Consider the following 72,089-nt stretch of genomic DNA (forward strand, 5'->3'; position numbering starts at 1 on the left):
TGCCAAAGAGTGATTTGAGGTTCAAAAGCAACCAGAGAATAGAGCTATTATTTCTGTGACTTTTCATTAATTCTGGGCCTTATGGTGACTGAACATCTTTCTTTCCAGAAACTCAGAGACATTGTTTACTGAGCTGCTATGCTAATTTGTACTTTGGAACAAAGCTTGATCTAGTACTTCAGAGATGGTGCAAATGAATTGGTTAGGATCAGTGATACCCAGATCTTGTAGTTTTGGAGAGAGTCGAAATCCCAACAACCATTTGATGATCACTCTTAAATCTATGTCTTCAGTCATAACCTCTGTTCTGAATTTTAAATATATTAACCACATCCTGTAGAAGTCCCAGAGGCACCTCAAATTGAACTCATCCCACGCATACTCATAATATTTTCCTCAAAATCTGTTTCTTTGGAACTCTACTTCTTGATTCGTTTACCATTCACCTAGATGCCCAAGCCAGAAACCTGACCATTATTCTTGAGTCTGCCTTTCATTCAGCATTTTTACCCAGCGAATTTTCCAAAATGTCTTTGAATCTGCCTGTTCCTCCAACCACTATCCTCATTTTCTCTCTCCTGGATTATTGTCATAGTTTTCTGCTGGGTCTGCCCGTCTCCAGGGTAACCACTTTCCTTTCCACCCACTGAACTGCTGCCAGAGTGTGCTTTCTGAATAACAAAACTGATCTTGTCGCTCGCACAATTAAAATCTTCCAGTGGATTGCAGGCACTTAGACCACGAAAACTCAAACCCTCAAGTGTAGCCTGCAAAGACTTTTTTTTTCTCATCTAGCTCCTGTATCTTTCATCTGTCAGCCAAGACCAGCCTTCCTGCACTTCTCACAGACTGGCCTCACATAGTACTCTCTCGTGTTTCCGTGGCTTTGTCCGTGCAAGTCCCAGACCTAGACCAACCTTTCTCTCTTCCTCCCCTGAACACTCATAGTTCAGGTGGCACTGATTCTGGGCAGCTCTTCCTAAGTCTCTGTGTGCATATTCTGAGTTGCAATGCCGTGCACATCCTGTAGTAGTTCTTACTTCAATGTATTTTAATTCATTGTTTATATAATAGTTTCCCCTCCTTTCTGTGTATTCATTTGAGCATTGTTTGTATTCCCAGCATCTATCAGAGCACTTGGCAGGAGAGAAGGAACTCAGTACATGTTTGCTGAATATGAATGAATAGGGAGGCAGCCAGTCTCAGTCAATATACAGTAACCCCAGGCATGCAACTTACTAGTGTTTTTCCAAACTTTATTTTCATTTGCAAATCCAGAGACGGTAAGACCTATCTTCCTGTGCTGCTAAAAATTTAATGAGACATGCACATGTGTAAACTGTAAAGCAAAATACTATATATCATATATGTGAGTGTGTACTCAGTCATGTCTGACTCTTCGCAGCCCCATGGACTGTAGCCCACAAGGTTCCTCTGTCCATGGAATTTTCCAGGCAAGAATGCTGGAATGGGTTGCCATTTCCTCCTCCCGGGGATCTTCCTGACCCAAGGATCAAACCCGCATCTCTGGAGTCTTCTCCACTAGTGCCACCTGGGAAGTCTCCTAAGATTTGGTACAGGAAGCCAAAAGCACAATCTGTGTTCAGTTCTGTTCAGTTCAGTTCAATCACTCAGTGGTGTCTGACTCTTTGTGACCCCATGAACCACAGCATGCCAGGCCTCCCTGTCCATCACCAATTCCCAGAGTCCACCCAAACCTGTGTCCACTGAGTCGGAGATGCCATCTGTAAAAGGAAGAAAAACCCTAATAATCAAAATATATATGGGGTCATGTAATCACTGTGACCCTTACACACTGAATAATATATTTCTAAAAACAAGTTTATCAATACACATGGCACATGGGAACACGTCACAAAACAGTCCTTTACTCCCATCTCCTTTGCTTTCCTTCCTTCCTTCACTGAGTCGTTAATACACATATCCTTGATGTTATAACCACCAGACCCAGTGTCTAAATTTGTCATCCACTTTCACACCTGCATGACTTCTCTTTCTGTTCCCTCACTCAGAATGTCTCTTTCCTCTGCCCTCCTGGTGAATGTATCCTCTGACTCCAGAGGCCCATCCTCCTCCAGCCCTCTCCTGTCTTCATCTGGGTTGACTGATGGCACTCTCCCCTCAGCTACCCAAACACTTGGTACATGCTTGCACCATCGTATAGAGTTTTTGTTTGTGGATTCACCTAATGGCTTGCACAGTGGTATGTTGCTTTTATGTGTTCAGCTTTCCCATATTCTTTTGTGAGCTCCTTATCTCATTTTCCTGCAGCTTGTTATTACCATCTCCCTATAATTGCCTTCTGCAAAGTGGATCTCACTCAGGTTCCCAAATGAAACTGGCACAATACAGACAAAATATTTAAGTATCCACAGTCCCCCAGGTTGTCCCTCTTCTGGATGAAGGGGATGTGCTCTGGGAGACACATCTGGGTTCATGAGTTACTCCCTGAATTACCCTTGCTGACTGCCTGGGGCTCCCAGTCATGTCAGTGGTTCCTCCAAGTCACTGGTCTCCCTGGCATTTTGGGACTTGATTCATTTTAAATAGATGCAGTGTCCTTGGTTTCCTGCCTAGTATCAGTTCAAGCCTCACACGAGGCTGACATTTGCTTTCCACTCTGGTTCACTTCTTTCTAGTGCCTGAAGATTTGCTCAGCCATTAGCAGCCATTTGCACAGCCCTGTAGCAGCAGACACTGAACATCTCATCAAGAGATGTGCCCTTGAATCTCTTCCTCCTCTCCTTCCTCCTTCCCTGTCTTCTGCTTTCCTTCCTCCTCCTCCTAATTAATAATGTTTTCAAAAGGCAGCCAATCGTCACAGGAGATTTGCTAGTGCTAGGCATGCGCTAAGCCCTGTCTGTGCATCGCTCCTTACAATAAACGCACAGGAGTTACTACTGATGTCCCTTTAGGAAAGGACACTGAGGCTTGGAAAGAGAATGTCACTTGGCAGACATGATTTTTCAAGCTATTTGGGTCTTCTTGAGTCTAAAGCTCATGTTCTTGACCCTCTAAAGCATTGCTGAACCCACCTCTCTTGCTTCTGTCTGCCTCCAACCCCTTTCTCTGAGCTCTCTGTCCGGCCACTAGTGGAGTTTTGCCTGCACGACACCTTAGACAACCTATGCCCAAGACCCAGCCTCTGTCAATTTCCCTGCACTACCTTTCTTAATTACCACACCTGGTCACCTCTACCTCTCGACAGAGCAGGAGGCAGGAACTGGGACTTCTTTATCTTTATATTCCTAACTTCAAGAACAAATAGGCCCCCAAGAAATCCATTGAACAAACAGATGAATTTTATTAGCATAAAAACAGTAGGGAAAATATAAGAAGAAGCAAGTAGAATTTAAAATTCTTTTGATCACAAATTATTTTAAATATCACTCATTTTATATAGAGATATTTGACATATTTATTTTTTATTGAAGTTAATTGATTTACCATATTGTATTAGTTTCAGATGTGCAGAATTTGGATTCATTATTTTTACAGATTGTGTACGTGTTAAGTCAATTCAGTTGTGTCTGACTTTTTGGGAGCCCATGGACTGTAACCCACAGGGTTCCTTTGTCCATGGAATTTATATGGAGATATATTAAAAAACAGAGACATTACTTTGCCAACAAAGGTCCGTCTAGTCAAGGCTATGGTTTTTCCAGTGGTCATGTATGGATGTGAGAGTTGGACTGTGAAGAAAGCTTAGTGCCGAAGAATTGATGCCTTTGAACTGTGGTGTTGGAGAAGACTCTTGAGAGTCCCTTGGACTGCAAGGAGATCCAACCAGTCCTTCCTAAAGGAGATCAGTCCTGGGTGTTCATTGGAAGGACTGATGCTAAAGCTGAAACTCCAATACTTTGGCCTCCTCATGTGAAGAGTTGACTCATTGGAAAAGACTCTGATGCTGGGAGGGATTGGGGGCAGAAGGAGAAGGGGACGACAGAGGATGAGATGGCTAGATGGCATCACCAACTCGATGGACATGAGTTTGAGTGAACTCCGGGAGTTTGTGATGGACAGGGAGGCCTGACATGTTGCAATTCATGGGGTCGCAAGGAGTCAGACACGACTGAGCGACTGAACTGAACTGATATGTATATTTTTGCTTATGTAAAATTTATTTAAAAAATTTTATTTTTATTTTTTTATCTTTTATTGAAGTATAGTTGCCATTGTTGTTTTTTAGTCACTAAGTCATGTCCTGCTCTCTTGTGACCCCATGGACTGTAGCCCCCAGGCTCCTATGTCTGTGGGATTTCCCACGCAAGAACACTGGAGTGGGTTGTCATTTCCTTCTTCAGGGGGTCTTCCTGACCCCAGGATTGAACTCTCATCTCTTATGACTCCCGCATCAGCAGGTGGTTTCTTTACCAATGAGTTGCCAGGGAAGCCCATAATTGCTGTACAATATTATGTATTGACATGTTTATTCAAATACTCTCAAGCAGATTCCCCCAAAACTGACTACCATCTGTGATAATATTTAAGAGTAGTAAACATTTCAGTGTCTGGAGTAAAATATATTGTCTCCTCTTGTCATCCTCAAGTAAAGGATAGAAAACATCTTCTACCCAGATCTACAACCCCTCCTCTAATGTTCAATTAAGAAATTTTATTGGAGAAACTAGTTTAAGGTTTAACATCACATGGTGGGTGTATTATAATAATTATGGTACTCTATCTTAAATTTAAGAGCCACAATCACATTGAATTTATATGTCTACATGAAGTTATGGAATCACCATTGTCTTACAGCTTTTCTGTGTGTATAATAAACTGTCTTTTTCAAATTGATTTTATAGGCCAAGTAACTAATACAAACACTAATTTTTTAAAAAAAGGAAAAATATTCACCCTCTAGATAACCAATAATGTATTTGAATTCAATTCTAAAATAAAGAGCAGGAGTTACTCAGTTTTCCTTCGTCTCTCCCATGTATCCATGTTATTAAACTTTGGTTTTCCCATTAAAAAATAAAATAAAGAACAAATTTTGAAGGGATGGGTGTGTCAGAGAAGATTAGTTTAAACAAAAGAAGAAATATACTTTAGTCTTTCTAGAAATATAATTTCAGAATTATTTTTAAACCTACTCAGAAATAATCTGTCCACTCTGACAAATGCTACCTGGGATTAGAGCATTCACTCGTGTTCATTTATCATGTAATTATTGAAACTGTTTAAACCATATGTTATCTAACCTTGGAGATGTATTTTGGAGAGTAATGTCCATGATGGATAGTCAGTAACAACAAATCTGATGTCATTCAGCAATTCTGTCTGTTGATTCTCTAAGCCCCTACCTTCTTGAATAATAGAGAATCACCAAGGTTCTATAAATGGAGTCAAAAAGCAGCCCAGAATCCACCAATATTTATGTTTTTTGGTAATATTAGTTTCCAGTTTGCATAGATTCATTGATTAGTTGCTAAATAAGAGAGTGTGTCAGCCCTTCCTTTTTTTAAACTCCCTAGGAATCCCATGGTGGGTGGGGTGGGGGTATGGATGAGGTGCTTACATGATGATACCATCTGTCTCCTGCACCAGTGGCTCCTGGGCCACTTTCCCTTGGACTCCATGTTGGATATTCCTCTGAGGTCTCTCAGCTCCTATGTCACAGCCAGGCCCATGCAGGCATCATCCTGCACTCAACACTGCTATTGCTCTTGCTTTTCGGGGTATAATCTGTTTAGTCGTGCTGAGCACCAAAGAATTGATGCTTTTGAATTGTGATGCTGGGGAAAACTTAAGAGTCCCTTGGACAGCATGGAAATCAAACTAGTCAATCCTAAAGGAAGTCAACTCCGAATATTCATTGGAAGGACTGATTCTGAAGCTGAAGCTCCAATACTTTGGCCATCTGATGAGAAGAGCCAACTCATTGGAAAAGACTCTGATGCTGGGAAAGATTGAGGGCAGGAGAAGTGAACGACAGAGGACGAGATGGTTGGTTGGCATCACTGACTTGATAGACATGAGCTTGAGCAAACTCTGGGAGATAGTGGAGGACAGAGGACCCTGGTCCATGGGGGCCCCAAAGTGGTGCTGCAGTCCATGGATATTGGACTCATGTTGGACACAGAGTCAGACATGAACAACATTAGTGGCTGAACAACAACATATGTGATAGACAGGATGATTCTAATCCCCTTCAAAAATGTCCACAGTCTAATCCTGCAGAAACTATCAATATGTTATATTAAACAGCAAAAAGGAATTTAATCCACAGATTGAATTAAAGTCACTTGAGCTTAAAATAAGGCAAGTATTCTGGATTATCTAGGGGGGCCTAATGTAATCACAGGTATCTCTAGATGCAAGAGGTTGACAAAAGAGGAGGTCAGACTGATGCAAAGTCAGGAGGACTTGACCTACCACTGCAGGCTTTTGAAGGGGCCACCATCTGAAGAATGTGAGTGACCTGTAGAAGCTGGAAAAGGCAAGGTAACAAACACTCCACTAGAGGCTTCAGCAGGAGCACAGCCATGCTGACATCTTGATTTCGGTCCCAAGAAATTCATGTCATATTTCTGAACTATAAAATCATAAGTTTATGTTGTTGTAAGCCACAGAGTATGTGTTAATTTGTTATGGCCACTGAAATAATATAGTGCAGCACCTGCGGGATGGAGAGGTCCTGCCTGTCCACATCCTCGGGAAATGGGTTTCCCACACTTTCCTTGAGCACTCATGTGTCTGACTTTGAATTTTGATGACTCTGTCTCCACAGACTGAGGAATGTGTCTACGTTTCCCCGATCAGTGCCCTTTAGCAGGGAGGGATGGATCTCACTGAGAAATGGTTGGGCCTCTGGTGACAGTCTTTTTTTTTTTTTTTTTAATTTATTTACTTATTTATTATTTATTTATCTTTGGCTGCTCTCAGTCCCCATTGCTGCATGTATAGAGAGGGAGGGTTACTCCCTAGTTGCAGTGCGAGCAACGTATCATCGTGATGGTTTCTCTTGTTGGGGAACACAGGCTCTGGAGTGTGCAGGTTTTATTAGTGGTGACACTCAGGCTCAGTTGCCTTGTGGCACATGGAATCTTCCTGGACAAGGGATTGAACCAGTGTTCCCTGCACTAGCAGGCGGATTCTTAACCATTGGACCACCAGGAATTTCCCCCAGGTGACATTCTAATTTTATTTTTTTAATATATAGATATTCTGGATTGGTTTGCTGAGTGTTGAGTGGGGAGTTGGTAATTAGCTACCTCACTTGTACCTGGAACAACTGCTCCCCTTTCACAAGTGGCCACAGTGAGAGGCCCAGCCCTGCCTGCCTGATTTGACATGGTACGTTTTCCTTTAGGGACCCCATGGTCTCCTAGTGAAGCATGGCTCCTCACCCTCACCTTCAACCCTTTACTAGGTATGGTGGTGGTGGTTTAGTTGCTAAGTCATGTCCGACTCTTGAGACCCCATGGACTGTAGCCTGCCAGGCTCCTGTGTCCATGGATTCTTCACATATATCCAACACCAATGGTGAGCAGGTTCCATGCACTTTGCTATGATGTTTTGGAGCTCCAGGGAAATCAGACATGTAACCAAACCACTGTTTCTGTGAATACCACATGTTCTATGATGGATAAGAAGTTCCCTGAGCATTCTAAACCAAAGAAAGAGGAGGATATGCTTGAGAACTGCTCCATTTGCTGTCCTGATTCAGCTCTAGTCCAGTCCAGTTCAGTTTAGTCGCTCAGTCGTGTCCGACTCTTTGCAACCCCATGAACTGCAGCACGCCAGGCCTCCCTGTCCATCACCAACTCCCAGAGTTTACCGAAACTCACGTGCATCAAGTCAGTGGTGCCATCCAGCCATCTCATTCTCAGTCGCCCCCTTCTCCTCCTGCCCCCAATCCCTCCCAGCATCAGAGTCTTTTCCAATGAGTCAACTCTTTGCATGAGGTGGCCAAAGTATTGGAGTTTCAGCCTCAGCATCAGTCCAATTCAGCTCCAGTACAGCCAATATGTCCTGTGATAGGAAATTAAATATCAGATTTAATCTGTCCTCAAGGAGCTTAGGTACCCATTGGAGAGATAATAGACAATGTGATCTTTCTGGCAGGGACTGTTATGTAGCTGGATCTGTTTTGATTGGCTAAGGTCATATTGGCTTGGCCACTTGATTTGCCATATTAGCTGTTATGTGTTCCAGATGTGGGAGAACATTGATATTTACTTCAACTGGTTGGACAGCATGACAGAGTCAATGGACATGAGTATGAGCAAACTCCAGGAGATAGTGAAGCACACACAGGAAAGCCTGGTGTGCTGTAGTCCATGGGGTGGAAAAGAGTCGGACATGACTTAGCAATTGAACAACATCTTCAATTTGGAAATGGAAGCTTGTTGTGGGAGAAGAATCAAAATCTTGAAGATTTAATAAGAATTACTAAGCAGTAGAAAGAAAATTCTAGGGCATGGGGGAAGGTCAAGACTCCAACAGTCCTTGCTGTGTGTGGGAGTATGAAGTAGTCCAAATGGCTATAGTGGGAGCCAAGTAAGTGCCTGTGGTGGCCAGAGGACTCTGGATAATTGGTCTCTAAAGTAGCTTGATTGTAAATTTATTTGAATGGCTGATTAATGTAACAATTTGCTTAAGAAAATTTTTGTGTGAAAGGAGTGTCTCTAGTTACTTTTTCTTCTTCAGAGTTTGCTCATTTTGGTGCACCATGAAACAAATAGTCCCTATGACTTGAAGAATTATTGATTTGTAAAATGACTTTTTAATTTGCTTTAAAAATTTTGAATTAGTTTGCTGCTGCTGTTCAGTTGCTAAGTCATGTTGGACTCTCTGCAACTCCATGGACTGCAGCATGCCAGGCTTCCCTGTCCTTTACCATCTCCCAGAGCTTGCTCACACGCATGTCCATTGAGTCAGTGATGCCATCCATCCATCTCATCCTCTGTCATCCCCTTCTCTTCCTGTCTTCAATCATTCCCAGCATCAGGATCTTAGCTATTTATTTCTTCCTTGGGCTATTTTTAATAGTTGAAAGCACAACCTAAATATCCATCAGCAGCAGGAATTATAATGACTATTTAGAAGCATGGTTGGTCTATGTGCAAATCCAGTCTCAAGACATAGCTGACAATATGGTCTTGAACTTGAACTTGGCATCTCTAAGTTCCTATTTTCACATTTATAAAATGATATTCATCATATATACCACACAGAATTATTGAGGATTAAAGCAGACAATTAAAACTAAAACTTGTTACAGTGCCCAGCACACAGTAAAGTCTCACTTGTTAGAAGGTAGCTTCTTTCATCATTAGCTTCTTCCATTACTTTTTCCTTATTAAAAAAAAAGTAATGAATTAGTACTGCAGAAAAGAATAGGATAAATACAAAGGATACAATAATCCCACACATTCAAAGATAACTGCAGGAACTATCTTGCTGAATATTTTCCAAGTCCTTTTTATGATTTCTATGTATTCTTATTTATTTTTTGTAAAATGAAATCATACCGTGTATCCACTATATTATAACCTACTGTAGTTAATTTAAGCAAAACACCATTTGTTGGACATTTATGCTATTCAAAATTTTTGCTCTATGGCTGTGCAAAACAGAAAAATGAATTATAAATTTAAAAAGTACTGCTGCTGCTGCTGCTGCTAAGTCGATTCAGTCGTGTCCGACTCTGTGCGACCCCATAGACGGCAGCCCACCAGGTTTCCCCATCCCTGGGATTCTCCAGGCAAGAACACTGGAGTGGGTTGCCATTTTCTTCTCCAATGCATGAAAGTGAAAAGTGAAAGTGAAGTCGCTCAGTCGTGTCCAACTCTAGCGACCCCATGGACTGCAGCCCACCAGGCTTCTCCGTCCATGGGATTCTCCAGGCAAAAGTACTGGACATTCTAAAATTAAACACAAATACTTTAATATACACAAAGAGCAATAAAACAATGCACAATTGGCCAATACCTTAAACGAAGCACTTGGTCATCAGTTAAACTTCATTTTCATGTGGATCTGCTTTCCTTCCATTAAAATGTTCTTAAATATTTTCTTTAATGTTCTGGCTAAGTCATATGCTAGTGCTGTGCTCAGTTGTGTACAGTCCAACCCCTTGGACTGTAGCTTGCTAGGCTCCTTTGTTCATGGGATTTTTCACGCAAGAATACTGGAGTGAGTTGCCATTTCCTACTGCAGGGAATCTTCCTGACCCGGGGGTCAAACGCACGTCTCCTGTATCTCCTGTATTGCAGGCAGATTCTTTACCTGCTGAGCCGTGGGTGAAGCCTATATGCTATTAGGGAAAACGTAAAACTTTGGCAGGAGGTGAGAGCATGAAGGGCTTGTAGGCCATGTTAAAGAACCTGACCATGGAGGATATAGAACCTATGGAGAGTTTTAAAGCAGGAGCTAAGGAAGGCCCATCCTAGTTTTAGCCCATGCAAAACTGAGACCTGAAAAGAGTTACTCAGGTATCAAAGTCACCTTCAGATGAGGGGAAGGGCTATGCATTAAACCAAAAATTCTAGTTGGTTGCCTTAAATCCTTTCTGAACATGGTCAAGTAAGATATAACCAAATATTAACCAGCGCAAATGGGTCATGCATCTTTCGTGCCCTGTTGGAACTTACAGAAATTCCATTTTTTGTTGTAAGATGTTCCACTCATAAACTCTGAATACCTGTTGCCCACATTAGTATTCTAAAGATGAAGGAAAAAAATAAATGAGCTGTTACTCTATTTAAAACCTGGACTGACTGCAAAAGGAAATGGTTAATGCCTCCTGGCTTCAAGGAAGCACTTTATCTCAGTGACAAGTCGAAGAGTTACTGTCTGAAACAGACACTTTCTCAGGCTGGATCCTGCTTCTATATCCATTGTGTCTGAAGCAGAGAAACCGTGCAGAGTATTTCAGGCTTGCTTAGCGGTCTTGTAAATTTTCTTTTTATTCCATCCCTGAAGTCTACCTATTCAAAAAAAATGTGTCCAGGATCTTTTAAAAATATGCCTCTCTGGTGCCATGTCTGATTGACCGACATTTGGGCAATTGTCCAATTGTCCATAAGTAAGAAAATTGTCAGTAATCGGTGCTGTGAATACACACGCCTACCTGATTCATCCACGGGGCTCAGCTTGGTACCAGTGCTTTTGTTTTACATTCATTAAAATTCCTATCAGGACACAAAATGCTGAACATCACCCAAAACAAAACCAAACAAAACCAACCAACCAAAAAAAAAAAAAAAAAAGAAAAGAAAAAAGCTTAGGCACAGATACAGCAATGTTGGTTGATGGAGAAACAAAACAAACCATTTATATATTCTTCTTTAGCTCATTAGTAATTTTTCTCTAATTTGAATTTTTATAGCAGTTAAAAACCCCCAAATATTAGTTGTTGGCTTATTCAATTTTCTTTTTCTCATGAAGGTAAACTGAAAAGGAGAAAGAAAAAAAAATTTATGGGAAATATTCAACCTTTCACATATCCTCTAAATGTTTAGTATACTGAAGTAAACATCCTGTCTTTCATTTTAACTCATATTTTTGTCATTATACCTTCTAAGAACATAATTTTGCTGTATGTCTAAGAAGCATAAGTCTAAGAAGCACAGGGGTTAAAATAAGTATTTTATTTATATAAATAAAAAAGCTTCTACCAACTGTATGTCATACAAACATGCAAATAGTTTGGTTCTTATTTTTTTTAAATACAAATATAAGTTAACTTTAATTTTAGGAAAGGCAATTATATCCTAAGGGAAAGTCATAAACTCTTTCAGGACAGATCTGTAATTTGATATACACTATTAGGTTTTTATTTCACTAAATTTATTTATTTTTAAGTGAAGGATAATTGCTTTGCAACTCGGTTTTATTTTATTCTTTAAATACATACACACCCACTGGTTTTACATTTTTGTATAATAGGGAGTAAAGACAGAATAAAAGGTCATGTGTTAGGCATTTTTAAAAATTAATTACTTATTTGTGGCTGTGCTGGGTCTTTGTTGTTGAGCAGGCTTTTCTCTAGTTGTAGTGTTAGGACTTCTCATCGCAGTGGCTTCTCTTGTGGAGCACAGGGCTCTAGGCATGCGAGTTTTAGTAGTTGGTGGCACTTGGGCTCAGTAGTTATGGTTGCAGCTCTCAGGTACTAGAGTGCAGCCCTAACAGGGGTAGTGCACAGGCTCAGTTGCTTTGGGACATGTGGGATCTTCTGCATCAGGGATCAAACCCGTGACTTCTGCATTGGCAGGCGATTCTTTACCACTGAGCCACAACTGGAAACATGTGTCCCAGATCCAACTATGGAATTACCATGGAATCTTCTACACTACCTCAATCCAGATTTGAGGCAAAAGGAAGTGAAGATTCATCTTGTTTAGGTTTCCTGTATTTAAGATCTCTATTAGGAGCTGACAAATATAAACCCTATGGATACAGAATTTGATGCCTGCAAGTAGAATGTTGGCTATAACAAAACCTAAAATGCAGGTGCTGATGCCTCAGACAATGGAAGCTGAAAAGTTAAATACTTTTGTTATATTATGGCAAAATATTTGATGAAATGATTACTATGTTATCTTAGAAAGCAGACCACTTGTTGTGACTCTAGCATTAGGGGAAATCATAGGAAAAATTCAAGAGGTTGTCTTATGTTTGTTACTTCTTGCTGCTTTAGCAGAGTCTACAAAGAAGGTAAATTCGGTTGAGAGCTCATTGATTTGGTAACAAACTACATCCTCAAGTTGCTCAAGAGTGAGTTAATACTAACTACAGATACAAGCTGCTTACTCTGTGCCAGGTACCATTGTAATGTTTTATATGCCTTAAGTAACTTAATCTTCAAACACAATGAAGCAGATACTGTTTTTAGCCCCGTTTTGCAGATGAGGACCAACGAGATTAAGTAACTTGCTAGTTACACATCTGATAAGTAAGGGACTGGCTTTGAACGAGGTGATTTGGGTCCCAAGTCCATATTCCTAACAGTCAGTAGTTTGGACCTTTTGAGACTGAAAAAGCTAACTGCTTTTGTATCTCAGAATGGAGCAGTTTTAGGTAAAGGGACGGAGTTAGCAAAAGATAAGATGGAGCCTCGGAGTCTTCCCTAAGCACCTGTGGTTAATTGTTCTCTGCCAGACGATTGGAGCCAGGTCAGAAAATCAGATGAAGAGTCTTGTCTCCCACCCTGGCTCTTTGCTTCAGATGGCTTTGAGAAAACCAGGCTGAAACATGAAAGAAGTGGGGACGGGCAGACAGCCCAGAGGCAACAAGTAAAAGACCTGTGTTTCGTCAGTTTTAAAAACTCTGACTCTACAAGATTTTTATCTATCATTATAAACACACAGAACTGACCAGAAGCAGATACACTGGAAGTCCACTAGATTTTTGAGGACCTTATATTACCAGAAAAATCCAAATCATGTTCAATCCCAAAATAGTTGGGATTAAATGAAGCCATTTCCTTGGCCTCCAAACCATTATCAGTGAGGAGCAGGCTAATGAAATCCATGCAGAAAGCCATGCAGAAAAGGGCACTTCCTCCAGAGTCCACCTCAGAGAAGCCACAGAGAATAGTGTTCAGGGAAGTCCACTCAGAGGCGTTTTAAGACAGGGTGAACTGGAAACTTACTCTGCTTAACCAAAGGAATCATTGTTATTTCTTCCCAGCTAGGTGTAGTAACGTCTGAGAGGGTTCTGTTTCCCATTCTCCATCTTCTAGATGGAAGTTTTAATGTGGTTGCCTTGTTTTTGGAGCACTGAGGGGTACTTTTGTTGGGAGCAGATAACTGGACTGTGTGGAGTCATATATGTATCTGTCAGAAACGAGATAACTGCTCATCAACTCAGATATCCCAGGCTTGATGGACTTTGGAACTCTCTCCCCTGGGGAGAGTCTGAGCAGGAAGAGCTTGGGGAAAGAAAGGTGTATATGAATGTCTAGGTGCCCAAAATGGCAGGTGATAACTGATAGTTTTTGTCCCATGATTTCTCTTCTGCCCTACTACGTAAAACTAGAGATCATAGTCAATTGGAATGAGACTTTAATTCCCAGCCTGACTTGAAGATAACTGACATGTTGTTGGTGAAATGTGAGAGGACATGATGCCTGCGATTTTTGAAACATATTCAAGGGAGTGGGTGTATCCCTTCTCCCCTTCATCAGTCCTGTCTCTTGAAACAGAGGTAAAATGGCTAGCAAGCCATTTTGGTAGGCTGGATGATGCCCCTCCCTTCCTGTTTCCAAAAGAGACCCGCATTCTAGTCCCTAGAACCTGTGAATGTCTCCTAATATAGTAAACAAAATTCTGTGTTTGTGATTAAAGATCACAATCGTATTGAATTATCCACATGGGCCCTAAATGCAATCACACATGCATCCTTATGAGGAAGTTTGAGGGAAATCCACCACAGAAAAAGAGAAGACCATGTGACCATAGAGACAGAGATTGGAATGATGTGGCCGCAAGCCAAGAAATGACCAGGCTGCCAGGAGCTAAAAGAAGCAAGGAATGGATGGTCCCCAAGATGCCTTCAGAGAAAGTACAACCCTCCTGGTTTGGGCTCAGATTCCAGACATCTGGTCTCCAGCCTTGTGAGAGAGTAAATTTCTGTTGCTTTAAGCCATAAATGTGTGGTTCCTTGTTACAGCAGCCCCAGGAAATGAATTCATCCACTTGAGACCTGGAAAGTGAGAACAAGATCACTGCAAAGATGGAATAGAAGCTTGGGGGGACTAAGTTCCCAAATAACTGTGGAGCCACCAAAACAGCCCTGAGCTTTCTCATCCTGTTTTTACAGATGAAGTAAAAAAAAAAAAAATCTGTCTTCTTTCAATTACAATAATTTGGAGTTTCTGTTACAATTAGCCAAACCTAAAAACAACCAGGAATTATGTTATTCAACCCTTACTAAGGGTTATTTAACCAAGTCAAAATATAACTATCATAAATAAGTATGGATGTCTCTCTACTCTAGGAATAAAACTCAGCATCACTTTTTTCATATAGTAACAGGAGATAGGTAAGGAGCTTTTTATCTAAGCTTTAAGTGAAGTGAAGTGAAGTCGCTCAGTCGTGTCTGACTCTTTGTGACCCCATGGACTGTAGCCTCCCAGGCTCCTCCGTCCATGGGATTTTCCAGGCAAGAATACTGGAGTGTTGCCATTTCCTTCTCCAGGAGATGTTCCCAACCCAGGGATTGAACCCAGGTCTCCGGCTTTGTAGGCAGATGCTTTACTGTCTGAGCCACCAGGGAAGCCTTGGTACCACTAATTTCCATGACTGGACTTGAGATAATGTGGAAATGATTATTTTTAGTACAAAGGCTTTATAAGTCAGAGAAATGGTCTCAGAGGTATTAGGATGGGTATGATTCTATGCTTCTTGGAAAACAGGAATCTTAGAGGTTCTTGGACTCATTGAAACATGGTAGAAAATAAATCAGTCTTTGACCAGAATTTTCTGGTTGACTGCAGATGTTCTATCAACTGTACATCCTGTTTTGTTTTGTTTTGTTTTGTTTTTTACAATAAACTTGGCTTCCATTTTGGGAGAAGGCAATGGCATCCCACTCCAGTACTGTTGCCCGGAAAATCCCATGGATGGAGGAGCCTGGTAGGCTGCAGTCCATGGGGTCGCTAAGAGTCAGACACGACTGAGCAACTTCACTTTCACTTTCCACTTTCATGCACTGGAGAAGGAAATGGCAACCCACGCCAGTGTTCTTGCCTGGAGAATCCCATGGACAGAGAAGCCTGGTAGGCTGAAGTCCATGGGGTTGCACAGAGTCAGACATGACTGAAGCGACTTAGCAGCAGCAGCTTCCATTTCAGAGCCAAGTTATGGAGCAAGATATGTAACCTCAATAACCTCAGTTTTCTTGTAAGTAAAAATGGGATGATATTGCAGGGCTGCAGTAACTGTTTAATGATATTAGGCTATTGAACAGTGCCTACCACAGTGTAAGAGTTAAATAATGGGAAACTAACATTGGCCATTAAGGATGAGATAGGCCTATTAAGAAACCAAGAAAAGGACTGATAGAGATCTTAAGACAACTAAAAGAAGGTAGTTTGGAAGGTCAAGTTGAATCTGTACAGTGATCCATTCCTCCCAAAAGTTTGTTTCATACAAAATTTCAGTTGGTGTGAAGCTTTTTCCATATAACTGTTCAGGCAGCATGAGAACATCCTTTCTATATGATGTGAACCATGGGACAGTTCTTTTCCTTTAATTCAAGTATAGTTGATTTATGATATTGTGTTAGTTTCAGGTATACAACAAAGTTATTTGGTTATACATACATATGTATATAGCTATATTTTTTCCCAATTCTTTTCTATTATAGGCTATTCTAAGGTATTGAATATTGTTCCCTGTGCTATAAGTGGGTCCTTGTTGTTTATCTATCTTACACATATTAGTGTGTCTGTTAATCCCCTACTCTCAATTTATCTCACCTGCTTCCCCTTTGGTGACCATCAGTTCAGTTTAGTTCCATCGCTCAGTCATATCTGACTCTTTTCGACCCCCATGAACTGCAGCATGCCAGGCTTCCCTGTCTATCATCAATCCTGGAGCTTGCTCAAACTCAAGTCCATCAAGTTAGTGATGCCATCCAACTATTTCATCCTCTGTCATCCGCTTCTCCTCCTGCCTTCAATCTTTTCCAGCATCAGGGTCTTTTCCAGTGAGTTAGTTCTTTGCATCAGGTGGCCAAAGTATTGGAGTTGCAGCTTCAGTATCAGTCCTTCCAATGAATATTCAGGACTGATTTCCTTTAGGATAGACTGGTTGGATCTCCTTGCAGTCCAAGGGACTCTCAAGAGCCTTCTCCAACACCACAGTTCAAAAGCATCAATTCTTCGGTGCTCAGATTTCCTGATAGTTCAACTCTCACATCCATACGTGACTACTGGAAAAACCATAGCTTTGACTAGATGGAACTTTGTTGGCAAAGAAATGTTTCTGCTTTTTAATATGCTGTCTATGTTTGTCATAGCTTTTCTTCCAAGGAGCAAGCACCTTTTAACTTCATGGCTGAGTCACCATCTGCAGTGATTTTGGAGCCCAAGAAAATAAAGTCTCTCACTGTTTCCATTGTTCCCCGTCTGTTTGCCATGAAGTGGTGGGACCGGATACCATGATCTTAGTTTTCTGAATGTTGAGTTGTAAGTCAAATTTTTCTCTCTCCTCTTTCACTTTCATCAAGAGGCTCTTTAGTTCTTCACTTTCTGCCATAAGGCTGGTGTCATCTACGTATCTGAGGTTATTGATATTTCTCCTGGCAATCTCGATTCTAGCTTGTGCTTCATGCAGCCCAGCATTTCACATGATATATTCTGCATGTGAGTTAAATAAGTAGGGTGACGATATACAGCCTTGACATACTCCTTTCCCAATTTGGAACCAGTCTGTTGTTCCATGTCTGATTCTAACTATTGCTTCTTGACCTGCATACAGATTTCTCTGTAACCAGAAGTATGTTTTCTATTCTGTGAGTCTATTTCTATTTTGTAAATAAATTCATTTGTATTATTTTTTAGATTCCACATATAAGTAATATCAGATGATATTTGTCTTTCTCTGAGACAGTCCTTTGAAAAGTAGTTAGCAAAAGAAGCAATTGAGGGCTGAAGAGAGATGAGAGAAGTGGAGTGAAATGTGCAGGGAGAGGGAGGTGTTAGCAGTGCAGCTTTGGGCATAATAGAGATGGGTTTCTGTGCTGGGTGTGTGATGAGGAGAAGACGTGAAGCATGGGTGGAGAGAGCTATGCAAAGTAGAAGGGGGATGACTTTACTGTAGGAAGTGCCAAGCTCCCAAGTTCTTTGAACAGAGGGGAAATTTGAGAAAAGTCTACATAGGGAACTGCAAATTACTGAAAGTTTTTTTCTTTTTTATGTAAAACACCTACTAAATTATTCTGTAGGTCTTGTACTATTATCAGACTTAGGTGAATATCAACAGCTCTGGGCAAAAATATCAGAAAGTCATTAAATTTTGTTTTAATTGGGATATAGTTGCTTTAAAGTGTTGTGCTAGTTTCTGCTGTACAATGAAGTGAATCAGCTCTAAGTATACATATATCCCCTCCTGCTTGGACTTCCCTCCTAACTCCTCCATCCCACCTGTTTAGGTCACCACAAAACACAGAGCTGAGCTCCACCTACAGAGGAATGTTACTCAGCCATAAAAAGGAATGCAGTTGGGTCATTTGAAGAGACATAGATGCACCTAGAGTTTGTCACACAGAATGAAGAAAGCCATTAACTTTAAAAAATCAAGTTAAAACTTTAAAAATTTAAAGGTCATTCACTTTAAAAAATCTATTCAAGAAAGATTGAATAGAAAACCATTGTAGCTGAAGTTTTCTGCTTAGTCACTCAGTCGTATCTGACTCTGTGCAACCCCATGGACTGTAGTCTGCCAGGCTCCTCTGTCCGTGGGGATTCTCCAGGCAAGAATACTGGAGTGGATTGCCATTCCCTCCTCCAGAGATCTTATTCCTTGACAGTTATTGTGCTCAGTGTATTAATATGCTCATATTATTTAAGCCATACACAAATCCTGTATCATTATTTCCTATTTTATAATAAAAGTGAAGTTAACTTCTCACCTGAAATCTGATGCTTCATAATATTGACATACTAGAGATTCTGGGCTTCACTGTTGGCTCAGTGATAAAGAATCCACCTGCTAACACAGGAAATGAGAATTCTATCCCTGGGGAAGGAAGATCCCCTGGGGAAGGAAATGGCCACCCACTCCAGTATTCTTGCCTGGGAAATCCCATGGACAGAGGAGCCTGGTAAGGTACAGTCCATGGGTTTGCAAAAGAGTTAGGCATGATCTAGCAATTAAACAACAACAAATAAGGATTCTGAGTGTATTACATTAAAATCCAGTCCTTCCATGGTGTCGTGCTGCCAACAATCTTTACTATTGGTACCATTTTCTCTTATTCATAGTTTATGACTTCCCCCCAACCACCCCTGGTGTTTTCTTCATAGAAGAAGGATAATAAAAGTACTCTAACTATGATCAGTTCAGTTCAGTCACTCAGTCATGTCCGACTCTTTGTGACCCTATGGGCTCCAGGACTCTAGGCTTCCCTATCCATCACCAACTCCTGGAGCTTGCCCAAACTCATATTCATCAAGTTGGTGATGCTGTCCAACCATCTCATCCTCTGTCTCCCCTTCTCCTCCTGCCTTCAATCTTTCCAAGCATGAGGGTCTCTTTCAGTGAGTCGGTTCTTTGCATCAGGTGGCCAAAGTACTGGAGTTTCAGCTTCTGCATCAGTCCTTCCAATGAATATTCAGGATTGATTTCTTATGATAACCTTCCATAAATATGAAGACAAATATGAAGCTTCTGCTCACACGTCTCCCTCTCTATGCTTTGACATTTCTCCTGAGAACCTACCTAAGACCCTTCTAACTTCCTTTGTTTCTACAAATGACACTTTACAATAAGATCACTTTTGGGTAAAATGATGGTGATTCCAATTGGGTAGAAAAGTTCTGTCAGTGCCAAGGATATTGCTAGATAAAATTTTGTGCAGATCAGAAATCACCTTAATCACTTTCACTTTGACATGTCGAAGATAGGAATAAGGTTCCAGAATAAACAGTAAAGCAACTTCTATATATCCCAAGAGGAGAAGAAACCATGGCACATTTCCAATAACTCCAGACTGTGTAGGAAGACAAAATCTAATTGGTGATGTTTATGCTAAGTCACTATGGTCATGTCCAACTCTTTTGTGACCCTATGGACAGCCCATCAGGCTCCTCTGTTCATGGAAGTCTCAAGGCAAAAACACTGGAATGGGTTGCCATGATACTCCAGGGGATCTTCCCAACCCAGGGATTGAACCCATGTCTCTTTACATCTCCTGCATCAGCAGGCAGGTTCTTTACACTAGTACCACCTAGGAAACCCCTCTAATTGGTGGAGAAGAGATTAACTTGTAGATTAGAAATGTTTTTTGTAGATTTGAACTCTGATGAATTTGTTATTTCTGGCCTCCAAGAAATTGCCTTTATACCAGGGTAATGTTTTTATTTAATGAATTTGTATATGTCCCAGAGGGGCTTCCCTGGTGGCTCAGTGGATAAAGAATCCACCTGCCAATGCAGGAGATGCAGGAGACATGGATTTGATCCCTGAGTCAGGAAGATCTGCTGGAGGAGGTCATGGCAACCCACTCCAGTGTTCTTGCTTGGAGATTCCCATGGACAGAGGAGCCTTGTGGGCTACAGTCCATGGGATTGCAGAGAGTCAGACATGATAGAACTGACTGAGCAGGCATGCATGCATGTCCCAGAGCCTCAGGAAGTAAATGGAAGGGTTATCAATGTAACTGAATAAATAGCCTTAAGCAGTGATGCTTTGGGGAAGGATACCCAATGCAGATGTATATTTTGTTGGAAGGAAATTAGGGGGAATATCAGTGTCACTTATCCCCAAGTCAACTTGCTGCTATGGCAGATGAGTATAATGTCAAGGATTGTCTAATAAGTAATCGTTCTCACTGAGGAAGGAGAATTCCCAGGTTCTCATCTTAACATCATCTAGTCTCCAGTGAGAGATAAGGACACCAAATGATTTGGAGAAAGCAAATAAACAGATTGCTTACTAGAAGAGGGAGAAGACCAGCTTGCAGCCCAAGGGGACAATGGAGTAGACATGCTAGAGGAACAAAGCCTTCCTCTGGTTGGGGGTTGGTGGACAAACACTGGATTGTTGCCGGGGCTGGCACCAGATGGTGTTGTGTCCCATGCCAACACGTGTCCTTTTCCTTTGATAATGGTGTCCAGAATCCTAGATGAATAGTTGGGTAAATTTCCTAGGTTTCTGGGTGGGGACTCATATCAATAGAACTGTGACACCCTTGAAAGATAATACTGGCTTTAGTTAACAGAGGTGTCAGTGACAGGTTGTTACATAATCTTGCATTAAAAAAAAAAATTAGCCAGATCAAATATGCCAAAACTCTACTTGTCATACTGGATAATGATTAAAAATAAATTCGATTCTTCTTAAAATTATAGCAATTCAATATGTGAAATGGGTTTGATGTGGGCAGTTGTACTAAGTTCACACTCAGTTGTGTCTGACTCTTTGAGACCCCATGTACTATAACCCACCAGGCTTCTCTGTCCATGGGATTTCCCAGGCAAGGACACTGGAGTGGGTTGCCGATTCCTCCTCCAGGGGATGTTCCCAATCAGAGATCGAAGCCATATCTCTTGCATCTCCTACATTGGCAGGTGGATTCTTTACCACTGCACCACCTGGCAGTTCTCTCCATTTTAAACCCAGAAGACTTTTCAGTTGTGTCACTGGTCTTAACATACAAACACAGAGTAAAATTCTAATTAAACTCTGTGTTTGTGTGTTTCTGATGGAAGAGGTGGAACACTCAGAATCAAACACCAATATCAAGCTGAAAAGTTAGTAATACCTATTCTTTCTCAATATAACAAAATGAAAAGGATTGCTTTTAGTTAACTTGATTGTGTTCAGATCAGATCAGTCGCTCAGTCGTGTCCGACTCTTTGCGACCATGAATCGCAGCACACCAGGCCTCCCTGTCCATCACCAACTCCCAGAGTTCACTCAGACTCGTGTCCATCGAGTCAGTGATGCCATCCAGCTATCTCATCCTCTGTCGTCCCCTTCTCCTCCTGCCCCCAATCCCTCCCAGCATCAGAGTCTTTTCCAATGAGTCAACTCTTCGTATGAGGTGGCCAAAGTACTGGAGTTTCAACTTTAGCATCATTCCTTCCAAAGAAATCCCAGGGCTGATCTCCTTCAGAATGGACTGATGGGATCTCCTTGCAGTCCAAGGGACCCTCAAGAATCTTCTCCAACACCATAGTTCAAAAGCATCAATTCTTTGGTGCTCAGCCTCTTCACAGTGCGACTCTCACATCCATACATGACCACAGGAAAAACCATAGCCTTGACTAGACAGAACTTTGTTGGCAAAGTAATGTCTCTGCTTTTGAATATCTTATATAAATATATTTCTCTGATATATATTTATATATATATTATATATTTATATATATTTATATATTTGATATATATTTATATATATTATATATATTTATATATTTGATATATATATCAAATATATATAATCTTTGATGGAACATCTACTTGCAGCATGTACTGATCGTGGACTACAAAGTCTGATGTGCAACTTGTACCTATAGCCTAAGTATTTAAATCCATTTCATTTTTCAGCCTCTCTTTCCTATGGTGAGAGGCTAGCCAATTTGGGTTACCCCACTTTTTCAGGTTCATATCTATGTTCCAGAGACATGAGACGGCTACCAGATACAGGTGTCTCTGCTCAGCTATCCATCCTCTCTTCTGTGCGTTAGCCATTGGCCCATGCCGGTAGCCTCTGAGGTGTCTCCTGTTCCCATCTGCATGTCTCCTTCAGAAGTGGCATTCTCTATGCGTCTTCCTAGCCTGACCAAAGGAACCCATGCTTTACGTTTCTGTGTGGAGACATAGGAACCGTCATTTCTTCATGGCCCCATGTGCCAACACCAAACACACACACCATCCCTTCTCTTCCTGAGACCCAACGTCAGAGGTAGGGAATGGAGGCAGAGGGAGTACATGTCTCTTTGGGACCCCAAGGTGATTTCTGTTCAACTTGCTTCCTCCCGTCCATCCTGTCTCCTTTCTTTTCCAAATGCATCATTTTCTAGACTGTAGCAAGGGAGAGGTCAACTGTTTAGGATTTTCCTCGCCTTTGTTGAGTCCTCCCACAGAGTCCTGACTGTGGCTGGGGCGCTGGGTTTCTTGACTTGAGCACTATTGACTTTGGGGGCTGGAGACTTTGTTGCAGGGGAGCAGGGATGTCCTGCTCACTGTAGGATCTTCAGCAAAGTCTCCGGCCCGTGCTCATTAGAAGCCAGTAGCACCCGTGGTTGTAGAAGCTGAGAAATATCTCCAGACCTCATCAAATGGCCCTAGTGCATTTGCTGCTGGGGAACTGCTGCTATGGGGCATAGACTTAGGAAAGAAAAGCCATTACGATTCCCTGGAGACGAAGCACGTGCAAGAGAAGTGCTGGCAGAAGGAGTATTCAGAGGAAATGTGGGAGACGGAATTTGTATTTTAAATTTTTTATATATGTTCTACTTGACAAGCAGGAAGAGGAGAAGGGTTAGAATAGTTACATCCAAAGCTTCCATACGGAACCTAGATACTTCAACGTTAGAAGAGTTTTGTCTTTATATTTTTAATGAAATCATTGTTTTCTCCTCATCGGCAGTGCTCTCACTTTTCTAAAGGAAACTTTTTATCACTGACACAAATAAAATAGATTTCAGAAGCATGTACATTAACGTTGTCTGTGGTTGGTTGTTTAAAATTTCACTCTTCTAAAATTTATCAATTTCTTCTAGCAAAAGTTAATAAACAGAATGGTATCTAGAACATCATCATGGCACCTTCTTGAATAGAATAAAAAATCCACCAAGTATAGACATGGATGTATAGCATTAACCATGCCTCACTTCTCGGACAGATCTAAAGCAGAAGTATAAATTATAAAGAATTTGATTTCTGAGATGTTTACGTTTCTGAACTTAAGGGAAAACAAGTTACTTATTACGTATTTTCCCACGACTGATCCATGAGGAGCCAAATAGAAACCTCAAAGACTTACAGAACAAGAATAATGAGCATACATTTATGGCTTTTGTCAATAACCCCAGAGATCAATTGCCCCTTTGACCAAAGACCGAGTATTTCTTCCAAAGGGTGAATCTTGAAAAAAGAGCCTCCCATATGCTGTTCATATCCAGGTGTTTCGTTGGCCTTTTGGACAACCTTTCTATCACCTTTCCCCAGGCAAAGGGAGTTAGAAAACCTACCAAAATCAACAAGCTTGCTTTCTTCCAAGCGGTGTTTAGTAAGCAATGGTTTGACAGATGTGTTCATTATTGTGGCCAGAGAAGAGTTGGGGAAACAGTGGGGGAGTTATTCAGGATATTTGCCCTAAGCAGTTAGACCCTCATCCTCAAATAGTTTGATAACATAGGAAAGAACAGAAGCTATTTGATGTGGAGCAAAGTTGTTCTTCCATTTGAGAGTGATAGTCTTTAATGTTGCCACATCGTTGATGCTGGGCTTAAGCTGGGAAGATTTCAAGTGCACTGGCATATATTTATCCCCATGTGAAAACTGTTTTATTTTGAAATCATTTTTCTCAAATGCAGTTCTGAAATCTGAGCTCCAAAGATGAAAATAGGAACCTATGAGTTCTGTACATAATACTTGGTTCTCTAACACCAACTGAATTGTTTCCTGTGTTTTCAGATTTTATTAATTCTTAAAGCTGTGTTCTCATACTTTTCATAAATAAATATGAATATATGAATTGAAAGTAACTGAATTCAATGTTAGGAAATGCATACAAGAAAGCATATATCTCATCGACAAACATGAGAAAGAATCAATCATTAGTAAACAAGGAAATGCAGGTAAAACCAAAACAGGACATATTTTTTTCTTTATCAAAAAGGCAGAGATAAAAAAAATTTCAGGGTGCTCAATACTGGACACAGAGTATTGCTAGTGAGAAAAAGAAAAAAGGAGTTACAGCCTGTTTGGAAAATAATCTGACAATATGTAGAAAGGGTCTTTTAAATTTCCAAGCTGAGACAAGTAATTCAAAATCTGGGAATCTATCAAAAAAAAAATCATCTTAAATATAGAGAGAATTTTATGGACAAAGGTACTCATTATAGTATTATTTAGAATAGGGGGAAAGAGGAGAAACAAAGTGCTTGGCAATAAAGGAAATTTAAATAAATTGTGATATCTACTTTATTAGTGTGTATTTAGACATTAAATATGCTAGTGATATATTTAAATAATGGGAAGCATTCATGTTATAATACTTAGAAAAAGAAACACTGTAAAAATTGTGTATCTATATCAATTTTGTATCAAAATTATGTAAGGGTGTTACTTAGAAAACAGGCTAAAATACAGCAAAATATTAAAACTTGCATTTGGATGGTGAGAATATGGGTAAATATTCTAAAATTTTAGTCAAATTTTCCAAAAATTCTGTATTCGTTTTTATTCTTGGTATAAAACACAATTTATATTTTAAAATGTATATACATTTAAAAACAGTTACTCTGCAATACTACTCTTCACACACATAGCTCATGAACTATGTTTTTCTTTCAAATGAAAAATTAGAGAATCAAAACATTTGAAAGAATGTCTTTACTCTCCTATCTCGGTTCCCATTTTTTCACTTAGTCCAGCTTCAACCATCTTTGGTAAAACTGATTATCCTTTTTGAAATATTGATAAACTTAGGTCTCCATGGCTTGTTCCAAGTCTTATGTATTATTAGTTAATTTTATTTCCAGGTCTACACGTATCCAGTTTCTCTGAGTTGCATGTTATTCTCTAAAACGACCAAAAAAATAATTTTTGGTTATGACTTGTCTTTCTTTCATTATTTGCTTCCTAGTAGAATACCTCGGAGAAGGCAATGGCACCCCACTCTAGTACTCTTGCCTGGAAAATCCCATGGATGGAGGAGCCCTGTAGGCTGCAGTCCATGGGGTCGCTAAGAGTTGGATAGGACTGAGCGACTTCACTTTCACTTTTCACTTTCATGCATTGGAGAAGGAAATGGCAACCCACTCCAGTGTTCTTGCCTGGAGAATCCCAGGGACGGGGGAGCCTGGTGGGCTGCCGTTTATGGGATCGCACAGAGTTGGACACAGCTAGAGCAACTTAGCAGCAGCAGCAGCAACAGTAGAATACCTATCCCAGAGGAGGGTGTGGCAACCCACTCCAGTATTCTTGCCTGGAGAATCCCATGGACAGAGGAAACTGGTGGCCTACAGTCCAAAGGGTCACGAAGGGTCAGACATGACTGAAGTGACTTATCACGCATGCACACACAGAATACCTATACTCCAGCTTAAATTTTAAGAAGTTCTCATTCCTTTGTTAAACAAAAATGAATCATCACACCTGTGGGCCTTCCTCCTCTGCTCTTCTAATGTTATAAGTGTACGGGGTGGTTAGCATGAGCTGTAATAGAACTGGCGTAATACTAGCTGTCTTCAACCACCAAGAATCACAGGATTCCTGGACTATACTACGGAACAATCTCTAGGTCTTTGTGTATGTTTGTATGTATACTGGGATATTTAAGGGAGAAGTGGAAAATACAAAAGGAATACAAAAAATTAATAGTCTAACTTCAAGAATCTTAAAGTCTTTCAGTGGTTTTCAGTATATGGTTCTGAACCCAGAGCCTTTCAAACTTGTTAGGAATGAAATTCTCAGGCACCTCCAAGGACCTACATGAATCAGAAGCTATGCTTTTGTTCAGACCCTCCTGGTGATGCTGACGCACACTCAAATTTGAGAACCCCTGCATAAGAAGAGGGCCAGAGAGAATGACAAATAATACACAGACTAACTGTACATTACACTTTGTGCCGAGTTAGCCAAGGCACTTTAGGGAGATGATTATTCTTGTTCTGGGAAGCCTGGCTGGTTTTTCTCTTTTACCTTGTAAGTATTAACAATCCCCTGTGGACCCAGTTTTTCCCCTGTCCTCTCTTCTGAAACTGGCCTTCTGTGGTTTGATGCAGTGGGCCACCATGCTGGGATGTGTCCAGGCAGCCAAAGTCCTTGGATCTCTTTTTCATGTGACTGGCCTAGGACATCCTTCACGGCAGTTGTTGTTGTTCATTTGATAAGTTGCATCCAACTCTGTGAGCCCAAGCAATGCAGCAGTCCAGTCTTCCCTGTCCTCCACTCTCTCCCAGAGTTTGCTCAAATTCATGTCCATTGAGTCAGTGATGCCATCCAATCATCTCATCCTCTGTCACTCCCTTCTCCTTTTGCCTTCAACCTTTCCCAGGATCAGGGTCTTTTCCAATTATTTGGTTCTTTACATCAGGTGGCCAAAATATTGGAACTTCAGCTTCAGCATCATTCCTTCTAATGAATATTCACTGCATATTATTTCCTCCCTTCATATTTAAAACAGTTCAACCTGCTACAAACCAGGCTTCCGTGTTCCTTAGAGCAACATCCAGAGCAGATGTGTGGCTTCCACATGTACTCCTACAGCTAAAAATATATACAAAAAAACTGTGATCCCTTCTCCCACATTTCAGTTTCTCAAAAGTATTTCCCATTTAGAATATAAACCTTTGTATAGATTTATTAGCTGATGGTTTGCAGCCATGTCAAGCATTCTTCTTTGATCATCATTCTGGAAACGTCCAGAAAAAAGAACCTACGATTGTTATCCTGGACCTGTAAAATAACACGTCTTCCAACCACTCTCTGACTTCATTTCCATATTTATGTTCCAGAATCACGATCAATTTCCCAAATTCAAAACCTCAAATTCTTTTATGCCTGGGCACTGTTCCCAAGGAATTATTTATTATGCTTTCCTCATATAGTTTTTGCAGGATATTTTCTTAGCTTTACCCATTCGTCTTATTCTGGCAGTCAGGATGTGTTCAACCCATAGATAAGAAAGGCAATATGAGTTAGAGGATGGTAAATGGCTTCCTTGAAAAATGTCTCCTTTAACTAGGTATTAAGTGACGCTTGTGTTTCCATTGGCCTGTCACATTTTCCAGGTCTGATCGCTCTCCCACACTCCTGCTTCATCTTTGTAACTCCTTGCTTGATGTCATTCAACTGTTGACTGAAAAAAAATGCACAGTATGAGAGTTTTGAGTTAAGTTTTATTTGGGGCAATATAAGGAGCCAAAGCTCAACATTCAGAAAACTAAGATCATGGCATCTGGTCCCATCGCTTCGTGGGAAATAGATGGGGAAACAGTGGAAACAGTGTCAGACTTTATTTTTTGGGGCTCCAAAATCACTGCAGATGGTGACTGTAGCCATGAAATTAAAAGACGCTTACTCCTTGGAAGAAAAGTTATGACCAAACTAGATAGCATATTCAAAAGCAGAGACATTACTTTGCCAACAATGGTCCATCTAGTCAAGGCTATGGTTTTTCCAGTGGTCATGTATGGATGTGAGAGTTGGACTGTGAAGAAAGCTTAGTGCCGAAGAATTGATGCTTTTGAACTGTGGTGTTGGAGAAGACTCTTGAGAGTCCCTTAGACTGCAAGGAGGTCCAACCAGTCCATCCTAAAGAAGATCAGTCCTGGGTGTTCATTGGAAGGACTGATGCTAAAGCTGAAACTCCAATACTTTGGCCACCTCATGCGAAGAGTTGACTTATTGGAAAAGACCCTGATGCTGGGAGGGATTGGGGGCAGGAGGAGAAGGGGACGACAGAAGATGAGATGGCTGGATGGCATCACCAAATCGATGGACATGAGTTTGAGTAGCCTCTGGGAGTTGGTGATAGACAGGGAGGCCTGGCGTGCTGATATTCATGGGGTCGCAAAGAGTCAAACACAACTGAGCAACTGAACTGAACTGAACTGAACTGAAGGAGCCCAGGAGATAGCATTTCAGATAGCTCTGAGAAACGGCTCCAAAGAGAAAGGATATATATGATTTTGGTGAAGGGTGTACATGCAATCAAACACAGACTTCTTGCAGAAGGTAGCTGCTAGTCTCATGAATGTTACTGCTAGTCATGAGCAATAGACATCAACCATGAAAGATTTTACTGCTTTTCTAGATATGAGGAAGTGCAAGAGTTGGGCTCATAAAATCACCTCCTGAAAATATCTAACTATCTAAAGACTTGTTCTGCCAGTTTTTCCAGGAACACAGAGGGCCTCATTTCTGCTCTCCACCCTGAATCCTTTCAGTGGGTATTGAAAGTCAGCATCTGCAGCAGCTCATGATTTAATCCCTATAGATGTAGATGCCAAATGTCAATCTGTAGGTGACACAACCTTCTAACTTGTTCTCTAATTCCATAACAGTGCTTCTCAAACTTTGCTATGCATCCCTTGTAAACTTTTTAAAAGACACATTGCTGGGCCCAGGGCTGGGCATTCTGCTATCTACTGATCATCTGTTAATCTATCTTTAACTTTTCTTTGGGCTTCCTTGGTAGCTCAGCTGGGAAAGAATCTGCCTGTAATACAGGAGACCCTGGTTTGATTCCTGGGTCAGGAAGATCCCCTGGAGAAGGGATAGGCTACCCACTCCAGTATTCTTGGGCTTCCCTGGTGGCTCAGATGGTAAAGGATTCCCTTGGAATGTAGGAGACCTGGGTTCAATCCCTAGGTTGGGAAGATCCCCTGAAGGAAGACATGGCAACCCACTCCAGTATTCTTGCCTGGAGAGTCCCCATGGAGAGAGGAGCCTGGCAGGCTATATTGCTTAATAAATATTCAATGATCAGGAAACATAGTCACAGCACTGTTAGAATTGAGCTATATTACTTGGGAAAGTTACCACCCATCAATATCATATCAAGAATCATATTTTAAAAAAAAGGAGAGAGAAAAAAGATCGTGTTTCCTTTATCATGCAGCGGCTTGGAAAGAACAGAATATAGGAAAATTTCATTTTATGGGTGTGTAAGAGGAGGACAAAAATTTCACAATCTACTCAAGAGGTCAAGCCTGAAAATAGGCACCCGAATAGGGACCCTGGGTCCCTGTTCCATAGCAGGAAAGAATCAAAAGACTTTTTCAAAATATCCTTTCTGGTGTCTCTTCATGCATTCACACCTCAGTAATTCATCCTCCACTATGCATTCAGTGTGATTCAGACTGACATCTGATTATATCATTCTCACTAAAATTCTTTAAAGATGTCCCATTTTCCTTTTTCCCTCTCATTTAAATTTTATCATGGTAAGAAAGACGCTAGTGGTAAAGAATCCGCCTGCCAATGCAGTAGACATAAGAGATGTGGGTTTGATCCCTGGTCGGAAAGACTCCCTGGAGGAGGGCACGGTGACCCACTCCAGTATTCCTGCCTGGAAAATCCCATAGACAGAGGAGGCTGGCAGGCTACAACCGTAGGGTCATAAAGAATCAGACATGAGTAAAGGGAGTTAACACACATGCATGCAAGAACATTTAACATGAGTTCTACCTTCTTGCCAGATTTTTGAGTGTACAATAGAGTACTGTTACAGGTCCAGTGCTCTACAGCAGACCCCTCAGCTTTATTCATCTTGCATAACTGAGCTCTATACCCCCTGAACAACACCTTCCCGTTTTCTCCTCTCCCTACTTCCTGTTAACCACCATGCTTTCTACTCCTATATGTTTGACTATCTTAAATTCCTTATGTAAGTGGAATCATGGTATTTGTCCTTCTGTGACCAGCTTATGTCAGTTTAGCATAATGTCATCAAGATTTGTCCAAGTTGCCGCGTATTACAAGACTTTCTTCTCTTATAAGGCTGAGCAACATTCCATTGTATGTGTATATACCACATTTTCTTTAACCATTCATCCATAGTTAGACAATTAGGTTGCTTCCACGTCTTGACTACCATAAATAGTGCTTCAGTGAATGTGAGAGTGCTAGTATCTCCTGGATTAATACCCAGAACTGGGATTGCTGGATCATATGGTAATTCTATTTTTAATTTTTTTGGGAAACCCTGATAATGTTTTGCATAGTGGCTGCACTATTTTGCATTCTCAACAATAGAATGCAAGTGTTCCAGTGTTTTCACATCCTCACCATCACTTGCTCTTTTTTTCTTCGTAATAGCCATCCTAACACATATGAAATGATACCTCACTGTGGCATTGATTTGCATTTCCCTGATCATCAGTGACATTGAGCAGTTTTTCATACACTTGTTGGTCACGTGTTTGACTTCATTTGGGGAAAGATCTGTTCAAGTCTATTTTTAAATTGGATTATTCTTTTTTATTTTTTACTATTGAGCTGTAGGAGTTCCTTATATATTTTGGAAATTAATCCTTTATCAGATATATGGTTTGCAGTTGTTTTCTCTGACCAATGCATTGTAAAGGCTTCCTATTTTTCTAAAGATAAACATTCCAGTTTTACTTGACCCACAAGGCCCTGTTTGGGCTGGTGTCCACCTAACTCTCAGCCTTATCAGGTACCACTCTCCTGTCCCTTGTTCTTTTGGTTCTTGCCCCATAGGCCTGCTTTCAATTCTGTATTCTTGCCAAGTGTTTCCTATCTCACAAACCTTTGCATAGCCAGTGCCTCCTCTTTCTAAAAAGCATCTCCACCTCCTGCCACTTTCCCTCTTACCTTTCATCTTTAATAATTCAACTTAAATGTTATTCCCATACAGAACCCTGCCATGAGGCTTGACTAAATCTTCTTCGGTTCTCATACATTAATACCATAATACTCTTTGTGGTACACATCACAATTTCAATTGTTTGATTCAATGCACAATTAATTTTTCAGTGTCTCTCTCCTAAATTACCACATAGGCCCTTAAGGGCAAATAGCACATCTGTTTACTACCAACCACATTCTTAGGACCAGACACTAAACATGGGTTGAACAATCTCTTTTGCCTTCAGGCACCTTTCCTAATGACTGTGAGTATTTTCAGCCACCCTTCTTTTGTCAAACAGTCCATAAATCCTGGTCAACCTGGTTTTTGCACATGACCTTTCCCATCATGACAAATGGGCCAAAAAAGCATTCGCTTTCCTGCTTCACAGATTAGAAAAGGAGCCCAAAAGAAGTTAAATCGCCAGCCCAAATTTGTTTTGTTTGTTAGCAATTAAGTTCAGAGAGCTTTACTCCTACTCCCTAGCTTCTCCCTGGAAGAGTCACCTTCAGCACAGCATTACTCAGCTTGCTCAGAAGGGGAACACTCATGCCTGAGCACACCACTGCTCTCTCCCTTCCTCTGCACTAGAATTCTAAGCAGCTTACACTTGCCTGAGTCATTCATGGAAAGCATCTGAGAGCACATCGTGGAAAACACACCAGCTCATCCAGGAATGTCTTTCATCATCCTGAGCACAAAGGGTCAATGGCGTGTTCTAGGAATTTCTCTGAAAGGGAAGCAAGAATTCCAGGCAGAGCAGTTCTCCCCTGTCACAACCCCACTTCTTGCCCATCAACTATCTGTGGGTATGTGTTGAAGTACAAAGACCAGGAAACTCTGACTGTGAATCAGAGGTTTTCCGTTTCTTCTGGAAAGGAGTAATTCAACAGACACATGAACGCAGTCATGGAAATTTGGTGACCTGGAGCCTCTTAAAGTAAGCAGGTAGAAAACGAGATCCCCACACCCCGTGCTGGGGTAGCAGAGAAAACTTGCAGAGTCATGGGGAGTATTTGCCCAAGAGATAAGTGGCTTCTGAGAAGTTTCTACAGAGTTTTGGATGCTCCTCTCCTGTAACACTCCTCCAACAAGAGCTCTGGAACAAGAGTCTTCAACACGGGCCACTCTTGGCTGCTGAAAGTTTATGTGTTTCTGTTTTCATACAAGCAAGCAATTTAGCCCTGTTTAAGGTAGTATTGAAGAGGGATAAAGGACCAGTTTAGAGGCTGTTGGAGTGTTTGGAAAATCTGTGTTAAAATTTTCATGTCAAATCTATGTATGCCTCTCTTTATCAATCAGTAATTGTCGGATATCTCCTCTGAGTTCACACCCTGTTATAAAAGCAGTCAGGAAGTTAAAAAAGATGGCTGATTCATGTTGATGTAGGGCAGAAACCAACACAAGATTGTAAAGCAATTATCCTTCAAATAAAAATAAATAAATAAATAAAAAAGGAAGGTGAGGGACTAGGAAGGCAGAGTGGAAAGAACACAGGCCCTAGAGTGAGAAGAATGAATATGGTTTCAGATCTACTTTATTGGATTAACTTCCATTGGACCCATATTTTTATTTGTAAAGTGCCAGTAATATTAGGAACTTCAAAAGACTATTGTAAAAACTGGGAAGAGAAATGTGTCAGGGGGAGAAAACTAGCATAGCATCTTCTTAGCGTTTTCATTTAACAGTTATTTCTGAAAACCTGTAATATACATGAATGGGGCTTCCCCAGTGGCTCAGTGGTAAAGAACTTACCTGCAATGCAGGAGATGCAGTTTCGACCTCTGGGTCAGCAAGATCCCCTGGAGAAGGAAACGGCAACTCACTCCAGTATTTCTTGCCTGGAGAATCCCATGGTCTGAGGAGCCTAGTGGGCTACAGCCCGTACGGTCACGAAGAGTTGGACACGACAGAAGCGACTGAGCATGCACTTATGCAATATACATGAATAAATTCACCAGACAAAATTCAGATTCTAATGGCAGACTCTTAACTATCTGTCAAGGCTCCAGTCAACTTTTGCCTCTTCTGGTTATGCTATTCCCTTAAATAAACCTTTAATAAAACCTCAAATGCCCTTACTACATTGCATTATCTCACATATATGTTGACATGTCACCCTTCTACCCTAAACTGTGAGTTCCTCAAAACAGAGGTTGTGACCTATTCACCTTTAACAGAATCTGTTAGAAGTCCTTTAATAGAAATATGGTATTATTAAATTATTATCCAGACAAGAAAAAAAGTTTTTATGACAAGAGAATTCTGTCCATAATCAATGTCACTAATTTAGTAAAAAAAAAAAAAAAAAAAAAAATTCCCTGGAGCTAAAGAGAGCCATCTTGGGATTGTCCTTCTGCTTATCTGTGACCTGAAGTCACTCAAACCCAACAATATGTCTATTCAGAAATGAGGGGTGATGAAGATCAATTATACACCTAAATCATCCTTGAAGTAATGGTTTTATCACAAGGGTTCAATACAGGCTCATTTTAAAATGTAAACTTGATTTTTTTCAATTAGTTTTTTCAGTTTTCACTATTGGGAATAAGAAAATTTTCTGGAGCAAAAATTGATTTAAAAAAAAAAATAGCAGTTTGGGTATTGTTTGCCTTCCATGCCATATTTATCCCTGAGATAAATATGGGTAGAATAAAAATATGACCTAAACAATGCTAATCCAAATGATAAAGGGCATATTTTATTACCAAAATTTTATTTAATATTTACTTTTTTTTAATACTAAAGGCTTTGTGGGTACTGAAAGATCAATGAAGTTTTCAAAATTACCCAACATTTCAAGGAGGAATTTCATTAGTGAGATTATTTCATTTACTGATTATTTTGTCATAGATGCAACCTTTGCAAAGTTGAGTAGAAGTTCCTACCTTCCTTGATATGAAAAATCTGAGTCCTTCATTATATCAGATGTTTCTAGTTTATATTGTAGATGTGGTCCTGGAAAATTTCAAGTCGAGCATTTTTAAGGAAATCCTTTAAAATGTAAGAGGAACTTAGAAATAAAATCACCAATAAATTCCTTATGATATGAACAAGCCTATACATCCCAGCTTTTATAGGACTGATATTTCTTGTGTCAGATTTTCATAAAGAAGGATGGAAGTGATCACAAGCCTGGGTTTTTTTTTTCCCTTAATATTATAAACGAAGTTACAAGACACTGTTCTCAAATGCCATATGTCTTCCTTTCAGTTGTTTAGAACTATTTCTAAGGATCTAACACAAGAGCAGATGAGCCACACTGGCTGGATTTGGGGATAATTGGATTTTCTTTTCTCTTCACAAAAATTATGCATGCCTGGAAAGAACGGTAAGAATAAACTTCAACCAATGCCTACTAATTACCATCAGTTAGGGCCTGGCTTTTGAAATCTGATTTAAGAAAGAAAAAAAAAATGAAATTAAACCTCAGGTTTGGCTGATAGAAACCTGTAATGTGTAAGCAGTGATGGGGGAAGCCAGGCCTTAAGGAGGCTAGACTTTGGGCCAAACCCAACTGACGTTTCTCATCCTTGTTTATTTTGTTACTCGACATGATTCAACTCATTAAGGATTTCAGAGGTCCAAGGGAAAGTCCTTCTACTTTGCCAAGGCATCCTTAGTTGAAATCCCATTATCTCTCATGATCCGAGACAGGGATTTCCTCCTACTCAGTTCTGAGTAATTATGTGTAAGCAAACCCTTGGTGTTCTTGCAGAGTGACTGTGCGGAGTGGATGGTTCACCATGAATCATTCATGTGGCAGGCATCTTCAACGAGAGGGTAAGGAGAGATAACATTGATTTGCTGTGTTTAGATGAAGTATGGCTTTCTCATTCATCTCATTTGCTTCATCAGAGCTGATGCTTATTCTTGTAAACCATACCCTCCCGTAAAATGATTACAGGAAGAGAGAACAAGTAGATTCAATCAGTTCTTCCTGCTTTACCAAGTCTAATTTAGATTTCACTATAGGAAATGCTGCTTCCTTCTTTCAGAAATCTGTCTTTTCTCTTCCTGTCCTTTCTCCATTCCTCCTCCCCCAACCAATGAAACAAATTGGTTTTCAATTTCTTTAAGAAGTGGCATTTTTTCCTAAAGTCTGCATTTTCTATTTCAAATGTTTAAAGTGTACCTGTTTTACTTTTGGCAGGGGGTGCAATAGATTTCTCTGATAAAAGTACCTTCTTCCAGAATAACTCAGCTAACCACATATTCACAAGTGACATACACCTTTTGGAGGGTTGCAGTCTGAGGTCATCTATGGAGCCTTCCATCACACCTGCCTCCCACGCCAACAATGTCAAGGTACAGTCAGTTCAGTCGCGTAGTCATATCTGACTCTTTGTGACCCCATGAACTGTAGCATACCAGGCTTCCCTGTCTATCACCAACTTCTGGAGCTTGCTCAAACTCATGTCCATCGACTTGGTGATGCCATCCAACCATCTCATCGTCTGTCATCCCCTTCTCCTTCTTCTTTCAATCTTTCCCAGCATCAGGGTCTTTTCCAATAAGTCAACTCTTTGCATAAGATGGCCAAAGTATTGGAGCTTCAGCTTCAGCATCAGTCCTTCCAATGAATATTCAGGACTGATTTCCTTTAGGATGGACTGGTTGGATCTCCATGCAGTCCAAGGGATTCTCAAGAGTCTTCTCCAAAGCCACAGTTCAAAAACATCAATTCTTCGGCACTCAGCTTTCTTTATAGTCCAACTCTCACATCCATACATGACTGCTGGAAAAACCATAGCTTTGACTAGATGGACCTTTGTTGGCAAAGTAAAGTTTCTGCTTTTTAATATGCTGTCTAGGTTGGTCATAGCTTTTCTTTCAAGGAGCAAGCGTCTTTTAACTTCATGGCTGCAGTCACCATCTGCAGTGGTTTTGGAGCTGTCACTGTTTCCACTGTTTCCCCATCTATTTGCCATGAAGTGATGGGACTGGATGCCATAATTTAGGTTTTCAAATGTTGAGTTTTAAGCCAGCTTTCTCACTCTCCTCTTTCACTTTCATCAGGAGGCTCTTCAGTTCCTCTTCACTTTATGCCATAAGGGTGGTATCATTTGCATATCTGAGGTTATTGATATTTCTCCTGGCAATCTTGATTCCAGCTTGTGCTTCATCCAGCCTGGCATTTCGCAGGATGTACTCTGAATATAAGTTAAACAAGCAGGGTGACAATATGCAGCCTTGACGTACTCCTTTCCTGATATGGAACCAGTCTGTTGTTCCATGTCCGGTTCTAACTGTTGCTTCTTGACCTGCATACAGATTTCTCAGGAGGCAGGTAAGGTGGTCTGGTATTCTCATCTCTTGAAGAATTTTCCATAGTTTGTTGTGATCTACACAGTCAAACGATTTAGTGCTATCAATAAAGCAGAAGTAGATGTTTTTCTGGAATTCTCTTGCTTTTTCTATGATCCAATGGATGTTGGCAATTTGATCTCTGGATCCTCTGCCTTTTCTAAATCCAGCTTGAACATCTTTAAGTTCATAGTTCACATACTGTTGAAGCCTGGCTTGGAGAATTTTGAACATTACTTTGCTAGTGTGTGAGATAAGTGCAATTGTCCAGTAGTTTGAACATTCTTTGGCATTGCCTTTCTTTGGGATTGGAATGAACACTGACCTTTTCCAGTCCTGTGACCACTGCTGAGTTTTCCAAATTTGGTGGCATATTGAGTGCAGCACTTTCATAGCGTCATCTTTTAGGATTTGAAATTGCTCAACTGGAATTCCATCACCTCCACTAGGTTTTCGTAGTGATGCTTCCTAAGGCCCACTTGACTTTGCATTCTGGGATGTCTGGCTCTAGGTGAGAGATCACACCATTGTGGTTAACTGGGTCCTAAAGATCTTTTTTTGTAACATTCTTCTGTGTATTCTTGCCACCTCTTCCTAATATCTTCTGATTCTGTTAGGTCCCTACCATTTCTGTCCTTTATCGAGCCCATCTTTGCATGAAATGTTCCCTTGGTATCTCTAATTTTCTTGAAGAGATCTCTAGTCTTTCCCATTCTATTGTTTTCCTCTATTTCTTTGCACTGATCACTGAGGAAGGCTTTCTAATCTCTCCTTGCTGTTCTTTGGAACTCTCCATTCAAATGGGTATGTCTTTCCTTTTCTCCTTTGCTTTTACTTCTTTCCTTTTCTCAGCTATTTATAAGGCCTCCTCAGGCAACCATTTTGCCTTTTTGCATTTCTTTTTATTCCGGATGGTGTTGATCACTGCATCCTGTACAATGTCACAAACCTCCATCCATAGTTCTTCAGGCACTCTGTCTATCAGATCGAATCCCTTGAATCTGTACACCCCTGCTCTAATCATTCCAGTAATGTATCCCACCCAGATTTGCAGGCCATGGGAACTAAGGCCGTTTATTCTTCTTTTTTTTGATAACATATTCTGTCTGGGCAAGTAACAAAGTTCAAGAGAGAACAGCACAAAGAAGAACCTCGTAGGGTTCAGAATTCTGGGCCATCCTGATTCTTAAGTGATTCTAAAAGCCTTTCAAGAGCTTCAAAGATGAAATAATCAATGCCTCATAGAGACTATCCTGACAAATCCTCCAGTCTTTTCCCATTCCTTTTTATAGCAGCTTCATTAAGATATAATTCACCGGCCATACCATTTATCCATACAAAGTGTTCAGTGTTATTCAGAGTTGGGCAGCCATCATCACAACCAATAGATGAAAATTTTCATCAGCCCATAAAGAAACCCCATCAGTTCAGTTCAGTCGCTCAGCCATGTCCGACTCTTTTCAACCCCATGAATTGCAGCACTCCAGGCCTCCCTGTCCATCACCAACTCCTGAAGTTCACCCAAACTCATGTCCATCAAGTCAGTGATGACATCCAGCCATCTCATCCTCTGTCATCCCCTTCTCCTCCTGCCCCCAATCCCTCCCAGCATCAGAGTCTTTTCCAATGAGTCAACTCTTCGCATGAGGTGGCCGAAGTACTGGAGTTTCAGCTTTAGCATCATTCCTTCCAAAGAGCACCCAGGACTGATCTCCTTTAGAATGGACTGGTTGGATCTCCTTGCAGTCCAAGGGACTCTCAAGAGTCTTCTCCAACACCACAGTTCAAAAGCATCAATTCTTCGGCACTCAGCTTTCTTCACAGTCCAACTCTCACATCCATACATGACCACTGGAAAAACCATAACTTCAACTAGACGGACCTTTGTTGGCAAAGTAATGTCTCTGCTTTTGAATATGCTATCTAGTTTGGTCATAACTTTCCTTCCAAGGAGTAAACGTCTTTTAATTTCATGGCTGCAGTCACCATCTGCAGTGATTTTGGAGCCCAAAAAAATAAAGTCTGACCTGTTTCCACTGTTTCCCCATCTACTTCCCATACCTCCTGGCAATCACTCCCTGTTCCCCCTCCCAAAGCCGTAGACAATCACCAATCTACTTTTTGTCTCTATGGATCTATCTGCTCCAAATGAGACCTCAAATAGGAACTGCCCACTATGTTACTTTCCCTATAGGACTGTTGCCCCCAGATGACCATAAATATGCCCACTTGAATTAAACCATTCATTTGATTTTCTAATGGGAACAAAGCAGTGCATCTTTTTTTCTTACCCTAGCACTCAGAACCAGACCTGCACCTTAGCAAATGCTTGTTGAATCAATAAGTGAATGAAAGCGTGGAAGATGAGCATTTATGGGAGTAGACTGAACTGAATGGGGGAAGCAATGATAGTGGAAGAAATCATAGCATATCCTTGGGAAAAAAAAACTGGTGAGGGGGCAAAAAACAAACAAGAAAACGTAAAAATGAAATAAGATTCTAGATGCTCAGTCCTAACAGGTTGGGGTCCTGCACCCGTTTGTGAATACTATGCTATCACTTGGCATATAAGATCTGAGATCTGCTGAGACTCATCCTAGATCCTCTCAGGGGGATTATGGATACCAGAGTGAACATTTCCAGCTTTATTTTCCAGAGAATGTTTCATCCTGAAGGTTGGCTTCTGTCTAACATTGGCATGTGTTTGACACTTCATCAAATTCCCCATTTCAGTGGGCAGAAGTAAGAATACATAGCCAGTACTGTGTTAGTTGTGCAAAATCTTAGGTTAGGCAAAACTGTGCAGGGCGAAATCACAAAGTCAAAGAAGGGCCCCAAGAATCCTTTTCCTGCAGTGGAGTTACTCAAGCTTTAGCCAACCTCTCTCAGGTCTAGCCTTAATCTTAACTAAACTTATGAAGATTTCTCAGGCTCCATACTATATTCATAGCTTTCAGGGAGAAGTAAATCACTATCAAATTTTGTGTAGATACAGGTCTTTCAAAGGGACTCATTGGCCAAATATAATTTTTCCACTGGGTTTATCCGAAGAGTAAGGCAGTGTGTGTCTTCATGGCTCCTTAGCTTGTCCACATCAAACAGTGTGTGAAGCTATTGGCGGCCATTGACCCTCCTACTAGCTAGATTACACTGGAATAGTGTCACATTTTACTAACACTCCTCAGAAAACTTTCCTTGACTGTACTGCCTAGCTTTCATGGGACAGTGTCCAGGATAAGCAGGGAAATATTTCCCTCCCCCCTCCTATTTTATCTGAGTTTGCTCAAGGAACTGAAATCATCATGTTCGGAGCCACATGCCATGTTTAAGGCCTCCAACGAGCACACAGAAAACTCTAAGGAATCGTTATTCAGTGACTTTGCCATTTGCAAGCCTGTGGAATTCAGGTGCCCACAGGAAGAAGTGGAGAGGTTTTTCCAGCCTGACCGTATCAGCCGCCTCACCACAAGAACCTTCTGTTTTGGCTGAAGTCCTTCTATCAGACTCAGGCTGTTCCTTGTGGCCAAGTGTGAGTTTCGCGTGCCTGGTGTACTTTATTTATCTCTTTCACAGCCTCCTCTCTTTATATCCAATGGCTTGACTGCTTTGCATTCATGCTTGTTTTTTCAGAGGAGCTGGGATAGTCAGACTGGAGAACGTAAATTCTAGAAATTTAACTTTAGAGGAGAAATGAATGATTATAAACAAAACCACAGGCAATAGTGTACAGCAGAGAAAAGCAAGCAAGGAGGACCAATGATGTAAGGCTGTGGGGAATGATTCAATAATAATTTGAGTATGGGATGGGCAGTAATAGTATTAGAAGTTCTCTGGTGAATTAAGCAAAAGTTTTAGTAACCATCTTTTCCTCCTCTTTGTGAGATGTGGGTTGCTGTAAGCTATAGTACTATGGCAAAAAAAAAAAAAAAAAAGAATTCAGTCGAGAGGAAAACAGTTTTAAAATTTCTCTTAGAACCCTGCCCACTGAAATTATGAAAGCAGCCTCAGTAAATATGATAGACATGCATGCCTCCAGTTACAGAGGTCTAGGGAAAGGACTGACTGGTTACTGGAAGCTCATATTTGCATTGGACTACAGGATTATTTGAATTGGATGGAGCAGGGAGAGATGCATCTTAACCTTATCAAACACATTACAGATACAATTTTTAATTCATCCATTCAGGGCCATTTTGCTTGTGGACACAGGATGACTGTTAATATTTTTAAAACATTTTTAAAATTACCTTTAAGCTCCTTAAGTATTCTAAGAACATTCTTAAGCTCCTTAAAAATTCCAAGAAAAATTTGTTTGCAAATCAAAGACTGACACCTGCTATATTCCATCACTGATTTTTTAAAAGTAATTTCATTCTATGTAATCTGCAATGGAAGCATGCCTTACTATTCTTTTCTTGTATACATAAAAAGAATCAGAGAAACCCATCTAATAAAATATTTTCCCCTGACAGAGGGTAAAGCAGGCTAGGCATAACACATAAGGTTGTTGGCCTTTTATGGTGACATTCTCTGGGATGTAAAAATTACTCTGTTTAGATGACTTGTATGGTGATTTTTGAAAATTACTCAGTTAGAGGTGAATGAATCATTTTCCTCCAAATAAAACGAGCTCCGTGCTTCAAGGGTTCACTTTTCTGAGTTCTTCTTGTCTTCCAATTTTATCTGCTAGATAGAGTGTGAGTTTTGCTCGTTCATGGGGGACGGCCAGCTCTTCCTCCTGCAGCTCATCAGCTTGAAGGAAGGCTGCACGGTTCCCTTCCAGGCGCATCACGCTCCAATCCCCAGAGGAGGTTGCTCTGGAGGTTGGAGCGTGGGGCTGGCAGTGGAGGCGTTTCCGTTCTATTTTGGTTTCTCCTACTGACTGGCTGCTCAGCTGTTCATGAGTCACCTTAACCTCAAAATCTGTCGTTAAAACAGAAATAATGATACCTATCTCCTGTGCCTTATATGAATTGCATGAAGATGTTATTCATATTTCTGAGATACATGTGAGAATTAGTCAAGCTTAGATATTAGGAAAGATGCAACGCAATTGTTCTCAAGCCATGAGGAGGATGCTTTTCTCATTTAGACTTTAGAATTCTGTGCCAAAAAATGAAGACTGAGAAAAGTTCCTAGTAGGGATTAAGTTTGACAAAATATTTATCTGACAAACTGGATCAGGAATATATGTAGTTTGAATAACATATAGCATTAAAGATTATTTATGAAAATGTTCATTTAATCAAATTTTATCAAGCATGAAATTTGACATTAGGGATACCTTATGACACAGAATCTCTCCTAAAGAAGACCACATACTAGAAATAAGACAGCAATGACTCTAGGTCATGGCATATGTAAGCATGGTGGTATTTGGGACATTTTTTTCACGTTCATATCATCATTTCTAGTCGTTCTTAACGCACTGGTTAGGAGCTTCAGAGAGAAGTCACCTTAATAGTTTACATTTATCTAAAAAGTTTCCATTTTAAATGTTTTTCTATAATGTAACTTACCTTTCTTAGTTAATCTTCTTCTACACTTGTGAATTTAATGTGTAATTTCTTTCTTCATGCATGCATAGAAATAAAGCTATTATAAGATGTGAATTATCTCTGGACATCATTTGGTCCACCTTCCACATTTTGTTTTTACTCTCTAGTGCTGTTAATATTGGACTTCCCTGGGGGCTCAGTGGTAAAGAATCCATGGTAAAGAATCCACCCTCAATGCAGGAGACTCAGGAGATGAGGGTTCCATCCCCAGGTCAGGAAGTTCCCCTGGAAAAGGGCATGGCAACCCACTCCAGTATTCTTGCCTGAAGAATCCCATGGACAGAGGAGGCTGGCAGGCTACAGTCCATAGGCTGGCATAGTCTGACATGACTGAAGTGACTTAGCAGGCAGTCTACCAGTATTATGTAATTAGTGCTCTATAATAATAACTTTTACTAGGTGATCCTATTAAAATTCCAGAATAATAATCAGCCTACACTTCAATTTTTGCTCTCAATATCCAGCTAGCTTACATAAGGAGATTTGTTTGTGTAGCCATTTTCTTTTGTCTTTGTCGTAAAGTCCAAGTTCCTGATATGAACTGGTGTATACTTGACCTCTGAACTAGGAAGAGCATTTTATAGATGTTCTATTTACTTCTTCCTGATCCACCCCCACACAGGCTTCTACCATTTAAACAGTCTTTATAGCAGGCTCCCACAAACAGATTTCTGCCAAGCTGAGCAGTCTTTAGGACAAGTCCCTACAAACAATAACAAGTTTACTTATTTGGGTTTGGGGAACAGCAAAGAAATAGAACCAAATACCTACCTTTCATTCTCCCATCCAAAGTCCAAGGGAGGATACCCCCATGAATTGGCATTCTTCTCTGTGGGGTGAATGGGAGAATTCTGAATGTGATATTATTGGCCTTTCTTGGACCAGAGTTCAGTTATGCGGTTCCCCCATTTCCTGTCCCAGGGAGAGATGAAAGAGTAGCATTGAGTCTCCCTGCGGCACATCCAAATGCCGTGGCTGGAATCCCAAACTCCCAGCCTTGGTCCTTTTATCATGCTGCCCTGCTCCTCCCAGCAAAGCTGACTCATCACTGATCCCTCTCCAGTGAGGCATGGGGGCTCTTCTCCAAGTGCTTTATTTTCTCTACCAAAGATCTATTTGGAGAGAAGTGAAATTCTAATTATTATTGCCACAATTGCTCTTGGTTGTGGTTCAGTAACTCAGTCCTGTGCAACTCTTTGCAACCCCATGGACTGTAGCACACCAGTCTTCCCTGTCCTTCACTATCTCCCGGAGTTCGCTTGAACCCATGTCCATTGAGTAGGTGATGCCATCAACCGTCTCATCCTCTGTCACCCTCTTCTCCTTGTGCTCTTATTCATTCCCAGAATCAGGGTCTTTTCCAATAAGTCAGTTCTTCCCATCAGGTGGCCAAAGTATTGGAACTTCAGCTTCAGCATCAGTCCTTCCAATGAATATTCAGAGTTGGTTTCCTTTAGGATTGACTGGTTTGATCTCCTTGCAGTCCTAGAAACTCTCGAGAGTCTTCTCAAGCACCACAGTTTAAAAGCATCAATTCTTTGGTGCTCAGCCTTCTTTATGGTCCAACTCTCACATCTGCACATGACTACTGGAAAAACCATAGCTTTGATTAGGTGGACGTTTGTTGGCAAAGTTATGTCTCTGCTTTTTAATATGCTGTCTAGGTTAAATTTAATAAAGTGAATTATTCTTGTACCTAGATCTTATTGACCAACACATAAAGTTATTTTTGATTCTTGCTATAGTTTGAGTCAAAACATACTTTCCATCTGAACCCTAAACACACTAAATAGAATGTTTCCCTTTCTTTGGCCCAGGGACAAAGTTCATAATAATGTTTTGTGCAAAATCAGCATATACAGGTCGATATTTTCTTTTTCTTTCTTATTCCTCAAATTAAGATAAAATATTTTTTAAAATATGCACAAGAACATGATTAAATTAAATTTCTAAATAATTAGATAATTTTCTCCTTCTAATTTATAAAATTTTGCACACTCCTTGGAGCACTCATTTTTTTCCTCACTTCACAGCTTTTTTATCCCCATCAAGCAAAGTGATCCTAAATGATGCTAAAAGTCTCAGATTGCTCCCAAACCCCTATTCTGCAACTCTCTAATTAAATTCCATCAACAGGCTCAGCTGAATTATAAATGTTAGAACAATTCTTTTGTTATTGAGGGAAATTGAAGGAGCGCTAGTGCTAAACTACTAACTACTAATATTTCAGATTAATCAACATCAAATTAACCTTGTCTAGACCTAGTAGTTAGGAGAAGGCAATGGCATCCCACTCCAGTACTCTTGCCTGGAAAATCCCATGGATGGAGGAGCCTGGTGGGCTGCAGTCCATGGGGTCGCACAGAGTTGAACATGACTGGAGAGACTTAGCAGCAGCAGCAGCAGCAGCAGACCTAGTAGTTAGGCTTCTGATCTGTCCCAGTAACAGAGTGGGCCCCCTTCTTCACCAACAGCTGATTGTCAGACATATTGACCCATCCCTGAGTCTTTACCTGGATCACCTACCCATCCTTCCCCATTATCATCCTTTCTCTTGTCCATTTTCTTATGATACAGTCAGCCCTCCATACTGATGGTTGGTTGGATCATGAATGCAGAACTCCCAGAGGGCTGACTGTGCTATGCCATTTTATATAAGGGACTTGAGCATCTGCAAATGGTATTGACAAGGGTCCTGGACCCAATATCCTGCAGACACCAAAAGATGACTGTGTTGGCATCCCATCCATTATCTCTTCATTAGTTCAGTGGTCATTTCTCCCTGTCTACTCAGTCTCCCTAAAGCAAACTGTCATATTGTTAAACTCTGACTCTCACCTGCCTCCATTTCTTCCAGTGGACTTTCTCCAAATTTACCCCTTTTAGTATCTCCCTTACATCAAAGATCTGTCTGAAGTGTCATCTATTACTTGTTACCATGTTATTTTACTAGTAGGAATATTGGAAAATACTCTGAATATTTATCCCACGTTTTTAACACAACCCTAACTTTTATATGCTACTTCTAAGAATCCGTTAGAAGAGAATTCCAAACTACAGAGGAAAAAGTGAGTTCATAAAGATGCTCAGTATTCTTACTTATAATAGAGAAATAATGAGAAAATTCCAAAATCAAAAGAATGTTTAAATAAATAACAATAAATGGACTTTAATGCAAAAGAGAGAGTGCTGTAATAATATAGAAACATCTATACACTGAAGTAAATAATTTAGATAAAGTTAATTAGCTATAAAACTTAGAGATAACTTTTTTAAAAAAAGCTGAATTTATGGTGTAGATTGTAGTGATTATTATGTTTTATTAACCATTTGCATGGAAGCCAAGACTAGAACAACAAAAAGTGTCAAAAATGTGGGTGGTTGATTTTCAGTCACACTGATCATCTTCTAATTTCTCTGCATCTTCTAAATTTTCTCTAATGATTGGTATGAAAAGCAGCCTCTAAGATGACCCCTGAGCATTCCTACATCTGGGATGCACAGCTTCCAATAATCTACTCTTCCTAAATGTGGGCAAGACTTACTTCTAAGCAATGCAATATAGCCAAGATGAGGGGTTGTCACTTTCATAATAAGATCACAAAAGACTGTAACTTCTGTCTTGTTAGCAAACTTTCTCCATCACCTTCTTGACTTGTGTGCTTTGATAAGCAAGTTACCACATGGGAAGAGCCCATTGCACCAGGAACTGGGAGGAGCCTCCAGTCTGCAGCCCACAAAGGACAGGGGGCCTCAGGCAAAATTCTGTGAGAAGACAAAGGCTACCATACCACTAAGACTCACAGTGGATAAACCTCAGTCAAGTCTTCAGATGAGACCTGGACTGAGGCTTTGATTATAGCCTTGTTAGAGTATGTGAAGCAGGGGACCCAGCGAGGCTGTGTCCAGATTCCCAATTTCCATCCTCCACCCCATCCAAAACTGAGATAATCAGATCAGATCAGATCAGTCGCTCAGTCATGTCCGACTCTTTGTGACCCCATGAACCGCAGCACACCAGGCCTCCCTGTCCATCACCAACTCCCGGAGTTCACCCAGACTCATGTCCATCGAGTCAGTGATGCCATCCAGCCATCTCATCCTCTGTCGTCCCTTTCTCCTCCTGCCCCCAATCCCTCCCAGCATCAGAGTCTTTTCCAATGAGTCAACTCTTCGCATGAGGTGGCCAAAGTACTGGAGTTTCAGCTTTAGCATCATTCCTTCCAAAGAAATCCCAGGGCTGATCTCCTTCAGAATGGACTGGTTGGATCTCCTTGCAGTCCAAGGGACTCTCAAGAGTCTTCTCCAACACCACAATTCAAAGGCATCAATTCTTCAGCGCTCAGCCTTCTTCACAGTCCAACTTTCACATCCATACATAACCATAGGAAAAACCATAGCCTTGACTAGATGAACCTTTGTTGGCAAAGTAATGTCTCTGCTTTTGAATATGCTATCTAGGTTGGTCATAACTTTCCTTCCAAGGAGTAAGCGTCTTTTAATTTCATGGCTGCAGTCACCATCTGCAGTGATTTTGGAGCCCAGAAAAATAAAGTCTGACACTGTTTCCACTGTTTCCCCATCTATTTCCCATGAAGTGATGGGACTGGATGCCATGATCTTCATTTTCTGAAGGTTGAGCTTTAAGCCAACTTTTCACTCTCCACTTTCACTTTCATCAAGAGGCTTTTTAGTTCCTCTTCACTTTCTGCCATAAGGGTGGTGTCATCTGCATATCTGAGGTTATTGATATTCCTCCCGGCAATCTTGATTCCAGCTTGTGCTGCTTCCAGTCCAGCATTTCTCATGATGTACTCTGCATATAAGTTAAATAAACAGGGTGACAATATACAGCCTTGACGAACTCCTTTTCCTATTTGGAACCAGTCTGTTGTTCCATGTCCAGTTCTAACTGTTGCTTCCTGACCTGCATACAGGTGTCTCAAGAGGCAGATCAGGTGGTCTGGTATTCCTATCTCTTTCAGAATTTTCCACAATTTATTGTGATCTACACAGTCAAAGGCTTTGGCATAGTCAATAAAGCAGAAATAGATGTTTTTCTGGAACTCTCTTGCTTTTTCTATGATCCAGCAGATGTTGGCAATTTGATCTCTGGATCCTCTGCCTTTTCTAAAACCAGCTTGAACATCAGGAAGTTCACAGTTCACGTATTGCTGAAGCCTGGCTTGGAGAATTTTGAGCATTACTTTACTAGCGTGTGAGACGAGTGCAATTGTGTGGTAGTTTGAGCATTCTTTGGCATTGCCTTTCTTTGGGATTGGAATGAAAACTGACCTTTTCCAGTCCTGTGGCCACTGCTGAGTTTTCCAAATTTGCTGGCATATTGAGTGCAGCACTTTCACAGCATCATCTTTCAGGATTTGAAATAGCTCAACTGGAATTCCATCACCTCCACTAGCTTTGTTCGTAGTGATGCTTTCTAAGGCCCACTTGACTTCACGTTCCAGGATGTCTGGCTCTAGGTCAGTTTTAAATTGCTAAGTTTGGGAGTAATTTGCTACATGGCTCAGTGTAAAGAATCTACCTGGCAGTGCAGGAGATGCAGATTTGATCCCTGGATTGAGAAGATCCCCTTGAGGAGGAAATAGCAACCCATTCCAGTAGTCTTGCCTGGAAAATCCTATGGACAATAGTGGGCTATTGTCAATGGGGTCACAAAAGAGTCAGACACGACTTAGTTACTAAACAACAACAGTAAATGACTAGCACATGAAGGTATTATTTCGATAAACTTAGCAGTAAAGTCTCTTTAAAAAAGGCATTCACATTAAAAATGAATTTGAGATGCTAAGGGACTTTGTGAACATTTCCTGTACCTGTAGAAGCTGACCCCTGGCCCTGGGTAGGAGGGAAAGAGGGCAAGTGTCATCACTCCACAGCACAGAATATTGGCACAAGCTCACAGCAGGAAGGGTCACTGGGAAAACATCAGCATTTGAGTTTTCATCCTTCTGCCCTCCCAGAGGATCAAATGATCTGGAAGGAAGAGCATTTATCCTGGAATTAGAAACTTGCTTACAGAAGTAATTGCTTTAAATATATTTGGAAGAAATCTGCAATTTCCTATAAGGGTTTACCCCCCACCCCCTAGAAAAGAAGGAACAGGAGATACTGTGACACTAAAGGTTTCTTTTCTCCACCCCATAAGAGATGATAGAATTAAAAGGATCTAGTGCTGACCATGTGATATTATCAGCGGAGGCTGCACAGAGGAGCCTGTCAGGACTGGTAACTCTCAACTCTATTTCTAGGACCTCACTCTTGGGGACCCACCTGAGAACTGCCTCCAGGAAATAGTCGCTGTAGTGGATGGGGTAAGCAATAGTCATCCTTGACCACTGAAGTCTTTAACCAGTCTTATTAGAAAATAAGATAGTATAGTTGGGATAGGAGTAAAAAGTTGCATCCAGGTGAGCATTCTGTATGGTGCTGTACGTCAGAATTTTCCAAAGCCAGGCATTTTTGGCTTTTGAAACTAAGTGTGTAATTATGTATGTGTTAAGGTCAGACAGGTGCTCAAAGTGAAAGTGTGAAAGTGAAGTCGCTCAGTCGTGTCCAACTCTTTGCGACCCCATGGACTGTAGCCTACCAAGCTCCTCTGTCCATGGGATTTTCCAGGCAATAGCACTGGAGTGGACTGCCATTTCCTTCTCCAGGTGCTCAAAGGGGAGGGAGAAAACTCAGATAAATGGCTGAGTGGATCTAGACAGGGAAAATGGGAGGAAGCTCTGGCCCTTTTGTGTATTAATTCCTCCTTCTTCCCTTACTCCAAGCCCCGCCCTAAGTCAATTTCTCCATCCAGTTAGGCACTGGTCCCTCTCCGGAGTTGTATCCGCTCCAATGGCCATCACCACTCCTCTCCCTGGTGGAAAACTCATTGTCAATCATACCGTCATTTGGCTACAATTCTTGTAGCACAAACACATGGGCCTTCCAGTGGAAGGGAAACAGCAAATATAGTTCTTTCTAGAGATATTCTAGTTGAGTTTTGGAGACACAGTTTGCTCTAACACACAGGACAGATGGGAAATATACACTTAGTGCCTGCTTGCATCACTGACATTTAGAGGTTTGCTTTCAGCGGTTGTCATCCTATAGGAAAATGCATGATGATGCAGGATTGTGACAGGGAACAGTCAAAGATTAATAATCAGACAACTCTCAGAGTCCCAGTATGGATTAAAGCAAAAAATCAGAGATATAACCTCATTTCTATAAACATTCTATTAGAAATGATGTCTGTTAATTTTTTCCCCACTGACTTTGTAGTAGTCAGTTTAGGCTGCCATAACAAAATACTATAGACTGTGTTGGTTAAACAATAGATACTTATTTTCTCACAGTTTGGGGGACTGGAAGTTTTAGACTAGAGTGACAGTATGGTTGGTTTCTGTTATAAGCTTGAGAGCTCTCTTTCTGGCCATCTTCTTACCTTGTCCTCACATGGTGGAGAGAGAGAGGCGGGAGAGAAGGTCAGGGGATTTGGGGAAGGGAACAAGCTCTCTGGTGTCTCTTTTTATAAGGGCACTAATACCATTATGAGGGCCTCCCCTATGACCTCAACCAACCCTAATTACCCCACAAAGGCTCCATCACCGAACACCATCATAATGGGGTTAAGGCTTCATCACATGAATGTTGGGAAGACACAAATATCTAATCCATAGCAGACTCATCATCCCATCTATATTTTTTCCATACCAACTTCCAAGGAAATTTCTTCTAGACAACAAAATGTAAACTGTTCTTACAGAGGATCTTCTATGTGTCATAAAATGTTGCCGTTTAAAGACATGTTTCTAGTAGTTGTGATTATATTCAAATTTTAGTTTGTGGGAACTTGGAAGCAAAAGAAAAAAGTAGGTTGTATTAGCATTAAATCTTTAATATCTCTAAAGAATAATACTGATTAAAAATCCTGAAACACAAGCAGGAATATGGATTCAAATATGGTTTTAAGTATTAATAGAATGTATTTTGCACAGAGCAACATCAAACTGTAAAGCCTCACTCAGTTAGAAATCCCAGTTACCTTATATACGAACATTTACGCCGAGTGGCCTGAAATAAGGTCATTATACCCTGACGCTTTCACAACCTTCTCCTTTTCTTTATAACAAGTGCTCACTATTATGGGAAGAATGCCTGCCTTTTCTTTGCAGCTTTGCAGAGCTTTAAGGAAGTAGGGTTTTTAATCACACTCTTTTCTTGCTTGCACTTCTGACTTCTCTGAGTTGGCAACAGAATTTTAAGTTCATCTCTGAGATAGCATCACTCTTTAACCTTAGACAGTTTAAAAGTCTCTACCAGGGCATTTGTAGGCATTTTATTGCTTCATTCCTTTATTCTCATGTCAAGGATAAGTGGACTTGAGCCAACAAACAAAATTAGAGCAGAGCTCTTTCTCTATTTCCAGATCAGCTAAACCAATTAATACAATTTAATTAAAACTTATTTTCTTTCCTCTCTGCAGAAGAGGCTCAGAGAGCAGCTGTTGCAACTGGGTTTTTGGAATGTGGTTCCAGCTTCATTTAACTCTTAAGGGATATTTTCAGAGTGAGACACTATAGGCATGTGACACTACTAACTGATTTCACTTCAAACGTCCCTTGAAGTACCTCTTTCAACTATATATGTTCTTCATTGAAAAGGGGGCAGTTTATTTTATTCTTGCTTTTTCCCACTTGGGATTGAGTGCTTTACTCCTACTTGTGCTTAAACAAGCTACTCATACTTGGAAGGTCTCAACCAATTGATTTGAACAAATGTAAAATACACCTGACAGCATATTAAAAAGCAGAGACATTACTTTGCCAACAAAGGTTCATCTAGTCAAGGCTATGGTTTTTCCAGTGGTCATGTATGGATGTGAGAGTTGGACTGTAAAGAAAGCTGAGTGCCAAAGAATTGATGTTCTTGAACTGTGGTGTTGGAGAAGACTCTTGAGAGTTCCTTGGACTGCAAGGAGATCCAACCAGTCCATCCTAAAGGAGATCAGTCCTGGGTGTTCATTGGAAGGACTGATTTTGAATCTGAAACTCCAATACTTTGGCCACCTGATGCGAAGAGCTGACTCATTTGAAAAGACCCTGATGCTGGAAAAGATTGATGGCGGGAGAAGAAGGGGACAACAGAAGATGAAATGGCTGGATGGCATCACTGACTCAATGGGTATGAGTATGGGTAAACTCCGGGAGTTGGTGATGGACAGGGAGGCCTGGCCTGCTGCGATTCTTGGGGTTGCAAAGAGTCGGACACAACTCAGCGACTGAACTGAACTGAACTGAAACTACACCTGAAACAATGAGAAAAATCCTCTATCATGTCACAGGTTGTATTTTTTAATTGAAGTATAGTTGATTTACGGGCTTCCTGCGTGGCTCAGACGGTAAAGCGTCTGCCTGCAACGAGGAAGACCCAGGTTCAATTCCTGGGTCCGGAAGATCCTTTGGAGAAGGAAATGGCAATCCACTCCAGCACTCTTGCCTGGAAAATCCCATGGGGTTGATTTACAATGTTGTTTTAGTTTCAGGTGTATAGCTCAGTGATTCAGCTATATACATACACACACATAGATACTCTTTTTCAGATACTTTTCTCCTATACACTATGCTACACTACGCTAAGTCACTTCAGTCGTGTCCGACTCTGTGTGACTCCATAGACGGTAGCCTACCAGGCTCCCCCGTCCCTGGAATTCTACAGGCAAGAACACTGGAGTGGGTTGCCATTTCCTTCTCCAATGCATGAAAGTGAAAAGTGAAAGTGAAGTCGCTCAGTCATGTCGGACTCTTTGCGACCCCATGAATTGCAGCATGCCAGGCCTCCCTGTCCATCACCAACTCCCGGAGTTTACTCAGACTCACATCCATCGAGTCAGTGATACCATTCAGCCATCTCATCCTCTGTCGTCCCTTTCTCCTCCTGCCCCCAATCCGTCCCAGCATCAGAGTCTTTTCCAATGAGTCAACTCTTCGCATGAGGTGGCCAAAGTACTGGAGTTTCAGCTTTAGCATCATTCCTTCCAAAGAAATCCCAGGGCTGATCTCCTTTAGAATGGACTGGTTGGATCTTCTTGCAGTCCAAGGGACTCTCAAGAGTCTTCTCCAACACCGCAGTTCAAAGGCATCAATTTTTCGGTGCTCAGCCTTCTTCACAGTCCAACTCTCACATCCATACATGACCACAGGAAAAACCATAGCCTTGACTAGACGGACCTTTGTTGGCAAAGTAATGTCTCTGCTTTTGAATATGCTATCTAGGTTGGTCATAACTTTCCTTCCAAGGAGTAAACGTCTTTTAATTTCATGGCTGCAGTCACCATCTGCAGTGATTTTGGAGCTCAGAAAAATAAAGTCTGACACTGTTTCCACTGTTTCCCCATCTATTTCCCATGAAGTGATGGGAACGGATGCCATGATCTTCATTTTCTGAATGCTGAGCTTTAAGCCAACTTTTTCACTCTCCACTTTCACTTTCATCAAGAGGCTTTTTAGTTCCTCTTGTGTATATATATGTACATATATATATGTTAATCCCAAACTCCTAATTTATCCATCCCCCCACCACAGGATGTATTTTTACCTTGAATGGAGTAAAAGTTTATAACAGTAGCAGTCCCTACTTTCCCCCCACCCCATAAGGATTCCCTGGTGGTTCAGATGGTAAAGAATCTTCCTGCACTGCAGGAGACCCAGGTTTGATCCCTGGGTCAGGAAGATCCCCTGGAAAAGGGAATGGCAACCCCCTCCAGTATTCTTGCCTAGAAAATTCCATGGACGGAGGAGCCTGGCAGGCTACAGTCCATGGGGTTGCAAAGAGTCAGACATGACTGAGCAACCAACACTTTCACTAATACTTTGCCTTCCTGTAATATTTATTTTGAGCATTCCTGTAAGTTATATTTATGATATTGGCAAAATGGTCTCTAACTCATGGGGATATAAAAGAAATCCAGCAAGAGCTTCCATCTTCACTTGAATCCCCACATTTACCTTGGGGGAGGTCCATGCTGGGATTCTCAAAAATACACATTACTTTATTGTATTTATTTATACAAAACTACAGCATTACTTTATTTCTCTTTTCTTCCACTCCTTCATGCCTCCTTAATCCATGAAATCTTTATTGAGACTAGGACAGAAAGAGTTGCTTTCACTTTGTATCTGTTAGAAATGAGTTTGACTGCAAGTAACAGAAACTCCAACAAAGGTTTAATTAACTGAGGGGCTGATGTTGCTCTTGCAGGTCTGGGGAGGAGTAGACAAGGCTGACACAGTAGCCAAGAACACCACATGAGACCCAGTCTTTCCTTTTCTTCTCATTGGATGCAGCTTAGCAACTAAACAATAACAACCTGTGGAATATTCTTGCATGCGTGCTCAGTCATGTCTGACTCTTTGAGACCCCCATGGACTGTAGCCGGCCAGGCTCCTCTGTCCATGGAATTTTCCAGGCAAGGATACTTGAGTAGATCATTTCCTACTCCAGGGGGTCTTCCTGACCTAGGAATCAAACCAAGTCTCTAATTTCTCCTGCATTGGCAAGCAGGTTCTTTACCACTAGTGCCACCTGGGAAGCCCATAATCTAGTTATCCATTTGCAAAACCTTCAGTGTACTATGGTGGAGTAGGAAAAGCATTAGTTGCAATAAAAATTTACATGTAGGAAAGAGGTGAAGCCATATCTCAGGACTTATATCGGATCCTGCTGATAAGAACTGCAGCTCTTGTTTGCCTCACCTTGTTATCCCAGTTTAGGTACTTTGAGAGATCTTTCTGGTCTCTTCTCTGCAGTGTTAAGCCCTGGGGTAGGAGCTCACCTTCAGGGCTACCTGTGCTTTTAGTGCAGTTCAGAGTCCAAGGATTGCTTTGGGAGTTGAATAGTCACACATAGATCTTGTCCTGTCTCAGGATGTTTTTTTAGATAAGATTGGTCCCTCAAAGCTTTAGTAGGCTTTCAGGCTCTTTGCTCCAGTCAATTCTCTGAGTAACAATAGCCAAGGACCTTATGTAGACATAGTTTTATGCATTAAGTCTTTTATCTACTGGCTTCTGTGAGCTGACCATTTTCCTATAGTCCTCCTGGTCAGTGCCTTGAGGTAATTAGAAACAATCTTGGAGGGGGATACAAACATTTAGAGTAACAATTTTTTTTTCTAATAATTTCCCCCTGTATTTGGCAGAGAACTTTTGTAGAAGGGATGTGCTCAAGACCCCAGGTACCAATCTGAGACCTCCTCTTCTAAGCCATCCTCCATTTAAGATGGAGAAGACCTTAGCTTTTTCTAGCCTCCAAGGTTCAAACCATGAGAATTTCACTCAACTTTGTTTCCAGGTCGTCTGCAGGAAATGTGTCTCTCAGCCCAGTTACTTTGTTAATCCATCTCTGCTTGCAGATGGTCTAATCACAGTCTGACTCACTTATCTCTGGTAGGACTTGTTGGCTCAAAGAAGAGAAAAGAAAGGCAGATCCCACCTTTCCTAATTGCTCACACTACTTTCCCTAACATAACAGCCTTGGTTTGTACATGGCCAATACCCTATGTGGTGACAGTTGAACAAAATGTTTTGCTATGATCATTTTGTAATATTTTCTATAGAAACACCAAGGAGATAATTTAGTCTTTTTCTCTTGCAGCATTGATTTTTTTAAAATAAATTTATTATTATTTATACTTTAGAAGCTCAACATTCAGAAAACGAAGATCATGGCATCTGGTCCCATCACTTCATGGGAAATAGATGGGGAAACAGTGGAAACAGTGTCAGACTTTATTTTTTTGAGCTCCAAAATCACTGCAGATGGTGACTGCAGCCATGAAATTAAAAGACACTTACTCCTTGGAAGGAAAGTTATGACCAACCTAGATCACATATTAAAAAGCAGAGATATTACTTTGCCAACAAAGGTCCATGCTATGGTTTCTAGTCAAGGCTATGGTTTTTCCAATGGTCATGTATAGATGTGAGAGTTGGACTGTGAAGAAAGCTGAGCACCAAAAAATTGATGCTTTTAAACTGTGGTGCTGGAAAAGACTCTTGAGAGTCCCTTGGACTGCAAGGAGATCCAACCAGTCCAATCCTAAAGGAGACCAATCCTGGGTGTTCATTGGAAGGACTGATGCTGAGGCTGAAACTCCAATACTTTGGCCACTTCATGCATAGAGTTGACTCATTGGAAAAGACCCTGATCTGGGAGGGATTGGGGGCAGGAGGAAAAGGGGACGACAGAGGATGAGATGGCTGGATGGCATCACCGACTCAATGCACATGAGTTTGGGTGAACTCCAGGAGTTGGTGGTAGACAGGGAGGCCTGGTGTGCTGTGATTCATGGGGTTACAAAGAGTGGGATGTGACTGAGCGACTATACTGAACCGATACTTTAGAAAAGTTGCTTTTCAGTTACACGACCTGGTATTGATAATATTGTTTAAATGTTTAGGTTGGTATCAAGCTTGGAAACTATCAAATTTCTGTCACATATGAACTGCAGATGTAGAAGGCATTTCAAGTGTTCTTGTGTAGTGATTCATTTAGCTGGAGACACTAAGTGATGAGCTATCAATGTGATCATGTTATTACTCTTGGGTGTACTGGCATAGTAGGCAGTAGGAATGTTAACACCAGGACAGCTAGCAATGACGTAACTGTACACAGAAGTGACCATAAGCCATAACACCATATCCCCAACTTTCCCAACTCCTGAAATGTTACTCCCACTTGGGATGGGAAGTGGGGAAGGGCAGGTGGTGTGAGCTTGACAGAAAATGTTGGAATAAGAAAGGACAGTCAACTGGAATTGAAATGTCTTGATTTTGTAAATTTTAGAAATTTTATGAATATAGTATAGCATTTGCAGTCACGTCCATGTGTAGTTCAGTTATTGCTAGCTGTCCTGGTAAAGGAACCGGCCTTCTGTGTTGGTTCACCCGGAGAAATAACATCATGACATCCATGATATATCCCTTATGTAACCCCAATAAAATGAGTCACTACACAAGAAAGCTTGAAATACCTCTAATGGCTTGCTAAGGCCTCTCACAAAGTCAGGCAAAGCCTGAAGTTAAGCTCCATTAGTGACACAGGAAATCCTTCTCTGGTAAACTATTATCGAGTGGAGTCTAACAAATCACTAGGCAATCACCAAGTAAAACCAATCAGAAAGTCACACCTCTTGATTGCTCTGCAATCACTCTGCCTATGACAGCCTTTAAATAAGGGAGGGTGAATAACTTGCACTTCTGTGTATGTCTCATAAAATATTCTTTATTTGATAGGGATTTTTGTTATTTTTAAGTGATAAAATTGCTATTTTAGCTAAGTAAATGCTTGGCTTTTCATTTTTTAATTTCTTTTTCTTTCTAAAATTTTTATTTTCTCTATTCTAGATTCAAAGGCAAACAAATGGTAAAAAGTATGTCAAAGTAATATATGGAAGCAATCAGGAAAGCACAAAGCTTAACAAACTAATTGAACCTTAGGGTAGAGAAAGCTCTGTTACACACCCAGAAGGTTACTTCTGAAGGAAGTTAATACTTCTTCAACAGTTGTACTAAGAACATTAAAAATACTTTTGCCCAGGAAGGGTATCGACATTTTAATCTACCTTACACTGATAAAAAGAAAAACACACAGCAGGGAGGAGGCCGGGGCCAGTTTTCAGAGAGCCACAGAAGGTAGAAACAAAATGTCCTTTGTTTGGAGAAGATTGCACCTGCATTAAATTTACTGCTGACATCTCTTCATAGAAATTTGATTTTCCTCCCATTCCCCCACCTCTGATTGTTTTCAACACTGAGGTATGTGAAGCATGCCAGTTCTCCTCCTTGTCTTTGCAACACTTCTGTCTTCAGCTGTGAAAGCCGACAGGGCTTCCTCACCCCCTGGCCATCAGCACGTCATTTCAGCAAAGCACCTGCAGCCGTAACACGACACTGCACCATGCAGAGCTTCATACTTCTGTGACAGACACAAGAGATCAATTTCCTGCTGATTGGGCCTCCAAGCTGGGGCCCTGTTCTGACGAGGAAGGCCTCTTTCACATAATCCTGACTACTAAGGGCGGCTCAGATAACGATGAAAACTTTTAGAAGAGTTGTGACATCAAGATCATACAGGAAGCAACTATGGCCAAAGGCACTGTGATTATGGGGTATATTTTAAGGGGAGGGGTGTCCATAACCTCATTGTCCATAGCGTGGGTTGACTGACATTTAAGGTTTCTGAACATTCCATAAAGTTGGAAATAATGTAAGAGTAATGGATAACACGTAGTATAGATTTTGTTCAGAAATTATTTTAGCTGTGAAGCCATCATATATTATAGATTAATTCAACTTTGTTTCTCTCTCTCTCCCTTTTGTGGTTTTTTGGCTTTGTTGGGTCTTAGTTGCTGCATGTGGGTTTAGTTACCCTGAGGCATATGGGATCTTAGTTCTCCCACCTGGGATCAAACCCACGTCCCCCAAATTGGAAGGAAGGTTCTTAACCACTGGACCACCAGGGAAATCCCTTATCTTTGTTTCTTACATTTAGGCACTTGTAGCTGTCTATCAGCCATAGTAAAGGCAGAGTTTCTCCACTTCTGCATCTTGCATTCACCTTTACTATTGCACCTGTAATTCTTCCAGTCATTTACTTAACCATCATCTCCTTTGCTATCTGTGAGCATCCTAGGACAGAACCAGGCTGTGTTCCCTGGTTCCCAGTGCTTACGCCTCCATTTCCTTAGTGGCAAATCCCTATTAAATGTTTGGTTTTTTTTAGTTAATGGATTGTCAGTGAGGTTCATCACGTCCTAAGAAATCCTGAGGATACATTCATACTTCTTACTGAAATTATGTCTGTGTGGTCTTGACTTAGAATTCAAATATTTATCTTTTTTTAATCTATTTTTTAAATTCTTTGGCAGATTCTTTTTTTTTGTAATTTAAAAAAAATTTATTTGGCTGCACTGGGTGTTAGTCACAGCACATGAGATCTTTAATCTTTGTTGGGGCGCACAGGAACACTAGTTGCAGCGGGCAAACTCAGTTGCAGCTGTGAGACCTGGTTCCCTAACCAGGGATCAAACTTGGGCCACCTGCATTAGCAACACAGAGTCTTAGCCACTGAAGCACCAGGGAAGTCCTAATCTACTTGTTTAAATTCAAGTATGGTTGATTTACAATGTTGTGTTAGTTTCAGGGGTATAACAAAGTGATTCACATACACACACACACACACATATTCTTTTTCAGATTCTTTTCCCTTACAGATTATCATAAGATACTGAACATAGTTCCTTCTTCTATACTGTAGGTCCTTGTTGGTTACCTATTTTATATGTAGTAGTGTGTGTTTAAATCCTGCTGCTACTGCTGCTGCTGCTAAGTCGCTTCAGTCGTGTCCGACTCTGTGCAACCCCATAGACGGCAGCCCACCAGGCTCCCCCATCCCTGGGGCTCTCCAGGCAAGAACACTGGAGTGGGTGCCATTTCCTTAGACTCCTAATTTATCCATCCCCTTCTTCTTGGCTATTCACAAGTTTTTTCTCTGTGCCTGTGACTCTGTTTCTGTTTTGTGAATATGTTCATTTGTATAATTTTTTTAGATTCCACATATAAGCAATGTCATATGATATTTGTCTTTCTCTGTCTGGCTTATTTCACTTGGTATGATAATCCCTAAGTCCATTCAGGTCACTGCAGATGGCACTGTTTTGTTCCTTTGTTTACGGCTAAGTAGTATTCAGCCATAAGAAGTAGTGTGTATATTGGTGTGTTTATATATCTATATTATATGTTTGCTAATTCGCTTCAATTCTGTCCAACTCTTTGTGATCCTATGGACTGTAGCCAGCCAGGCTCCCCTGTCCATGGAGATTCTTCAGGCAAGAATACTGGAGTATGTTGCCATGCCCTCCTCCCAAGGATCTTCCTCACCCAAGGATCAAACCTATATCTCTTACATCTCCTGCATTGGCAGGCAGGTTCTTTACCACTAGCGCCACCTGGGAAGTCCATATATATGTATATATATATATATATATATTTAATAATTATATATTTATATATAATATAAATAAATATTTCTATATCTTCTTTATATATGTATGTATATATATATCTTCTTTATCCATTCATCTGTCAGTGGACATTTTGCTTGTTTCCAAGTTTTGGCTATTGCAAATAGTGCTGCTTTGAACATTGGGGTACATGCACCTTCTTGAATCATAGTTCAGAAATCTATCTTGAATTGGGTAAAAAGAGAAGAAAGTGGAGGAGGAGAGGAAGCAGCAGAAGAAGATGAGTTGTGTCATTTTAGAATCAGAAGGCCTAGGTTCCGAGGATGGCTTTAATATCTACAAGTTGAGTGACTTTGAGAACTGACATAATATCTAAGCATCCTTCTCCTTACTGTCAAATGGGGATTCTAATAACATCTGGGGGATTACATGAGAGCATTACTGTACAATGCTCAGAAGTGCTTGTTCCAGAGGGGGGAAAAATCAGTGAGAATTACCAGCTGGTATTAGCAGAGTAAGAAAAACCTTTGGCTTCAGCTTATCAAATATGTTATCTTTATATGATTCTTTTATAAAGTTCCCAAAGAGTAGAGGCACAATTAAGAAGCCTAAAGTTAAAAGATGTGCCTCAGGCCACCTGCTCTTCATATCCACTCAGTAATCACCAGGCAGGGGCTGGCTTCTCTCTATTATTTGCTTTATGAATACCTGCAAACCCCTCTCTGTCACTGCAAATATCCTCCAGGTTAATTTATTTTGGGCAAAGGACAGCTTTTAAGTGGAAGCCTTTTACATGTCATGGATCTCAGAACAGAAAAAAAGAACATCAGTGAAAACTGGTGAAGTTCAAATAAGAACTATTGCTTATTTACTAATATCATACCTATTAATATCCTATTCTTGACAATTATACTATGACTGTGTAAGATCTTTACATAAAGGGAAGTGAATGAGGGTATAAGGCAATACTTGTATTATGTTTGCAACTTTCCTGTTAATTCTAAAAAAATTCTTTTCTCAGTTTGTTTTGTTTAGCTGAGAGATAATCTGCATTAATCATAGCAGAGGTTGCCGCAGATTTTTATTAGCTCCCAAATCTCTTGCTACGGACATATGGACTCACCTGGACTGACTCTAAGGACTCATGGGGACAGTATCTTCCAAGTATGGAGAATTGTAGAGCATTGATCGAGTCTACATGATATATTTTTGCCCTGAGGAAAAGATGATTATGATGCTAAAACCTAGGAGCTGAGGCAATGCTACTGACCAGAAAAGCAAAACAAACATCATTCAAACCCTTCTGATAAGAAATCCCCCTTATCAACTATTGAAGACATCAGCTTGAAGCAGACATTTCATTCCATAGACATAGTTAAGCTTTCATACACCCAGGTCAGGGAATTCCTTCCTCACTGATGTGATATTTTATAAATGGAATGTTTCTTAACTTTGTAGACTCCAGTGATGGTGACTATAATAGAGACAAACAACGATGTGCGTAGGTAAACAACTCAAAGAAATGACTACAGAGTGTTTATTCATAAATCCATTATGGACTGAGTGAGCCATCTGAATCCCAGATGCTAGAATATAGTGAGATCCGATCAGTACCATGGTGTCATTGCTTTTGTGACAGGCTTAGTGTGGGATTAGAAGGAGAGACTGGAAACAGAGGTTTGAGGTCCTGCTGAGCTAGGGAAGATAGAATAGGGCCTTACCTGAAGCCTTGTTGGGAAGGACAAAGGAGATGGCATGAAATTAAGAGATAAGATCCCTTGCAAGAGGACAAAGATATACAATGACCTGTCTCAAATATGGTGTGCAATGAAGTAGCAAGGAAGAAAGAAAGAGAGGAGGAGTGAGGTGTGGATGTGATGAGGTTGTAGTAAAGGAGAAATGAAGTAGGAAGAAAGGCAAGCTGATAGAAGAGGAAGAGAAATAAAGCGCATAATTAAATTTTTAAGCAAAAGCAAACAAACAAAAACCTTGCTAACTGAGAATCCTCAGTTTTCCTAAATTTTCTACAGCTTTTATCTTAGCCAACTCTGAACAACTTCTGTATTACTTAAACAACCACCGCCACGATTCTAGGTAATATCGATCTCAGGCATTATAGTATCAGTCTTAATATAACTTAGATCCTGCAGACTTCTACCACTTTGTTTTTCTGAGAAAGTTTCTAGGAAGCAGTTAAGTATCAGCAAACAGTGCCCTTCATTAGTTACAGGATGTTTTTAGGAACTCAGATATATTCAGGCACCAATAAATAAACAAAAGCAGCTGAGTTATGCTGATATGGGCTAAACTCATGCTACTCTCTTGCCGTAGTGAGTGGTTATGAAGCAAATTGCTAACGATAATGATAAGTTTGAGTTGATTGCATCTGTGTCCACAGTTACAATGCAGAAGACAGAAAGTACATGTATTCATTCTTTCAGGAAATATTTATTAAGCCCTACTATACTGAGTGACTTCATTATATATATATATACATCAAATAATGCTCTAGATTCTGGGGATATAATGGGGAATAAGAAGGACAAAAAGAAATTGTTTTCACTGTTCAAAAGATTGTTTTCACTATCATAAATGTTAGGCAGAAAATAAAAGCAGCGTAGATAGAACTTGACCCACCAAGAGGTGGGGGGCAGAGGAGAATTGCTACTTGACTTAGACGATGAATTCTTGAGCTGAGGCCTGGCAGGAAAGCAAAGGCAGTCACGAGAATTTCTAGAAGTGTTGCAGGAAAGAGCCAAATTTGACTCCATGTTGGATGCATCTTTGTACTCTAACCTTTGGTTCCTGTTGCTTTTGTTCAGAAAAATTATACTGCCTATATAATGGCCTGCCTGGAGAACCCTGCCTCTCTGCTTGAATGTTAAACCAAAGTGTCTTTGTTGAGGGAACCCTCCTGACCCTGTCCACTGGTGAATGACTCTAAGAGGGAATAAATTAACACATCCCTCCCAAAAGCTGACCATTCCAGGGGATATTTGCGATGCTCATGTTCTTTTTACTTTACTTCCTCATCTCCTCCCCTTCTTTGGTCTATAAAAGAAACTGGCATCCCAGACCCCGATAAGATGGGTTTTTAGGGATAGGCTGCTATCTTCTCAGTCTGCTGGCTTTCTGAATAAAGTCGTATTCCTTGCCTCAACACTTCGTCTCTCAGTTTATTGGTGCATTATGCGGTGAGCACAGTGAACTTGGACTGAGTAATGGCAGGAGTGGAGGGGAAATGCTCCAGGTAGAGGCATCCTGTGCTGGTTACAGGCACAAAATCTGGAGCCAAACTCTGGGTTTGAATCATGACTCTTTCAATTCCCAGCTGTTTGGTCTTAGACAAGTTCCTTAACTTTTCTTTGCCTCAGTTTCCTCATCTATAAAATGATGATATAAGGGGACTGAAGGTGCTAAATATTTGAATAAAGTGCTATTTGTGTTTGTTAAATATATTGTTGTTGTCTTTGTTGTTCAGCTGCTACGCCGTGTCCAACTCTTTAAGACCACCTGAACTGCAGCACGCCAGGCTTCCCTGTCCTTCACTGTCTGCTCGGGTTTGCTCAACCTCATGTCCATTGATTCGGTGATGCTGTCTAACCATCTCATCTTTAGCATACATACATATATACATCCATACAGTCAGCTTCAGCTTGGAGTTGCACTTGGAGACAAAGAAGTAAAGGAACATTTTAACAGTGTAATGGTTATGGTGAGTCTTGAGGTTTGGAACAGAAAGTCTCAAAGCAGAGGGAAAAGTAGATAGAAAAGCTGTTCATAAACAGCTTAGGATCTTGGGTAACTTGGAAAGGATAGGGGCACAGGGGTGTTCCATGGCAATCTTCTGGTTACTTGTCAGTATATGACGAACTCTCCCAGTACCAGGTGCCTAAAGCAACAACTTACTATTATATCTTGTGACTGTGGGACTTAACGGGTTCACCTAGGTGATCTGGTGCAATTGCAGTAAAATGATATTTGAGTCTGGATTCATTCCCTGATAGCTCAGTTGGTAAAGAATCTGCCTGCAATGCAGGAGACCCCGGTTCAATTCCTGGGTCGGGAAGATCCACTGGAGAAGGGATAGGCTGCCCACTCCAGTATTCTTGGGCTTCCCAGGGGCTCAGCTGATAAAGAATCTGCCTGCAATGTGGGAGACCTGGGTTCAGTCTCTGGGTTGGGAAGATTCCCTGGAGAAGGGAAAGGTTACCCACTCCAGTGTTCTGACCTGGAAAATAAAGTCCATGGGATGGCAAAGAGTCAGACACGACAGAGAGACTTTGGCTTTCTTTCACTTTCTTGCCTGGACGTCTGGTTCCTAGGCTGGAATGGCTGCACCAGCTAGAGTTCACTTAGGTATCTCCCTCTCCATATGGCCCTTCCACGTGGCTAACCTGGGCTCTCTCATAGGATGATGGTCTCAGGGCAGTAATACTTTTTTTTAAAATTTTATTATTTAACTTTACAATATTGTATTGGTATTGCCATATATCAACATGAATCCACCACAGGTATACACGTGTTCCCCATCCTGAACCCTCCCCCTCCTCCCTCCCCGTACCATCCCTCTGGGTCATCCCAGAGCACCAGCCCCAGGCATCCAGTATCGTGCATTGAACCTGTACTGGTGACTCATTTCATATATGATTTATACATGTTTCAATGCCATTCTCCCAAATCATCCTACCCTCTCCCTCTCCCACAAAGTCCAAAAGACTGTTCTATACATCAGTGACTCTTTTGCTGTCTCGTATTCAGAGAAGGCAATGGCACCCCACTCCAGTACTCATACCTGGAAAATCCCACGGACGGAGGAGCCTGGTAGGCTGCAGTCCATGGGGTCGCTAAGAGTCAGGCACGACTGAGCGACTTCACTTTCACTTTTCACTTTCATGCATTGGAGAAGGAAATGGCAACCCACTCCAGTGTTCTTGCCTGGAGAATCCCAGGGACGGGGAGCCTGGTGGGCTGCCATCTATGGGGTCACAAAGAGTCGGACATGACTGAAGCGACTTAGCAGCAGCAGCAGCAGCATACAGGGTTATTGTTACGATCATTCTAAATTCCATATATATGCGTTAGTATACTGTATTGGTGTTTTTCTTTCTGGCTTACTTCACTCTAATAGGCTCCAGTTTCATCCACCTCATTAGAACTGATTCAAATGTATTCTTTTTAATGGCTGAGTAATACTCCATTGTGTATATGTACCACAGCTTTCTTATTCATTCATCTGCTGATGAACATCTAGGTTGCTTCCATGTCCTGGCTATTATAAACAGTGCTGCGATGAACATTGGGGTACACGTGTCTCTTTCAATTCTGGTTTCCTCAGTGTGTATCCCCAGCAGTGGGATTGCTGGATCATAAAGCAGTTCTATTTCCAGTTTTTTAAGGAATCTCCACACTGTTCTCCATAGTGGCTGTACTAGTTTGCATTCCCACCAACAGTGTAAGAGGGTTCCCTTTTCTCCACACCCTCTCCAGCATTTATTGCTTGTAGACTTTTGGATTGCAGACTTGGCAATTTCCCTTAGGGAGAGAGAGTTCCAAGAGACAGGAAGTGAAAGCTGCTAGTTTCCTAAAGCCTGTATTTGGAACCTGACACCATGAGATTTCTTCCATCATACATTTTTTGTTAAAGGAGCCACAAACCAGTCCAGATTCAGGGAACTGGATATAGGCTCCAATTTTGATTGGAGAAGAGTCAAAGAAAGTGTGGTCATTTAAAATCTGCTTCAAGGGGTGATGAGAGGTAGAGCTCTAGACGAGGGGGTTAGGAGAATGCCTATACTCAGGAGGTCCTTGTATGACATTTGATCATGTTCAAAATTTATCTGGTAGGTAATGTTAGAACCAGTTTAGGCTTTAACTATGGAAATACTAGTGTCTAGACATTATAGATAAAATGGATTCCTTTCTTCTAAAGTTGCAGTGGGAACATGAGAACCATAAGGAAAAGTTGAGATTAAAGTATTAATCTTCAATTCTGAAAGATCATTATTTTCTTCCAGTACTGTTCCCCTGAAGAGAAATTCTCTAATGGCTACAGATGGGGCTCAAGAACAAGGAGACGCAATTGCAACCAAGATGTCTTGTGGATAAGAGGTGAGCTTGGAAAAGGTCTTTGCCTAGTACTGAGAATTTCTTGTTTAGTTTTATTGCTTTGATTTACACAGAGACTATTTTGAGGTGGGAGAATTAACCAGTTTTAGGAGGTGGGTGCTGCTTTTTTATATAGTGCAATAGTAACTTACCTTAATGGAGCTGGTCTGATTCTGGAGTAATTCATGAATAACTGGTTCTAGGAAGAGTATAGACAGATTCCATTTTCTACACACACTTACATAAGCATTGATTAACATTTTCTACCCATTCCTCTGTATCTATTTTTAAAATGAGAGCTGAAGAATTTCAGAAGTTGCTCATGGAAGGAACATTTTATAAAGTTATGAAACTTAAAGCAATCTGACTTTCATCAACAAAATCCCATCTGGGATTGCCACGTGTGCAAGTTCTATGCTAAATGGGAGAGTTCCTATTTTATGTGTAGATTTGTAAGTTATCAGGACTAAGTACCTGATATGGATAATATGTTTCTTTCTTCCCCATATAAAATGAACCACTTACCTCAAAGTAGTTTCTACTTTTCTAATCATTTCCCAAGACATAGAACTTTATTTATTCAAAAATTCTTGTATCCTGTTCGTCATGTGACAGGTATGCTTTGAAGTCTTTATAAAAAATAACTCATTTTCTCATCATTACTACTCAAGGAAGGCAATACTGTTATCATCATCCTCAGTTTTGTAGATGAGCCATAGAACTATTACAAACACATGTAATAAATAACAGAGCTGGGACATGAACCCATTCAGCTGGCTCCAGAAGTCACATTCTCAAGCACTATGCTTTGTTACTTCCATTTTCCCCTTAACACCACTATATTAGCCTCTACATAACTCCACACTAGCTAGACTCACACTATTACTATAAGATTTCCAGGAGTCAAATTTTTTATCTATTCTTCTGTGAATCCATGGTATCTGGCATTGGACTTAGCAAATAGAAGTTACTGAGAAATAGGTTTGCCTAAAGGAATGAAACTGGGTTAATAATCAGAGGTATAAATGATTCTTAGACCTTCATATCTATCATTTGTTGTTGCTGTTTAGCTGCTGTTGCGACTCTTTGCAACCCCACCAACTGTAGTGTGCCAATCTCTTTGCCTGAAATTTTCCAGGCAGAAATGCTAAAGTGGGTAGCCATTCCCTTCTCCAGGAGATCTTCCCGACCCAGGGATCGAACCCGGGTCTCCTGCATTGCAGGCAGATTCTTCAGTTTAGCAGGATTGTATTATCCAACAATTAAGATGTCTACTTATGCTTTCCACTTTCACTCACATCGGCATGAATTTATACATCTATCCCATTTCTCCTGTATGTCTAAGCACTCACATTTTCTTGCTCTCCAGAAAGTTTCATAGGAAGTCTTATAACTTAAACTTGATTCCAAGACAAAGGTTAGTTTGCAAAGACTGCACAAGCACTAAATATCATACATGAATCACAAGGTTAGTTGGCATTTCTGAATCACATGGCTCTTAACATAATGAAATTTTAAAAGGAATGCCATCTTGCTCACTAGCTAATGGTTTTTTGCCCTATTGAGAAATTATTTCTTTAACATTAGTAGGTTAATCAAGATTGATATCTGTGAACTATAAACTCCTAAGTATACAATCTAATTGAGGGCACTGTTGACAAAATATTTTATAGGCAGGTCACTGAACAAACATCACTTACCAATATGTCACAGACATTTGAAAATGTACAGATTCAGCAAATATTGTTCATTTGTTTCATTCATTTTTTCACTGTCTTTTTATAGTGATGACACATTTTAAGATTAAAAAAAGCCACACTTTAATCATTGGACTACATACATTCAATTTTAAAACAGGCCTCTTGATAAATAGAAAGATTTTAAGAAGTTAATTTTTCCCTGGATAAGAGAGCAATTTATGATAAACTTACAATAGTAATCCTGGTTTCTCAATTTTATTGATTTGAGTTCTTAGAAGAATTCAGCCACTTTTTATTCTGAGAAAAAAGCATATAAACATATACAAATGATCTCTCTATATACAAATATATATATCTGAAATACTTCCAATATTTAAAGCTATTTTCTCTGAAAATTCTTAATTACAAATACACTGTTTTACATCTTCTACATCTTTTCTGAAAATGAAATTATGTAAAAACTGAGTCATTTTGTATTACAGGATTCATGTATATAATATTCCTTGTATTCCTTGTAAAAATGAAACAAAATCTTTTCTTTTTACAAAAACCAGAGACTCTGAAAAAAATAAACATATGAAAAGATAATTTCAATATTGTTTTAATAAAAGCATGCTTTTCTTATTAGGTCTTAGGATGGATTTAAGATGCATGAAACAAATCAGGAATATTTTAACTGCAATAGCACACACTTTGTTGTTGGTCATTTTCTCAGTTGTATCCGACTCCTTGTGATCGCATGGACTGTAGCATGCCAGGCTTCCCTGTCCTTCACTATCTCCTGGAGTTTGCTCAAACTCATGACCATTGAGTCAATGGTGCCATGTTTTGGGGACCTAATAGAATTGCAGACCAGGAGTCTCCATCTCCTGGTTTCATGATGTTATCCTAGTTCTCACATGTTGCTGTGAATCTGGCTTGTCAGCTGTCTCGGCATTGAACCAAGAAAAGATCAACCTTTATCTCACTTCTCATTTTTAAATATATATGAAGGGCAGCACAGAATATACCAGATGAAATGGTATATTGTAGCAAAATAGTTTTGAGATATTATCTTTTTCTTCGACTAGGGAATCACCATATCCAGGAGGAAGGTCAGACAGCTACCAAGGCAGATTTGATAGTGTTGAGTAAAGTTGAATGAAAAGTGAAAGTGAAGTCGCTCAGTCATGTCCGACTCTTTGCAATCCCATAGGACTGTAGCCTACCGTCCTATGGGATTCTCCGTCCATGGGATTCTCCAGGCAAGAACACTGGAGTGGGTTACCATTTCCTTCTCCAGGGAATCTTCCTGACCCAGGGATCGAACCTGGGTCTCCTGCATTGGAGGCAGACGCTTTAACCTCTGAGCCACCAGGGAGCAGCAGAGACATGTATTCCCTAGTGGTTTATTGGCTAAGCCTCTGTGCTCCTGATACAGGGGACCCTGGGTTCGATCCCCTGGTCAGGGAACTAGATCCCACATGCCACAACTAAAGATTCCATGTGCCCCAGCTAAGACTCAGTGCAGCCAAATAAATGTTTTTTAAATAATATTAATAAAATAAAGGCCACAGACTTGATAATCGACCTAGAAGAGAGGTGCTATATACATGACAATGGAAGTCCCCAGTATAGAGATGGCTTTGGTAACTGAAAAATGCAAACCCTAAGGAAAAAACAGATGTACAATAATCTGTCTTCCTGATATCTTATCCTGAGGTGTCCTATTTCCAGGTTGGAGGCCAAAGAGAAAGCTCAGCTCCTAATCATTTTATGTCTGCTTTCCTTTCCTGGTGTCCCCAGACACCAGGCTGGGGACAGAAATCATTTATAGAACAGATTGGAAGAGATCTTCAAGATCATGAAACAGTTCTCCCTTCCTTGTAGAGAAAAGGCGAGGTCTAGAGTGGTTAAGTGAGTTGTCCAAGATACACAGCTCTTTAAGACCTAATTCATATAAAACCAGAAGTGAAGTCCCAAACTCCCAATGTCACTTTTTGACAACATGCCCACAGTAAAGTGATTGCTAAAAAATTATCACAAAGGCCAGGAGAATGTTATTCATATATGAAGGAATGATTCAACAACTTGGATTGAACCCCTCTCTGCATTTCAACAACAGTCATGCTGTTTACTCAATATTTTTTTAGTTTCTAAGAATCCAGTCACTATTCCTGTTGTTAATTCATAGATTGTAACCTCTTATTTTGGCAGTAGTTGAATGGATCGATGCCTTGGGAGATGAAGTGACATGCTCAAGGGCACGCAGTTAGTCACCAAGCTGCTTTCAGGTAGATGAGTCTGGTCTTGCGGCTTTCTCCCAGAATATCACATTTTATTCAGAGACTTCTTTTGGGCCCCAAAAATGCTGGACTCCCAAGCCCTTCAAGGAGAGGATGATCGGAGGTGGATGCTGTAAGGCACAGTATCTCTTTGTCTACTCTAGGAGCCACTAGGGCTTTGGAAGTTCAGGGAAGGACAATCTTATGAGCAGGGTTCCCTGGTGGTTCAGATGGTAAAGAATTTGCCTGCTATGCAGGAGACCTGGCTTTGATCCCTGCATTGGGAAGACCCCCGGGAGAAGAGAATGGCTACCCACGCCAGTGTTCTTTCCTGGGAAATCCCATGGGCAAAAGAGCCTGGTAGGCTACAGTCCATGGGGTTGCAGAGAGTTGAATACGACTGAGCAACTGAATACTTCTCACTTCCAATCTTATGAGCCCCCTTCCAGAACCTAGGGTTTACCACGGTTGACATTGCATTTTTTAGATCACTGCCTGGTGCCAGTACATTTTGCCAAAAGACCGTGTTGTGACACTGCACGAAGGCCAAAAGTTGTTTTGGAAGTCCCTGTGTTTGCTGAATTTCAGGATAGGAGATAGTCTGTGTAAGGGGAAAGTGATGAGTTTTTATCAAAGATAAAAATGCAATGCCTTGTCCATTTAATTATCTTCCAGGCAGGAACCCATAAGCTTATTTCTCTGGTTTTAAAGCAAAAAATACACAAGAATATCTTTCATGCATGTGTGCATGAGTGCTAAGTTAATTCAGTCGTGTCCCTGCCAGGCTCCTCTTTCCATGGGATTCTCCAGACAAGAATACTGAAGTGGGTTGCCATGTCCTCCTCCAGGGGTAGGGATCAAACCCACGTCTCCTGCAGCTCCTGCATGGCAAGCAGATTCTTTACCACTGAGCCACCCTGGGGAAGCCCAAACATCTTTCAACCCAGTGCCAAAAACTGATATGAAATGGAAAAGTGAATGCATAACTAAGGCAGGTTATGGGAGAATTCACATGGGCGTGCCCCAACTACTTGGAGCTCTTGCTACCTTTGCAGATGGTTGAGGATAAGGGACTGTTGCTATACACGCTGGAAACATACACACTGGCCCACAAGTCCAGATTGCTGGGTCAGAAGATTTCAGCCCCTCAAAGGCTGAAATGATAACATGTGATGGGCCACATTAACCTGTTATGGTTTTGAGGGCCTGGATACTTTGAGGACACGAAGTGCGTTATCATGAGCTCTGAGAGTCTGCAGGATTCTGTCTTCAGTTAGTGCAATAGTACATTGTGCTGCCATTGACTTTGGCATGCACTGTTCTGCCTGAGGCATTAGATGTCTAATTTGATCAAAATCAGACCCTATAATTTGAATTCAAGCCAAGCCACAATCAAATCACAAAATTTCCAAAGCTGCCACCATCTTGGAAATGTCAAATGCTGCGTGGGGGAGCAGGAAATGACTCTTCAGGGAATCAAGGAGCCTGTTTTAACAAATTTTGTGTCTGGTCCTTATATGAGGCATTAGATATAATTTAAATGTCTTGATTAACATTTTATTACTTGACATGACTGCTGGAAAAAAAAAATCGTTGCCCATGCACCACACATATCAAAATATCCTAAACTCCTTTGAGTTTCAAGGTGCTAAATATAGAGCTTTGGGGCCACTTAGATGGTGTCTGAAGTCTGCCCGATACTTGGTGTGAAAAATAAACCTGAGAAAAAGGGATGTTTTTCTCTGCTCAGATACTAGGACCCGATCTAAGCTTGGCCAGCTTTGGCAGTCACTGTCGGACCTCCCGGCTGTCTGAGGAATTGTACACTCCTTTCTAAATCCTTTCGGAAATTGCCAGTTTGATAGAATAACATTGCAGGAAACCACTCAAATTGAACATATTTGTTGTTTTATGTTCTGCCAGGCAAATGTCAGAACAATGCCAGGAGACCAGAGTAGGTCAGAATTGGAAGGGGCAGCAGGGGAAGTGAAGGGAGGGAACCAGGAGTGAAAGAGACAATGAGAAGAGAATGAAAAGCTGTTTTAATGGGGAATTTTAAACACATAAAACTCTTGCTTTTGAAAATCAAAAGCAAAATAAATCACGTCTTCTCAATTGTCTCGCGGTTCACAGGGTGACATCCAATCTGAGAATATTTTCTTGTAGAATTTAATAATTGTGGTCAACAATTTTCTGGTAAATCTCGATCCACTGGTCAATATGCTGCCAACAATGAAGACAAAATTGATGGCTTACATGGAGAACACACTGATGGAGCCTTATTTTTCAGTTTTATTTCATTTGTCTTGACTATGCGTCTATTTTACTATGGGGGTCTTTTTTCCCCCACTTTGCATATTTCAATTATACAGTGTGTCATATAAATTATTTTAATTAATTCGGGACAGCAATTTGCCATAATCATTTCTTCACTCTCCTGTTTGAAGTCCCATGGCAACATGGTTTTTTTTTCCTAAGTCTGACAGTATATTAGATCTTACTGGTAGTGATCCCAAGTACTGCAGAATTAATTTTTCCAGAAAGATCAGCATGGGGAAAAGGCTGCATGAACGATCTTGCTAGCATTGCCTTTTTTTTTTTTTTTTTAAGTGGCTGACTCATAAATTAGGAACTTGATTCTCTCTCCCTGGCTTTGGATGGTTTCCTAATGAGCAGAAGGGCTGTTTTATTTATTTATTTACCAACCGATGTGGACTCAAACCCTTGATAGCCCTTTAACATCTTAGTGACTGCAGTTATATTAGGACTGCAGGCACTCAGTGCTGGCTTGATTACTAGAAAAACCTTTTTGCCTCATCCCCACTCAAGTATTGAACCCAGGGCCAAAAGCATGCTCTCTATGTTTGCCAGA

The 72,089-nt window shown here is 40.8% G+C and overlaps 1 long non-coding RNA gene and 1 other non-coding gene across 2 annotated transcripts; both read right to left on the reverse strand.

Annotated features, from left to right (window-relative positions):
• Window positions 1-24,855: 24,855 nt before the first annotated feature.
• LOC133258506 (uncharacterized) lies at window positions 24,856-49,904 on the reverse strand. The gene is made up of 4 exons (XR_009740056.1): window positions 49,570-49,904; window positions 47,954-48,113; window positions 42,888-43,704; window positions 24,856-27,735 (listed from the first exon to the last, which is right to left on the reverse strand). It is a non-coding gene; the product is annotated as an uncharacterized LOC133258506 (long non-coding RNA).
• An 18,336-nt stretch (window positions 49,905-68,240) lies between these two features.
• On the reverse strand, window positions 68,241-68,313 carry TRNAW-CCA (transfer RNA tryptophan (anticodon CCA)). Its single transcript has one exon. It is a non-coding gene; the product is annotated as a tRNA-Trp (tRNA).
• Between the last annotated feature and the right edge of the window lie 3,776 nt (window positions 68,314-72,089).

The sequence above is a fragment of the Bos javanicus genome, chromosome 12 (genome assembly GCF_032452875.1).
Source record: "Bos javanicus breed banteng chromosome 12, ARS-OSU_banteng_1.0, whole genome shotgun sequence".
NCBI lineage: Eukaryota > Metazoa > Chordata > Mammalia > Artiodactyla > Bovidae > Bos > Bos javanicus.